The sequence below is a fragment of the Chamaea fasciata genome, unplaced genomic scaffold (genome assembly GCF_029207755.1).
Source record: "Chamaea fasciata isolate MVZ Bird 193981 ecotype frontalis unplaced genomic scaffold, bChaFas1.0.hap1 SCAF_1, whole genome shotgun sequence".
Classification (NCBI taxonomy): Eukaryota; Metazoa; Chordata; class Aves; order Passeriformes; family Sylviidae; genus Chamaea; species Chamaea fasciata.
In genome coordinates this window covers 44,458,758-44,530,846 of record NW_027094086.1, presented here as the reverse complement: position 1 = coordinate 44,530,846, position 72,089 = coordinate 44,458,758, and the positions used below count along the sequence as shown (strand labels likewise).

The following is a 72,089-nucleotide window of genomic DNA, read 5'->3' as shown; positions in this document are numbered from 1 at the left end:
AATGTCATTCAGTGTCACTATAAACTGTCAACAGTTTATAGTGCCACTGTATTCAAGATCTTTACTGTTTAAATAAGATTTTTAAGAGTATAAGCTGTGTTGTTGTTTAAGGGCTTAGTAGCTGAAAAGACGTTCCCTGCATCTACATGAAAATTGTATCCAGTAATGAACTTGTCCATAAAATCACAGAGCACTGTTTTGTCGCATAGACATTTGCTGGTCTTTTTTTTTTTTTTTTTTTTTTTTTTTTTTTTTTTTTTTTAAAAATACAAGAGAGGGCTTAGAGCAGGATGATATACGGCCAGCAGGATAACAAAACCACAGAGTGAACCACTCACCTTCATATGTTCCAACAGTTTGTATGAAGTAATGAACTTAACTAGAGAGCTTTTAACTGCCTCAGGCCCTGTACTAGGCACTCAGACTACATGGAAGTGACACATCAGAGAGGAAACAGTACTTGATTTAGAAATCAGAATGAATTTTCTAACCATCTTGTACCCACCACAGCTATGAATTTCTTGCATAATGTGAGAAATATTGAAATACACGGCCTTCTGTGGGTTAAACCGTAATAGAATCTGACAGCACAAATCATAAAACAAAGCTTTATTGAGGCAGTAGGAATGATGAGCATATAGCAGCTCACCCAGTTGCTGATAGCAGATACAGGATTGTGACTGATGCTATGGTTCTGGTGGACGGCCAGGGACACTTGGTGTCTGGGGCACATGGTGACAACAGCCAATCCTGCAAATGCCTTTGAATGCAGTCAAGAGTCCTGCCACTCCTTGGCTCCACCAAAGATAAAGTGATTTGTGAGAATCATACCTTACACAAATAATGTGGCGTTCTGTCAGCACTACTGATTCTGGCTGAAGACAGGGTGTCAGGATGCTGGGTGTCACCTTTTATTTAGGAATAAACATTTATGTATGTGTGTGTGTATATTTATGTTTAATATTCACACACAAAATTTCACCGAAAATATCAAAAAATTGCATACTGAACTTGGGTGAATATATATCTAGAAATCTCTCTGTTGCTCTTGTTATGTGAAGAGAGTATTATGTCTCTCTTGAAGAAAAAAAAACAGAAAACAGTCAGCAACTGTAATTCAATGCTCAAGTATCAATCTACCTCTAAAGCTTGAAAACACATTTTAATTTCTAAAAATTGAACATAAATTTAAAAATTGCACAAACACTCCTTTTCAGCTGACCAGATAGAAAACTTGGATCCATCCTTAGCCTAAGTGATATTTATATTTTAGTCACCATGTATGGTGATAATGTTAACAAAAATAATTGACATAGTAGCTATTTTCCATTCTCTATTATAAATATGGCTAGAATAAAAATAATTTTCCATTGTTTTGTTTCTTTTATTCTCGTTACTTCTTCTATCAGTTTCCAAAAATGATAAATGGTTTCAAGAAAGGAGTGACAGAGTAGTTCTGTATCCTTCTTTACATGAGGCAAATCTGTTGATCTGTTATCATTTAGAAGGGCAAATTTTAAGACAACCATCTAAAAACCTCTCTTCTTTCTTCCAGCCCACCTATAATTACTGGTAATTGTATCATTTGAGAAGTTGGTGGAGCATTATAAGAAAGGGAAACAGAAAAGGAAAACATCTTCGCTAAAGCTCTTAGAAGAGAGAGATTATCTTTGCCTAAAGGGCATACGAGGAAGTGAGATGCTTTCATGCTGGGAGCCTGCAGCAAAGTCTACTAGGTAGATGATACACTATTGTTTACTGTATTATTCATATTATCATGGTGAGCAGATGTGTTCTATTACTTCAGCGTGGAGGTAAAAATGTGCAAGTTTTTGCTCAAGATCTGAAAAGGCTAGGGCTAAGACCTTAGGACTAGCTTCATAGTATTAAAAAAATTCAGCACATATGTGTTAAGGATGTTAAAGAACAAGTCTAAGATTTCAAGGATGAACAAAGTATCTGAATAAATTTTACTGGAAATACATACATCACTGAAATGAAGGCATATCTACACCAAAGTTTAGTTTGCCACCTAATACTCCCTTTTTCAACTACTATATCTTAATCAAGCTGCCCTTGAGTTTAACTTGAGGAAACTTAGAAAATGAGGCTCCCTGTAATTCCCCTACATATCCCATTAAACCATCTATCAGGGAACTCCTGTTGGAAAAGACCACAACTGCAAAAACCAAGAAAAGGTGGAAATGTAGTGTTTGCAAGCAAATGGATTGAGATGGAAAGAGCAGCAAAGGACAAAGACTTACAAAAAGAATCCAATTAAAATCCTGAAATCAGGGAAGAAATGCAAATAAAGAGAGGAGAAACAACATCAATGAAATCTTAAAGTAGAAAACAAGGAAAAAGGAGAAACAACATCAATGAAATCTTAAAGTAGAAAACGAGGAAAAATTTGCAGATTCAGAGAAACAAAAAAGACTGAATGGCAAGACAAAAAGTGCAAGACAAGGGATAGGAGCTTGCCCAATTAATCTTCATTGAAACTGCAAGATTTCATTCCCTTTCCTGAAAGGGAAAGTCTTTCTTTCAGGAAAGGAAATAAAATCTTGAAATCAGAGAACCAAGTGGAACAGAGGCTCCAGAAAGGAGATATGATGGGAAACAGTGCAATTGCAAAAAAACGAGAAAATTTGCAAGTGGAGTGACTGCAAGCAAATGGACGGAGACGAAATGAGGGGCAGCGAAAAGGACCAAGACTTGCCAAAATGACTCCAATTCTAATCCTGAAATCAGTGAAGAAATGTAAATTAAGAGAGAGAGGAAACTACTGCTGGAGTTGGACAGCCATGACACTCGGAATGCTTCAATAAAAACTTTGGAGCGCTTTTCGTATCTCCACCATGTTATCCAGAAGCCTTTCATACCTTTTCTGTGTAGCAGTTCTATGGGCAGCTCCACACAGCTCTGGCTCTTTCTCTGCTTGCTGTCTCTTCCTTCTACAGTTCCAGCTTGCTTCTTTATGTCCCTAGCATGGCCGCCTAACCCTGTCTGTCCTTCGTTCTGCGGCTTACCTTATCCTGTCCCTTCCTCCTCACAGCATGGCCAGCAGTCTCCAACTGACTCTCTACCAACTAACTCACTCTTTTATCATACCCATACGCAAGGGCAAGGTTATTCCCACTCTGGTAATTAACATAGCTGGAGTATATCAGAGGCAGGACTGCCTTTAGCACTATCTCTATGTCTTCCCACAAACTACAGAAATGAAATCTTAAAATAAAAACAGGAAAAAATTCCGGCACCAAGTGAAAACAGTAAAAGTGAATGGGATGACAAGAAGCGCAAGCAACGGGATGGCAGCTTGCCCAATTAATCTTCATTGAGATTGCAAGATTTCCTTCCCTTTTCCGAAAGGGAAAGTCCTCCTTTCAGGAAAGGGAACAAAATCTTGAAATCTGAGACATCAGTGTGTTTATTTCCATTCCTTGGCCTTCAACTTTATGACCCAGGCAGTGACACACTAAAGAGAAACACCTGTAACTGCTAACACTATGAGATTTGGACCAGGTGTTAGCAGATCTGCTGAAGAGCACTTAGTACAGAACTAACAGGATCATTCTGACCAATTGCTCTTTTTTACACCATATCCTATGTTAACTATTATGAAAAAAATATTTTAATAAGTATATAAACTTACTAGATTTCCAGAGTACATGACTATGCTTTTTGAACGTGTTGATGAAGAAAAGTATGAGGTGATGAAATATGTTGTATTTCAACTAAGATGAAACATTAGAAATGTTTTCAGCTGCTTATTTCTTTATCACTAAAGCACTGGGCTAAATTTAGATTAGATGGACCATGTTTGATATAAACACTAAGGAAGGGAACATTTTTTGGGGTAAGAATTTTCTTAAAATATGGAAAATAGATTTAGGTATATATCCAGCCTCCAAATTGCAGTAGGGGGATTTGAGCAATAGCACTACATACCACCTTTATGGTACTATACTGTTCATAGCCTTTTTAAGAAGCTTATTTTAATCAGGGGTAGGTAGTAGAAGCTATTTTCAACAGAGATACCAATGTCCAGATGAAGAAGCTTTCATATTTTCAAACTACCCAAAATCTTGTTTGTAGTAGTCCATTTCCACAAAAAATACATATGCAAGTTTATAGGCTAATTCATTCACGGTTGTATAGCTATCTTCACTAATCAATGCTTTCTCCATTTTTGAAAATGCAAAATCAGCACAAGTAAACAGTACAAACCTGAGAGCAGACTGCTATGATACTCATCCTAGCCTGGCACAGGCAAGTGCCCCCAGTGACAGTACACATGAAAAATATTAAGATGATTATCCTTCCTTCAGGCCTGAAAAGCACACACAACTTGGAAGCATAGGGTTCTGTGGGAGAGTTAAGTAATGTGACATCTGTGTATTTTCAAAGCACTACCTGTTTTCATTTCCTAGCTACCAGTACTGCCACAAAGGTAGTTAAATAGTATAGCAACAGTCTTCTCTTTCAAGAGTCTTGTTATTTAGCTAAAAACAAAACACCCTTCCAATTATAGAGATTAAACTCTTATTCTGCTTTTATAGCATTCCCTACCCCAAACCCTGCATAATTGAAATTATCTATCAGCATTCTTAAGTCTCACTCACAACAAAAGTAATTATGAAAGACAATGGGGAACGAGTTTTTCTTTCTGTTAGTGTTCTTTGATTTTTTGCTGTTTTGGAGACGAAACGATGCAAGCAGAAAGAACCTTTTCCTATTTGCTCTCTCAGCAGCTAGCAGCCCTGTGACTATGGATAATGCAGCCCTGAACTGGCCAATAATCTGTGATAAAAAGTCCTATCTAGTGGCTGTGTGCCATCTGTACGTGGTTATATGGTTTCTGGTAGACTCAGGGTACAAGTCTGCCCGTGAGTGTCTGAACAGACATATGTTAGACAGCATTACCTGGTGACATCTGCCATAATAAATAAACCCTGCTGAAGACTGGCAGTGTCTCCTACAACAGCTGCTCTCATTCTGTTCCTATAAGAAAGCATCCATGTAGAGTAAAAGGTTACCTGACTTCTTTTACAGGTCTTCAGGGGGAAGTATGTTTCTTTAAGGGGAGTCAAGGTCTATAAAAGTTTTCTTTCATAACTCTGTGGTGGACCCTAGTTAGCTGTTGCCTAGAAGATTCCACTGTAGATAGTGAGCATCTAGATCATAAAAGGTTGGTTGCTGGTTAGAGCTGGATCCCGGAAGAGGAAGCTTTAATGAAACAGAGCAGGGAAACCTCAATAAAATATTCCATCTCTTGTTCCGTGTGGAAAGCACTGCTGTAGGAAAAAGCAAGTTTTTAAGCCCTTACAGCTAAAAGGCATGTTTACTGGAGAGCAAGCCAAAGAAGGACTTTCTTTGGGTGTTTGGAACTCTTAATTAGCAAGATACATGAAAGGAAATACAGTGATTTTTGTCTCTGCTTCTGGTTGTGAGGGGAGGGTCCATAGTCAGAGACAGAGGGAAATGAAGGCTTCCGGCAAAGTGAAAGCTATTGAACTTGATTTCCTAGGAGAAATTTGTAGAGATATATTCTGCATCAGCTTCCCAACTGGGCTCTTGGCTGTTCTATTTCTCTTAAGCGATAAACCGCTTTGAATGTGTCTTAAAAAATCTATGAACTAGGCCTGCATGGATTTTTTTTTTTTTAACAAAAACCATTCTATTAATGAAAAACCGTATCCAGCTCTTCTAGCTAACAGGCCTTTAGCCTTTTATCAATTAGCACATATTCTTCTGTAGGACAGATACCCTGAATCAGTCTGACAAGGCTCTTTCTGAGTGGCATCCATCAAGGGTGTTCTTACTGCATTCATTCATTTGTTCGTTATTTATTTATTTATTGCCCAGTTTGTTAAAAATCTTTGTTCAGAAGCTTTTACATGTTAACAAGTGGCAGGACAAAGCAAGAGGAAATGGCCTCAAGTTGTGCCACAGGAGGCTCAGATTGAATATTAGAAAACATTTCCTGACCAAAAGGGTTGTTGAGCATTGGAATTGGCTGCCCAGGAAAGGGGTAGAGTCACCAGCCCTGGAGGGGCTGTGACACTTAGGCATGTGGTTTAGCGGTGGAATTGGCAGTGTTGGGTTTATGGTTGGATTTGATGATCCTAAAGGTCTTTTCCAACCTGGATGAGTCTATGATTTTTGCTCTCCATATCATTTTACACAATGGTGTAAGAGAAAAGAAGCTGTGACTGGTTGATTAATTACTGGAGGCTGCAGCAAGTTAGAGAGAAATGGTGTAACCCAGCTGAGGTCCTCCTTCCAGAAAAATCTGCAAAGGAGGCACTAGATACCTGCTTTTGCTCATATTACAGATCCTAGAACTTGATAGAGAGTAGTTAATGAATGCCTCTAGCTAGTGCCTTTTTCCTTCTCTTTCTTTCTCTTTCTTTTCTTACTTTCTTTCTTTCTTTCTTTCTTTCTCTCTTTCTCTCTTTCTCTCTTTCTCTCTTTCTCTCTTTCTTTCTTTCTTTCTATTAAAGGCAAATAAATACAGGATTTTAGAATCTGGTAGGAATGTTAATAACCAGAACAGAAGACATTCAATATTAAAAAAAAATTCTTCTCCTTCACTGGTCTTTGAAAATAAGTGATGTGCACTTTTTTTGTAAATTAAAAGGTTCTATACACTGGCCTTAGTTCACATTTTGCTTTATTCCCTGAAGTAATGTTTTCTGTATGATAATTTTCTTTCCCTGGGAATACATTATTTGCCCTGAGGTGCATACTTAATAAGGGACAGAAAAGAGTTTAAAAAATAACAGAAATCTTCAAGCCCTTTGAAGGATAAAATCAGAAATTCACCTCTTGGAAGATGCCTATTATGCTAGTTCTTGCTTATCACCTGCTTGAAGATGTGTTGTCTTCATCATATCTGTGCTCACATTTAATTACTTATGAACACCTCAATGTTTATTTATGAAAACACCTAACCTCTTTTTTGAGATCTTCTGTTTAAATTATTTATTTACAGTTAAGCCTGACCCAGTGAGTGTTCCTGCACATAGAACTTTAACTGCCTGTATGAGTGGTAATTGACACATTAGCATTGCCAGTCACAAGAAACCACTGATGTAGGAACAGCACTTTTCACTCTGAAACAAAAGAAGTAGGGCATTGTTTGTTTGGGTTTTTCTAATCAGAATAAGAGCAGAAATAACAGATCTAGAATTATTCCCTGGGAGGTGCTAACTACTATATTTCCATGCTGTTTTCTCCATTTCCTTTGGTTAGCCGTTTACAATGAAATGGTAGTGAAAAATGGCAGCGTATGGGGGTGAGCAAGGGCGAGAAAACAGAAGTGAGGAAATGTACCAAGGCAAGAATAAGTGAAAGTAAAATCTGTGCTGCTGGGTCATTTTCTCTCGTATCTCCTTGCAGTTAATTGAGAGCAAAATATGTCTTATGCACATTAATGCGCCCACTGAGTCCCAGAGTAAGTGATTCTGTCTTCATCCATTAAATTACTGAAATAGCTTGTGTTTCTTAGCCTTGAATTATAACCGGAGCTTGAGAAACAGAAAAAAACCAAACAAATAGAATTTCAAATTGAGCCTCAGAAGCATTTTGGGTCTTCAAAATATGTGACTTGGTGTATATGTGAGTCAACCACATGATGTTGGAATACACTACTTTGACTGCAGCTGGAAAAGAGATGACTTGTACCCCTTCTTTTTAATTCTGTGAAAGACCAGATACTTAATACTTTAAAAAGTTACTTCCCATTGTTGATCCTGAAAGGGCCATGATGTTGTAATTCCCCAAATGTGTAGCTTCCGTTTGTGTCATCCCCTCCATTTTACTTCCCTTGTAAATACATTCTCGATCTCACTACAAGAAAAATAAAACGTGTTTTTTTCTCAATTTGATTTAAGGGAGAAAGGAGGAGAAGAACTTTTAGTCAGAAAGAGATGCTATTTCTTCTGTTGACACACATGTCAGTAAAAGCAACAGTTTTGTTGCTGGTACAAGAGCTGCTGTGCTTTGACTAGCAGATTACAAACAGTCTTGGCAGAGTCAGTAAACTGTGACAGCAAGAGATTCTAGCTACAGTAGACTACAGTTAGGTAGGATGTAGTGCTAAATGCCTGCCTGGGGGATGAAAGAACATGCGTTGAAGTTTCCCACCGAGATTTTGAATCTAGCACATATCCTGTAGTAGGACTAGTGCTGAAAAGGAGCAATCTCTTCTATGTAGTGCACAGAATCTGCTCTCTTTCCTCTCTCTCTCCTCTTCCACCAAAAGGCAAATTTCGGATATTTTCTGAGAGAAGCAAACCTAATGGCATTGCCATAAGTCTGCACATACTTTCTCTCTAAAAAAGATTGCCACTTCATGACTACTTCCTACTTGGGTTGAGCAGAGTGATGGTCATATTTGTTCACTGATTCTAAGTTTATGAAATGCTCTCATATATATTTGAAACAAAAATAGTTCAAATTAAACTTTAGTCTATAATAACCTGTTGATCTCATTACTCTTACTTCTTTCTTTATTAAGGCATGCAGGCATATACGTCTGCTATTATCTGGGCATTTGTTTTCTGTATTTATGGTTGCCATTTCTTTTTTAATACTGAGTGCTCAGATAATAATAATAATAATAATAATATCTTAGTCATCAATGCAAAACTCCCATTAATTTTCTTTGCATCCTTTACCTCAGCAGTAACTGTCGTTTTGAGACTAAATGTGTAAAGCAACATATCTTATGTTCAACCATGACTGATGACTATAGAACTGGACTTAGGCTTGTCAGTGTTATGTGGTTGTGGTTTTAACTCCAGGTAGCTGTTCTTATTGACCTGATATATTCAGGTGTCCAAAACCACACTGTTTTCTGATGTATTTTGTTTCTTATCAAGAAATAGAACTGAATTCCAGATTCTCAAATATTGAGAATCTGTCTTCTAAAATAGTGGAGGTTTTTGTTTAACACGTGATCAAAGAGTGGAGAGGGCTTCCTACCATCCATCTAGTTCCTACATGCAGAAATGTTAAAGACTTACTCCTCAGCTGATGATGAAATAGAACAGTCCAAAATGTTCTCAGGACAGCTTGGATATTTTCAGAAATCAGTGATTTGCCATAATTTTCTCTATGCACTTTCTACCTAAATAGCTGAAAAGAGAAGAAATGGATAGAAAATTTGATTATGTGGGGCAGTGGGGAAGTCTCTGCTGTGCCACAGACTCCCTGTGTCAGCAGAAAGGTATAGCAGCAAAGGAATAATACACTGTCTTTCAAATAGATGAGATTGTTGTCATAAAGGAAAAGGGGGAGAAAAGCAGACAGCTTTAATTCCTGTTCACAGACTGTGGACTATTTTACTTGTCTTTATGGCTGTTAATAATCTTGCTAACATATGATAGCCTTCAGCATGCTTGCTGCTGTGCTTATGGAGCATAACCCATCACACATTGTATTGGGATCCTGTACTATCACTTGATTTAGGCACAATGAATACCAAAAGCGTATTTTGAGTTGGTCTGACTGGTGTATCTTCTAATGGTGTGCCTGGGTAAGATGGAGACTAAAGGTTAGATTCACTCTGTGCGTCTGATGATCTACTGACTTAGATTAAACACAAATTTCCATGGGCACAGCTATTGTGATTAGGCCTGTGTATAGGGGTAACACCCTCATTTTAGTCTGTAAGTCTCCATCCAGGCCCTTGTACTTTACCTGTGGCATCTAAAGTGTTGTCAAAGGCAAACTTTGCTATGTAACAGCATTCCTTGCTTTCCCAAGGGAGGCCACTAATAGTCCAGAGCTCTAGAAAGCCCCCTGAATGTAGCTTCATTTTGTGTTTTTTTCTCCTCTTTCATAACTGCTCGGCATCAGTAGTTTCTTGGCATGTGGTTTTAAAACTATTCCTGTATTAATCACCTGTACAACAAGGAATGTCTCCCTTGGGCAGCTGCATGACACCAGGTAGTCAGCGGACAATGGGACACAAATCCTTACATATCCGGACTTACATATCCTGACAATTCAGCTGAAGTGCCACAGCTCTTCATACCCACACACTGCCTTGTAGACTGATGGGCTCAGATCTCTGCTAATTTGGATTTCTTTACACTGTAACCCTCTCTACAGTGTCCCATATACTGATATAGCCAGTAGCTGCCAGGCAGCTCTGAAGTACTGAGCTGTAATTGCCTGCCTCTAATGAGAAGAGATCTCTGGCAACATTATGTAAGTCCATAAAGCAAGAAAACAAAAACAAACACATGATGGACTTCCTACTTTATTTGCATCTACCTTTATTACTGCCAATGAACTTGAACTGGAATAAGGCTGATTCGTCCGTTGCCTACGCCTTCTTACTTGTGTGAAATGAATACTTTTGCTGGCATCAGAAAAAAATTCAGGTAAAACTCTGCTCTGTCAAACCTCTACATACTGCTTTAAATAGCTCTGAACACCTCATTTACATATGTCCTTGTACTTTTGAGCAACCACAAAGCAAAGAACAACACATGTGCATTGACCTTTTGCCAGATTTTTTTCTCATTTTCCTTTGAATTTGGGTAATACAACCAAATAGAAGCATTTAGCCCAATTAAACAATATTTCTCTATGTTCTGTCTTGTTCAGCAGATTGAATTTAGTGAAACTAATCAGTTATTCCAATTATACATGTGAGGTGTGCATTTTATTTTTGCTACCAAATTTCTTTAATGGGTAACAAAATGGCAGATTGGAAAAAAATCCTCTTTAAAGGCATTGATGATTCGGGGTGTTTTGGTAATTTCTCCTTTCATCTTGCCACCCTAAAAACACCCCTTTTATTATAAAGTATGAGTAGGCATATCCAAACTTAACAGAATTGACCTCTAAAGTAGAATAAGAAAGGCAGGAGAAACTTCTTTATAGAACAGACATCTAAGTTCTGTTTTATCTTCACAACAGGCTATATTTTTTTTGCGGTTTGGGGGAATGTCAATAGAAATGCTTGTCTTTGCTGCGGAATTGTCTAAACCTCTGTAAATAATTTAATTGAGCTGTGAATATTCAGTGATTGAAAACTAATTACTTTGGCTTAATTTGAGTACTGCCTGACTGCTCTGGAGTTGCGGGTAATTTAACAATGTAGATAGTGCGTGAACATGGAATGTTAAACAGTGACTGGGACAGAGTTAAACATTAAAAAAATAACTCATAGAGTTTGCAAGTATGCCGTGGGCTGGACTGTTTGTAACATCCAAGGCCTTTCTGCAGACAGGTTTATGCACAGTGCCTTCTGAAACATCTATTGGAATATTTTTGTACATCATTAAGTAATTGCTTTCCACTCCCCATAGAATTTTGCGATAATTTTTCTCATAAAGATTAATGATGTAGCACAATGAATTGCATTCACTCATGTGCCCTTCAGCTTTCAGTTTTAATCATTGTTTAGGTATCATGCAAATATTTTTCCTATGAGTTTCTTTAAACATTTCAGCCATGGGTCTCATTGTTCCTGGAGGGAATGTGATGTCTTTTCCTGAGGAGGCATTTCAGTCACGTTAAATTGCACAGTATGCAGTGCTTCTTCATTTTGTGTTGCTGATACCTGTAAAATGCAGACATCCATTGAATATTCTTCCTACAGAACTTTAAGCCTTGCTTTCTGGGGTCATGACAAATCAACACTGTTTTTCTTCTTATATATTATTGCATGCTTCTAGTTTTCAGCTGACTTGTAATAGACTCCTAATATGAATGTCTACTGTTAAATTATATAGAGAATTAATATTTAGCTGCCCATAAATTAGTAAACTTCTAAAGAAGGCTGCATTTTAAATTACATACTTTTTTTTCTAGAAGTGATTAGGTGAAGTTCAGGGAGTGTGTGGAAGCAGTTAATTTTTTAAAAAAATGTGTACTATGTACTTTCCAGTGGAAAGCAAGGGAAATGAGACCAATGGAATAATGGAAAAACATGAATTAAGATGATATACTATTCTTGTACTGTTCATCTATTATTCTGTGAGCCAGTCATCAATAGTGATGTGGTCAATAGTTTACTAGCATTTTAGTAAAATGAATAAATAAGAGTTCCTATTCATATATCAGTTTATTATCTCACTTTCTGTTCTATATTCACATATCTCAAGGAAACTGTGTAAGAATGGTCAGGAGAATGGGTTTAAGAGTTATCTGTGTTTCATGACAATGAACTGAAAGGATTTCAAGGTCCTTCTCTATTGAGTACTGTGATGGTAGAAATACTTGTTTATTTTGGTTTTCTTTTCCTAATTATTTTACATTAGTAAAATGAGAAATTTTAACAAGAAGTTCTCATCTTCAGTAAATTAACTGAGGCCAAAAGGGGAAGCATCCTGCAGTTTAAAGGCCTTCAAAGGTAGCATGCATTAAGTATGTTAGACCACTGCATAAAGCTTGAAAAAAAAAATCTGTGAACATAGTCTGAGCAATCCCTGAACCTGAAGAGAGGCTGGCTACGCTCTGTTAAGAGGAGGGTTCTACTTACTGGGCATCAAATAACTTCTGAGTTGGGTTTCCTGCAAAGCTGAACAGAGTTTAATACTGCTCTTGGTCTCCCTGTGTCACCACAGGGTTAATTCTTGGGAATGACTGTCAGAATCCTTAAAATCTGATGTAAAAATAGTCAGCTAAGCTACAGGTGCAGCAGGAGATGTTTCACCTATTAAAAAATAAAACTCTAAAATCCAAACCACATCCACAACAATTCCACACAAGACCATGACTGACTGAGGTGTTATGGTATTTTTTCTTAAGGATCTAACCTGCATATATGGAGAGCTTGCAACCTGTCATGCTGTTACACAACGGTCACCACAAAGGACAATAGAAAATGTAATAGGTACAATTGGACAAGAGAAGAAACAGGTATTCAAAAACTGTCCACCATGGAGTGTCTGCAGCCTATGACTTCCAACCAAGCTTTTTAGACTAGGGCTAGTCTGTGTGTAGCAAAATAAGGATAGAGTGTACAACTCACCCACAGGGCAGAGGAGAGAATAACTCATACCGTGAACAGTACCTGAGGACTAGGAAGGTCATACTTCACTAAGTTATTCAATAAACAGTATGCTAGATGGATCTGGATCAAGGATCTAATAACTAATTTTGTGATCTTTTACTGCTATTATCGTCCTCATTTTGGCCAAGGAAAGTGTTAAATTTTTACAGCAGCCATGAGGGGGTGGAGCTGGAGCTATGTGGGAGTGACCAAGACCCTGGCATCATTCAATAAAGTCTTATGTCATGATTGGGGGTGGGAGGGCAAGTCTCTCTCTTTTCTGGGAAGAAGGGTATTCCTTTCTTGGACTTGGAAAAGTGTGGTGGCTGGAGGTTCTGTCTGCCTTTGTTTTCCATTGTCCCAGGCTTGGTGAGCACTGTGCAAAGTAAAATGCCGTCTCTTTGTACATCAAAAGTTATTACTGTTTGTTTTCTCATTTCACTGCTGTTTTCAGTAAATTGTTCTTATCTAAGGCTGTGATCTTTCCCTTTTGTGCTTACAGTTGGAAGGGGAGGGAAGTATTTGCTGGCACAATTTCAGTGGGAGCAATAAATTGGGGAATACCATTCCTAAACCACGACATTTCTCAGCCATTCCAGTATGTCACAATACACGGAACAAAAAAAACCCTCAGACCCCTTGAATTTTAAAACATATTCACTGAAAAAGTTCTCTGCACTCCAGAGGATGTGAGTAGCATTTCTTTTTGATTCTTTCCTCTTTCCTTCACCCACAAAATTTTCTGTGATTGTGTTCATAAGAAAAGTCTCTGGCACAAGGGGATCTGAATCTTTTTAGGGTATGCTTGCAAATGCTTTAATAGCATGTGGTTTTCAACTTTGAAGTGAACCTGAGGAGTGTCTTTAAAACAATTTATATATCCAGTTTTCCCTCTGGGATAGTCTTCAGCCCTGAGGAGATTTTTCAGAAGTCATATATATCTAGCGGGTGGGCCCTCCAAACTCTCTAAATGCCACAAAGTGCAATTCCTTGACTCCAGAGTACAAAACAATCTAATGGTCCAGATGTTGTTTTCCTAAAAGCATTTGGCAACCCTTGAGGTACAGAGCCAAGATTAAATACTTTTTTGTACTGTGAGACTACATAGGAATACAATAACTTTCCTAAGTCCGTCAATATAATGAATATTTTCTGGGCTTGCTTTTTAAAATCTATGAATGCTCTTACAATGAAAGCTATTGTAGAAGTACTCTAGAAATTCTACTTTTCTGGGAAGTTTTTCTTCAAGTAACCCACAAGCTTAATCCAGATGAAAAGTTGTCAGACAGCTTTAAAATTTTGTTGAAAAGTAGGACATGGACAAAGGTTTTGCTCTCCTGTGTTTGAGAAGGTGAAAGGAAGAGGCTAGCCATAAAAAAAAAAAATCCCACATATTTCAAATTCTTTTTGAGACAAGGCATTATTATTTTCTAGGGCTGTTATTGCTGTTGTTTAACTTCACCAGCAGCAGTGGGAGAGGACCTGCAAAACAGAGAAGTACAGAGAATTCTATACATTCTGTATCAGGTGGATAACCGATGGATGAATGTGTGATGTATCTCTTCAGTTATCCAGCAGAACACAGTTTTGAGTGACTGAACAGATTTTTATATTCCCAGTGGGCAAAAAGCTGGAAAATAGGATTATCCTTCACTGTGATTTACTTTTCTGTATGAAGAACAATGAGATCAAGTAAGGTCCTAGTAGTAAATGGGAGCTCCGTTGTGGGTTTGCAGCAGTTGAAACACTTGTCACCGTCAAAAGGGGTGCAATGACTCACCACAGCTTGAGTCCATATGCTGACTCTAGTCAGTAAACCAAGTACAGGAGACTTCAGACTTCCTGAAGATTAAAGCTTGTTTCTACCCAGCACCTTTATCTCTAATTAAGCCAATCTTCTTATATGTAATGTTAGTAATGGCATATTGTCAAATGGAACAGATGGAGAGAAGCCTAGGCAGCCATTTGTTTAATAGGAGTGGAAACTGTGAAAGTGAGTATACCACAGGACTCAGTGTTAATAACATGTAATAAAAAGGAAGAAGTGTCCTGAATTGTGAAACTAACACTTTTATTGAAATCACAGAAAAATTAGGTTGGAAGAGACCTTCAGTCAAAGCAGGGGCAACTTAACTTACATCAGGCTGCTCATTCCAAATATAATTCAAAGTCTTGGCAAGACAGTGAAGAAGAGTCACATACAGATTTTTTTCTATTTGTGTCTCCCATAGTCCTGAGAAAGCAGTCTATTTTATTCACAAGCTTCTTGAGGGTTTTGATAAATTGCTGCTTTAAATACAGGAGTAAAATGCAAGACATGGCTAGAAAATGTTACATGCTGTGTTTCTGTTCTCACTCTTCCCTGGGTCTTCTTTCCTTGATGTGCTTCTGCATAACACAGGGTAAGTCACAAGAAAAGGTAGCAGCCACTCACAAGGGAAACTACAGGTATCTGAAGCTGACCCAAGCTCTTCTGTTCTCTGTGAAGAGAGAGGCTTTTGCAGAGCACCAGAGGTGAAATCCTGCTCTGAGTTTTCCTCCGGAACTCTCTGTCTCCATTGCATAGAAGACTAATTTCCAAATCTAGGCCACTATCAGAAGTGTGAATGCTTCCCAGGGTACAAACCGGTGGAAAATCAGAATCCCAAAGGCCCAAGTGACCTTACCATCCAGGAGGTCACATATTCATGGCCAACTTTTTTGCATGTTGTAAGCATCTGTTTGCTTGAGTCTCATCTGGATAGTGAGAAGATTAAATGGGTATTTATAAGCAATCTGACCTAGTACTGTAAAGACTATATGGTCCCTTTGCACTTAGTGAGTTGTTAATTTGAATTCAGTGAAAGGAGTTATTTTTCTCCTGCAAAATCATCCTTTCTTCACTGGTTTTTTTTTGTTGTTTTTTTTTTTTTTTTTTTTTGTTTGGGGTGGGGTTTTTTAAAGTTTCTGACTGTTAAAATGCTTCCCTGCTCTATTCACTTTTAAGCATTTGAGTAAATGGTAAGTGGAAATATTCAATCAACGAATCTTTCATATTTGTAATTTTCTTGCTTTAGGAAGGCATTCTCTTAGTCAGTTTTGGAAAAGGTATTTGAGTTCCTGATATGACTTGGTTCTTTTATGGACTTCTCCCTCATGTAAGAAATTACGTGCAAACTGGCTGCATGCTGAGAGCTTCACATCTGTGGGGAACAGCAAATACTGCTTTGGAAAGCCTGAGAAATGATGTGACTTTCTCTGTGCTTATGCAGCCTCTCTGAAAGGAGGTTCCCAAAGTAATTGGTATTTGATGGAATAATACAAGGAAACTTTGTTTACTTACACTCCCTCAACCCTTCCTATATTTCATTTGTCTTGGGTGCTTCCCTCCACATAATGAAAAAAACAGTAACCACTTTGACTTCAAGTTATATTTTCCTCGTTACTCTTAGACATTTCCAGGATTCCTCACTGAGATTCAGATGAATTCTTTCCTACTCACACTGATTCAGGGACTGCTGGTTTGGGAAGCATGTAAGAAGCCTGGTTTTTAGTTCTCTACCTTCACAGCATACAAATAGTCTTGTTTACCAAAATCATATTTACAATGCAATTCTGTATAGGTTTAAATTCCCTTTTTTTTTTCCCCTGCAATGTTACTTTCACACAGAGGGAGACTTTCAAGCTATTAGTAAATCTATGAAGAATTTTGAATAAAGTTCTTCTTTCAATTTGGATGGAAAAATGATCACTTGTCAGAATTGATGATCATTTGCCTCAGGTAGAGATAGGCAATGGATAAAGCAGGGAAATAAGCTCTACTCTTCACACTCTTGCAGCCACCACAGACTAGCACTTGAGTGAGTAACTACTTTGTTTCTTTCCAGTGCACTTCTGTTCAGTTTCAAACACAACACCTTTACTTTGCATAGTACTGATTCCTCTTTACCAGTAGGATTAAAGAGTTGCAGTCATGCAATTTTACAAAGGTGCTTAAATATGGTATCTTTTGACTTGTATCTAATGGATTTGGGTGAGAGGAATGTCCCCAAAAGGTACTTGAGACAGGCAAAAAAGAGAAAATATCTTCAGCATGCTTTAGAGCTTGCTGACAGTGGGCAAACAGTAGACATTGAAGGGGACTCTGCCTACGGGTTCAGTAATGGGGTTCCTGGTGACAGAGGAAGGGAATTCAAACCACTTTATCTGGGGGATAATTTCCCACTTCATGACAAGAAACTATACCTATTTCTGAAAGCTACCCTCAAGTGTTACATCCTAGCACAAAGAACTGAGTTGGAGCAGAAGTCTTTTTCTTAGAACATCAATTAATTTTGCATGTGGTGAGATTGTACTTTACACTCTCTGTGCACTGCATTTCATCCAAAGCTACCCAAAGCTTTTGTTAATGACTGAACATATTTCAGCAGGAAGAATGGAGATTTTTCTCTTGTTTTACACTGGCAGGTTTGCCAGACCCTGATCATTCTAGACTACCTTCAAGTCCACTTATGTTGATGGATCTTGGTTGGTCAAATTCTATGTCAAACAGTAATTCAAATTTCAGATTATAGATTCAGTTTTCTCCATTCACTGCCTAGTAATCATCCACAAATTATGCCAAGGAATAATTCATTAGAAAGCCCAATTTTCCTTATCACTGCTTTAGGATTAGAAATAATTTCAAACTCTGACATATAGCTATTAGCAATAGAGATTATAGAAGAATATCTGGCATTTATAGTCACAATTATGCAACAATGAATGTAATAATACTGCTTGATTAGTCTAAACTATGTGAAGTAAGTGAAAAAAGCTCATTAACACAAAGCTCGGTTTAAGGTAAAATCACCTAAGGGATCTGAGAGTATAAACCTTTTTTCTTAATATTAAGTCTTTTAATAGCATATAATGCTAAACCTTGTTTCTGAACATAAGGCAAATTCAGAAAAAAAAAAGTGATGTTATTTATATTCTTCAGTGCAGCTATTTCTGCTCTTAGTTATTTTTTTTCTTTTCTCATTTGCCAGTCTGCCAGTAATCTGTAAAGCTCTGCTCTATATAATTGTTTTCTAACTTTCAAGACATAGATGCAATCAGTTTTTTAGGATCTTCTTACAACTCCAGGGGAAAGAAATTTGATACTTTACCATTCTGAGTGCCATTAATAAATAGCATCAGATTGTAGAAAAGAGAATACCAATTCTTTCAGGCATAGAAAAAAAATGCGAAATCCCTTTCATTTTTACTCTGTTCCCTAGTCTTTCCTTTTCACCTGATTATGCCTGGAACTGTAATGGGAAGCTAAACATCTGACTATGTTTGGTTCTCTTCATATGCCTCTCTAAAAGCCTGCAAACATTAACAGTGCTCTGAAGCATTGCAGCAATCCTGAAACAGTGTTTTTTCTCTCTTCATACATATTCCAAAGGATTGTGCAAGGTCTCTTCACAAGCTGTTTTAGAAGATGCTGCAAAGACCTTTGTCTCAGCTTTGCATAACAGTTCAACACAGACGGTGAAGGAATGTTATACATCATTAACAATATAATCTTTTACACTCACATAGTATATGACAACACTGGAGATTAACATTTTGGGGATGTTTTTTGAGGTTTATTGAAATATTTCTTACCAAACAGAATGGGAGGAACTCATATGCAGTTTTATTTAGATAAGATCTCTTTTGAAATGCAAAAGCACACAGGCTATTTTCGAATCAATTATTTTTTAAGTGTGTTTGGGTGCTTTTATGTGTTTTGTAAGTAGAAATACTTACAGAATGACAGAATCATTAAGGCTGGAAAAGACCTCCAAGATCACCAAGTCCAACCTTTCAATACCACTTTGTAAACTAGATCATGCCACCAAGTGCCACTTCCAGTCATTTCCTGAACACCTTCAAGGAGGGTGATTACATGACCTCCCTGGACAAGCTGGTCCAATGCTTGACCACCCCTTCAATACAGAAATTCCTCCTGATGTCCAGCCTGAACCTCCTCTGGCAGGCCCTGCAGCTATGCCATCTTGTTCTGCACTTAAGAGTACAGTGTACCCTTTCACAACATCTACTGGAAATTTTTTACAGAACCAGTAAGACTTTGACAAGATTATTCAAATAATGTTTGATAGCAATTTGAGTTTTCTTTAAATCTAAGTTTTGGAAGCCCTGAGATAGATTCCAATTACGAAGCTTGGTCACAGGAAAATGTAGAGAAAGATGGTGATGCTTTTTTTCCTTCCAGTCGTAATTATAAGGATGTCCATAAGTCAAAAATATAGTATGACAGTGTTTAAGAAGATTTTTCACCTTTTCTTAAGAGTTGTCTTACAAATGTCATATTTTTGCTGTATTTATAGGTGTCCCTCTAATAAACGTAAGGTATCTCAGAAGAGGATATAAAGTTAAATAATTCTATAATCTTGCAACTTCCAGTCCATTGGGTTGTCAAATTAGCTTATTATAAACAAAGACAATTCTGCAGTGTCAATATTATCAGTTCCAACTTGTTGGCATTAGATTGCTGGTGAATACATGTTTGTTTAAATATATTTCATAGTCACTGAATAATTAAGTAGGAAGGGATCTCTGAAAGCCATCTGTTCCAAACCACTTTCAAAGGTGGTCAAATCAGGTCAGGTCGCTTAGAGTGATGTCCAGTTGCATCTTAAGCATCTCCAAGACTCCTGGCCTCTCTGGGCATCCTCATGTTCAACCACACTTGAAAGCTGTTTTCTTGGTTGGGGTTTTCTTGGTAAGTTTAAAAGAGCAATAATAATAATAAAATAAGCAGAATTTCCTGTTTTCTAGTTCGTGCCCACTGCATCTTCTTTTATTGCTGTGCACCTCCAATAAAAGTCTGGAAACGTCTGTATGCTCTGATTATGTGATTATATCTTTCCTGAGAGCTGCATGAAGAAAGGCTTCCATGAAAATTGTCAGTATATGCACTGTCCATTGTTCATCAATTCTATTAATTGACTATTCCTGAAAACAATTATGTGTAGGCAAAAATATATAGACTGCACAAGTTCCAATTATTTCATTAGCTTATTTATTCATTCTGTTTTGTGAAAAATAAATTCTAGAAAAGTAAGAAATCAGCTAGAATTCAAAAAGTTTCCAAAGCTTTATGAAATCTAAATTCATTAGATAATTTATTCCTAGGAAATAATTTAGCCACTTTGATTTATAATGGAGCTTGGAGCAGGGAAAACAGTACCATCCTAACAAAACTCAGACAGATTGGTTCCTAATTACAATGTTATATGTTCCAGAGTCATGTAGTCTTCTGGGTTTTGTCTGTATTCTTCTCTGAGAAGAGACATCCATATAAAACAGCTGCAGTTCCAAAAGGACTTCAAGTGGTAAATTGATTTGATTGATTCAAATTTGATTACATACTGGAAACACATTTAGTTCAAGTTAAGCACATTAGCACACATCAGCTAGAATAAAATTCCAATTGCTTCTTTGTTATTCATTAATGGAACTTAATGACTCCAACAAAACATTAATGAAGAAAAAATATTGGCTTGCATAATTCATTTGGAAAAATTAATAATTGTTGTATTAAGAGCAGTCTATTCCATGGAGTAATTACTGAAGCTTTGGTGTGGAATACTTCATGATATTTATTTTGCAAGCTGTTGTTTACTCCTTTCATTTCACATTGATTTCGTTATGCAGATAATATAGTTTTCCTGCAGAAGGAAATGAAACATATTTTGTAATGATGCTCCTAACTAAATATTTGTAATTGATAGGGTCACCACAGTTTAACACTCAAGCTGTTAACATGATGTTTATTACTTCCAGCATCTACTGGGAAGATGAGAAAATTTGTCAAGAGATAATATGCAAAGTCAAGGAAGGCCTTTGATACAGCCAATTCACCTGTTCCAGTGTACAACATAAATAGTCACTTCTGCTCAGCTGAAGCTTTCTAACAAGTAGAAAATAACTTCTGGGCCATACTTTCTTCTTGCTAACATCCATTTAGAAATAGATGAGAATGTCCCATAAATCCTTAATATTAAGACAATGAAGGCCTTACCTAGAAACATCTTTTTTTCTTCTTTTGTTTTCTTCTAGCTAATTAGTTCTTCTGTAAATAAGACAGATAGAAGTTCATTGTAATTTCTGCTTTAAGAGGACTCTTAGTTCCTTACGGAAGCTAATCCTCAGCTGATAAAATTAATTTTAATTAAAACATGACGTGAAAGTGGTTTTAGGTGAAGTAGCAGATGGTGTCATGCAGTTGTCTTGTTTACAGCAAAAACAAAGTTTACCTGGAGAGATATAGTTCACTGGAGCCAAGTGTCACTTACCTGATAATGGATATCTGAGAAGAAATACAATTGTAAAATGCCAACAGCTCCTTTAAATGTTTCCCCAAGTGCAGTAGGATTTTTTTAGTTTGCTTGTTTTGGTTTTTGTCCTTCCGTGGAAAAGATATGTTCTTTTATCATTGTAAGGTGAAAGTGTGAGTGAAAATATTGCATACTTCTAACCAGAATCCCAGAAGAGCCAGTTCCCTGAGCACTTGGAAGGCTCTGTAGGCTCTAGATGTAAAGTGGAACCATATGTCATCATATTTATAAAACTGTACAAAATAAAGCAAAGTTTTGTTCTGTAGCTGGGTTCTTGTTGCTGCTTAGAAATTTGGTGGATTTAATGAGCAGTGTTTGGCTGTTTAATAATTGCTTCAGAAGAAAAGCAAAAGCTGTTTGTTTATATGACTTTTGGCATTTTGATCACAGACCATGCTCCATGTATGATTGGGGTTTTCTTTTTTCCCTCTTTTGGAAATTATTTTAGAAACTTCTGCTGTCTCACCAACAAAGAAACTGCCTGACCACTAGAGAAATGATCCAAAGCTTACTGTCATTTATGTGATCTTCTCCCCGCTTTAAGTAGGATTTGCATTAAATTTTGTACTTAGCAAAATGCATAAAACATGTTAGGGTACAAACAGATGGTGGAGATGTGTTAGTTTATCTGGTCAGAGATGGAATTAATTATTAAAATCCTCTAGAAATGTTTTTAGGTAGAAATTTTTCAACAAATATTAAGTCCATTCATTAGATTGACTGAGGAATGAAGCAAAATACTGCAAGCAATCCTCCTGTGGTTTGGCTGGGGAAAGAGGGTCAAGAGACAATCTTTTTCCTGTTACTTTTATGATAACAGAGGAAAGGACACATATAAGGAAAATTTACAATTTATGTAAATTGTGGTAGAAAATGAAACTCATTACCAAATAAAGACAATTTTCCTTCATCATAGGTAAAAAGAAAAACAAAACCTCAAGGTTTAGTAGAAATCTCAATCCTTCTGTTCACCAGTTTGGGATTACTACTAGGTAAACCTTTCCAGTGAAGCTCAAAATGGCCCACAGTATCAAAGGCTCAGCAGCTTCTGTGCCTTTTACTCTTTGTCAAGACTTTACTGTCATGACAGGCTGGATTTTCTGCTGTTTTTGAGAACAAAGGACAAAACCAGGAAAGAATCAGAAGAAGAAAACTCTCGATTGCTACAGGGGATTCAAGTCTTCCATCTCTCTCCTGACAGTCAGTGTCATGTCAGCAGCAAATGAAAGAGAGAAACTGTGGAAAGCATGCCTTTGTTTTTTCTATTAATTTTCAAAGCTTGAACACGTAACTTGCCACACGATGGCAGCACAAGCTGCAAAATGCAGAGGACTTGCTGTACACAATAAAGGGGACAGATACGATTCGACATTGAAGCTCCTGTCTTGCGAATGCTTCTGAGGGGTAGGGTATCACTGAACATAACTGGCTGCAAAGTGAGGTTTTCCTGTACACAGGTCATGTCGATAGAGTTCAGTTTTCTAGTAAAAAACATCTTTTTGAGCTGGTATAGGTATTTTTTCTCAGAATTATAAGGAGTTTATTGTCTCTAGTGACCTTTTACTTTCCCACTGCCCCAAATTTTCTGTTCTTTCTTTAAACAGAAGTAATGCCTTCATCTCAAGATGCACTGCTGCACTCTGTGACCTGCTCCACCTGCACAAGGTGAAAGTTACAACTTATCAGGACAAGGCATACTTGAAGGCAGAGAGTGGTTCTAGCAGAAATCTTTGCCTTCCACATACAGCTGTCTCTGGCACCATTTCAAAGATTTCAGGTTTCAAAAGGAAAAGAAAAATGAACCTCAGGAAGAAAAATAAGCTGCAATTTTGAAAACTGATTGAAGGCAGGCTAGGGAGCTGTGATGAAGAAGGGCTGAGTTTGAAAGCTGAGCAAGGTGCCCTTCTCTGCTGCCTTTTTTAACTTCCCCTTTGGTTTTGTTTCTTTTTTTTCTTCCTTTCTGTCCCAGAAATCCCGAACATCTGACTTTGTGCTCCTTTTTCATCTGTCAGTGATTAAGTGGTATCTAGCAGACTAATACACACCAAATGAAAATACAAAAACCATAACATTTACTAAAAAGAAATACCCATCTAGGGGAAAAAAAAAAAAAAAAAAAAAAAAAAAAAAAAAAAAAAACACCACACCACCCACCCTGAATACATCACTTTGTCTGGATGTGGGATTATGATACCTTTTAATTCTATTTCATCCTAAAATGATTTTGGGGGTTGTTACTGCCGCGTTTAGTCTGGATTTCGCTTATTTGCAGTAGCCCTGGGTGCAGTTTGGGTTGGAACTGATTATTAGAAGGTCTCGCTTTTCTGCTGTCGCTTGCTGCCATCCTGAGGTCAGTTCCCGCAGTGCCTGGAGCCGCGCACGCTGCGGGCTGGCTGTGTCGGGACGCAGAAGCACTGTGCATCCCTGCCCGCGGAGAGACCACCCCAGATCAAAGCTGGAGTCTATTCGCAGTTTCAGAGGTAGCTGGAGATAATTTTTTCATTTTCATTCCAAGGAGTTAAATTACATTTCACTTTTAGTAAGCACTCAAGTTTATCTTGTACTTTTAGTTAGTATTTTTCAGTCTGAAACCATGCAATTACTGTTTCTACAATTGAAAGTTAGATGGGTGTAGTTCTTCACTTGATGAATATAATCATGCCAGGCACAATAATTCTTTGCCTTTTCTGGATCATAGATTATCTGTCTGTAAGTGGTGTATAACTCATTCCAGGTAATTTTTGGTCCTTAACACTGTCCTAGAATTTGACAAGATGAGTCCATCACCTTCATAGCTGCACACTGTTTCTAGGATATCTTTTGATTATAGGAAAAAGCTCTGAAATGAAATTGGGTGTTGCCAAGCTTTGGGATAACACACATGAAGATGAGTAATGCCAGTCAGGTGAATGGATGCTGAGAGACACAGCAGGAACTGGGAATTACGACCATTATGATAACAAAGGACATGATGCCAGCTATGTGGATGAGCATGGAGAAGGAGGCTGGAGTCTTGGTATCAAGAGTGAGACTGTTGCAAGACGGGTGCATGGTGAGACTGTGAGGGTATAAAAGCCCAGGTGTTCCTTGGCTGGGAATCCTCCTCAGAGGCACCAGCTCGGGCTGTTTCTGTTACTGCACTGTGAATAAATGGCTTTATGGAACAGACATCTGAGACTTTGCCACGGGAAACCTGGGGTTGAACTGGTCAGGAAACCTGGTCTGACTGGGTGAGTGGGATGTGTGAGGAGCCAAATGGGGACCTGTTTGGTCACAGGAGCCTCCTGCTGTGAAGGGGCTTCAGTCCCAGCAGTGAAAATCCCTGTCATTGGGAGTGGAAATGCTGGAGAGGCTTGTGAATGGTCAGATTGGGAAGTTTCCATAACAAGTGACCCCCACAAGTTTCTATTTCAGTTCACAATGACAGAATGGGTGAAAAGGTTGAGTTCAAGGTGGCATTGGCTCCTCTGTTCAACTGTGGATTTTTCTGTGTCAGGGAAATCATCTGCTTTGGCCCCAATAGGAAGAATGAGTGTCAAAACATAAAGTGAGTTCTGTTATAGACTGGACTAGTAGTTAATGTAGTCCTGTATTGTGTTTCTAAAATCAATTGCAGATATTTTAAATGATGAACCATAAAACTAGTTAGTTATTAGTAAAAAAAAATCTTGTTTTCAACCAGAGCTGCTGTTTTAATATGGAATACAGTTCCTCTGTGTTGTTCTCTGGCATCCTCCCCAATGTAGCTGCAGTGTTTTCTTGTGTAAAATACTAAATGCTTTAGAACTAATTGCATAAGAGATAGCCTGTCTCCATATGGCTTACTGTAATATTTAAAATAAATAATAATTTTAAATATTTTCCTGTTTAGGATCAGTGGATTTGTTCAGGATGGAGCTTTAGAACATGCACTTTCTATGGAAGGATCCAAGTTCCCCAGCTTCCTTTTCAGTCAATAACTGCCATCAGGATCCCAAAAAAACCACTGAAAAAAATCCCTCAGATAAACTTCTTTCCTGAGATCTGACAGCAGAAGAGATGGAAATGTAGCAGTAGAAAGTTGTAGGATAGGAGAAAGAGACCTTTCAAGCTCTCTGTACTTACTGTTGTGGAGTTCATTGAGCTGTAAAACTGACTCAGGATTTTTATCCTGTGATCCTAAGTTAAACCAAGAATGCAAGCCTGTAGCTAAATGCCCTTTTAAAAACTTCTACCAACAAAAATACATCAAATATGGAATTCTAATGTACTTTTCTGCAGGGGTTTCTTTGGGAAAACTTGAAGGACTAGATCTAGTTAAAGTCAGTTCTGGAACTATTACATCCCCTTTAAACATGAATTGGTGCAAGTATTGCTTATCCCTGTAAGTACATGCGGCTAGATTTGCATTAATTTTCTTTTCTTTTTTTTTTTTCTTTTTCTTTAGAGCAAACTTGTGATATGATTTGATTCTTGGCTATTGATTTCTTAGGTAATAAATTGAGAAGTGAGCTTGGAGAAAATCAGCTAGTAACAAATTAGTGAGAATATTATAATTAAAATATTAATGGCCTGTTGAAACTTGGTTAATTATGAAAATCAATGCAGTAGAGAAATTTGGTTGTCATATATGAATATTAGGATAAGAGGAAAAGCCCATATTACCTCAAATGAAATAGAGAGCAAATCTTTCCCTTTGTAGTAACATGAAATAAAAAAACATGAAGTATGTTAAAAAGTGTTTTACATAAGCTATAATTACCATTCTGAGGAAAAAACCCTCATGTTTCCCTTTGTAAGATGAATGAAAATATTTACACTCCTGTGAGTACATGAGAGGAACAGTGTAACAAGTAGCACTATATGATAAAATCCAGGTGGAATACTGAGGTGGTGCTACATCTGTTGACTGGAGAAGCACCCAACCGTGTTAGGTAGTGTTGAACATCTGATAATGCTGCTCTTCACCTTTCAATCAAATCTTCTTTTGGTTCACTTCTGTGTGGTTTAACCTCGATAGGCAGCTAACACAGCTGCTTGCTCACTCCCCTGCTGAGGAGTAGGGGAGAAAAAAGGAAAAGCAAAAGTGCAAAAACCCATGGGTTGAGATAAGGACAGTTTAAAAGGGAAAGCAAAGACTGTACATACAGCAAAGCAAAGCAAAATAAGGAATTAATTCACCACTTCCCATTGGCAGGGAGGTGCTCTGCCATCTTCGGGGAAACTGGGCTCTATCACACATCAGATTAACTTGGGAAGACAGATTCCAGAACTCCAAATGTCCCTCCTTCCACATTCTTCCCCCAGTTCTGGTCAGCTGGGGTCAGTTGGGTGACCCCTCCCAACTGCTTGCGCACTCCTAACCTCCTCACTGGTTTGGTGGGGTGAGGAGCAGAAAATACCTTGATTCTGTGTAAGTGCTGCTCAACAATGACAAAAACACCCCAAGCTTATCAATGCTAATTTCATCCCAAACCCTTACCATAGCACCGTTCAAGTTACTATACTCCAGCCAACAATACAACTTATTTAGAGTTCACACTCTGAAGTGTAGGCTTTTCTTGTTTGTTATCTACTTGTATAGGGTAAGCACGGTCAACCTCTGACCCATGAGTCTTACTATTAGCTGGAGTAACTTCAGACACTGCGGTCTTTGGCTACAAAGCTGCTACCAGCCCTCTTACAAGAATGAAGGATTGAGGCAAAGAAAATTAACTGCTGCAATATAAAAAGCATAAATACTCTTTCTCCAGCATGTCACACCATTATACATTTTTACTCTCAGCCTTCGTTTCACTTCCTAGTGTTTTTAAAGCAACTGGAACAGTTTATGCTAATTTCTTGGCGAAAGAGTTTGTCATAGCCACTGCTGTTCTAACTGGTTCATGTGCACTGGGAATTCACCCAAGAGATGAATGCTGCAAATCTGAAAGAGCACAAAACTTAGGGAACTGCCAACTTGCTCTTCTCTGCATTTACATCTTAGATAGCAGGAAAGTTCATGCATTCCATCATGGTTGACTTTTCCTGTGAAGCTCAGGAGTTACAACTTAGCACTAAGAGGGATTCCTGCCATAATTTCTTTTGCTTCTAGTCTTCATTTCCTCTAATAGCTACTATATCAAAATATTATTATTTTATATATGAACATCATAAGCATTTGGGAATGCACTTTTTAGGAACAACAGTGAAAAATACTGATGTAGCAGTTCTGTCTACTGTCACTGTGCCCAGTGCAGATGAATAGGAACAGATCTGTGAAGCAAATTGCCTGGTGTTGAGTGCCCACACTACAGGTGTGTTGGGGAATTCATGGCTATTCTCATCCCACAGGCTGTGTGTTCCTGTGTGTTTCACTGCTCAAGGTAAAGGGCCAAAAACCAGGACAATGAAAAAGAAAATACAATGGAGAAACAAAGAACTTTGACAAGCAAGAAACAGAGATTATGTTGATGATGTGTACCTAAGCAAGCTGAACTAAAGATCCACCCTTCAGCTTCTGAACTCTTGCTTCCAGGCATTCGCTGATCACGTTTGTAGTTTGGTGTTCTGCAACAGGTTATTCACTTTGAAGAGCTTAATCTTCCTTAGAGTTAGTTTAATCTTCCTTTCATATATGATTTTCTGATGATTGTGTTGGCCCAATTGCCTCACAGGACATTGTATTTTAGTGTACCTTTTCAGAAGAGTAAATTCAAGACTTGTCTTTTGGCAAAATTAACTTTACTGGGTGTCTCCTGTGGCAAGAGTCAGCTTTAGTTGCTCAACATTTCTCTTCATCTATTGCATTTATGTTTGATCTTGTTCACAACTGAGTCACTGTTGAGGGAAATTTTGCAATCATTGCTCTTTGAGAATTTTTATTATCATAGCAATTTTGTTGAGAGCAAATTAAATCATGTTGGTAAGACATGTTTGGACAGTAAAAGGAAACTGCCTTGTAGCAGCAGAACAGTACTCAGTAAGAGTGTCGAATCACATCGAGTACCAAACCTCATGAAGAGATATATGAATTTCAGCTTGCTTTTTAAAGCAGGTTGCACACCAAAATAGAGGTCAGGAAGCACGTCAGTGTAAACTAGTACATCTGCCAATGGATGTAATGCTTTCAAATGTATTTCTCTTTTCTTTCTCATTGTTCATCTCACTTCTCTCTTCTTTCCTCATTTCTTTTCTTTTCACTAATTTTATTCATTAAGCAACTAATAATTTTAGCATTTTGAAAGGGTTGCTGGAATATGTTTTCTCTGCTCATTTCATCCAATAACATTTCTTTCCTTTGTTTACCTGGAAGTACTTTATATAAATCACAAGGACAAATACATAGGAAATACCATTTTGAGAAATAGAAAATGTTAATTTCAGAATATGAAAAGAGAGTATTGTTCCTGTAAATATGAATAATTTTTATTCTCAGTGCATTAAAATGGTAATGATTTTGATATGAGCTCAAAGTGTAGGTGATGCAACACTGCAACACTTCAACTTTTTTTTTAACTTGGTTTGAAAATTATGTTGAACAACTCATATTCACACAGCCATTATCTACACTTAAGCTAACCAGTTTTGATATGTGCCTTCTGCCTTGATCTTAACTACTTTTAATATTCTCTTCATTCTTAGTATGATGCTATCAGTTGTCCCAGATTCTGCACCTAATATGTCATCAAAAGTTCCTGTGCTTCACTAGCAAGATGTTCACCAGTTTCTGCACAGCTAAAGAGTTACAAGTTGATGTAGACAAACAAATCCTGTTTTCCGTGTGCATTTGAGTTTCACAGCCTGGGGTGAATATGACCTTAACTTTAATTATATCAGTAAATTTGTCACTTGATGATTTTAAAATATTAAACCTGCCTCCTTTCTGCTTTTATTGCAATGAACTTGTCTTTCCATGTGGAGTGACCCAGATAAATATGATAGCTGTTGCTGAAGGCAACCAGAAAAATATTGTATCCTCATTTATCTCTAAATTTAGTGAAATATGATGAGAAATCCTTGATGAACCTCATCCAATATGAATTTAGGGATGACTTCTTACAGTGTCAGACGGAAGAGAGGTTTATAGCAGGTGCCAGGTCTCATGTGCTTTTGACAAACTGCTGGTTTGTATAGATCTTGCATTGGGCAAGAGTGCCCCAGTCATCAAAGCAGTTTCTACACTGACATTTCTCTCTAGAGTACTTTGACATAAATGTTCAAGTCACCCCTACTTACTGCATGCTTGTGCAGTTCTTGGACAAGTTCTGGTAGCAGCAAACTGAATTTGTTTAGGAGGAAACTCAACCAAAGTCTCTGCTCTATTAAATACACTCATCACTCCTAATGATGATACAAAGCTTCAACCAGTGAAAAGCCCACAAAGGGCCTTTAATCACAGGAAGAGGATGTTCTAGTCAGGGAACCAGGTTAAATCTTGGCTGAGGTCACATGAAATTGCCCTAATCATCCTCTATGTGTAAGTAGAGGCCTTGGCACCAGGCACTTTAGCCTACTAATCCAGTGTTGGTGTGACAGATCGTTGGTTAATGTAAAATTAATCTAGAACTCCTACAGCCCCTGCAGGATTAGCCTCTGGGGCTCTGTTCACTCATTCATGGAGTGTGCAGGGTGGTTCTGGAAAACTCAACTCATGCCAGCAGTTTTGAGCACTATCATGCAATGGTCCAGCTGTTGGAATTTAAACAATATTTTCAATGGAAGTGATTCTTCCCTTTTAACCAAGCAGATCTATGCAGAGGACAAATCATTTCCAAATTTTTTTTTTACTCCATTTCCATCGTGTCTTGCAATAATTAACTTGTGCAAAAATGCTTCAGTTTACTTTCAGTAAAAGGGTTGAGCATAGTTTCAAATTTAGGTCTGTTTTCATGATGCTTACTAATCACCATTCTCTCTGCTTCATTCTAAGACACATTGTATGTAGATGCTTTCTAAGGCATAAATGTTGAAAATTTTTGCCTGTATTTTGCTGCAATGGGCCATAGAGAGGAAATCTGTGGTCTGCATACTATATGATGGATGTGATGAGTATGGGTCTGTTACCCTAATGTCAAAAAAGTCAATTATTATTTGCATTTTTTATCTGAATTCACACGCATCATAGTACATTTATACTCTATCATACCCATAGCTGAATAATATTCTGTTTCCCGTCTTTTGCAGTTCCTGTTTCTACCATAATCTTGTTCCCATCCTTAATGGAAACAACTTTCAGTCATAGCTGTGGTCCTTGTAAAGAGTAACTGCACGGCATGAAGAGCTTCACGCACAGATGTCAGGAAAGGGAGTTTTCTGTCAGTCAGGTCTGTCAGACTCTGTACTCACAGATTTTTATGTACATAAATTTATGTGGAACTGATAGCTGCTTTCCCACACCTGGTTACAAGTCCACAGCTGAAAACACAGCTTCCAGGATCAACAGATTGCACAGGTTATCTCCTGCTAAAATCAAACTTTGTGTTACGGCTGCAATAAAAACAAATCAGTAGTTTATTTTATTACAACACCTGCCCTACTTTATTTTTTTTGACCAATTAAACCGTTTCTTCTCTTTCAAGCGGAAGTACCTGCCTTGCAAGTGCTTAACTACCCAACAGCTTTCGAGGTTCATCCTCCCTGTTAAAATCACATCAAAGACATTCTTCGTCCCATCTACATATTTTCCTCTTTTTTTATATCTATATAATTGTGTGCATGTATATTTCCCAGAAAAATATAGAAAGCATTTAATAGTCTAAAAAATTAGTTCCAAACTTCATATTTATCAGAAGAGTGGCCTGTAGTTTACTCCAGCAAACTGTCATAGGAGACATTAAGTTCAAATGATATTAGGAGTTCTAGAGTTTCCATTACTGTATCAAGTTTCAGAAAATATATAGTGCTGCATTCTTGGCAGGCGTGTAATACATTGCTGGCTGCACTCTGCTTTTCCCTACAGCCCCATTTTCAGAAACATTGTACAGAGCAGAACTGGTCTCTTTTCCCGGGCTTGGCACCTCCTTCAATGCCTGCCCATGGCTCAGCAGCAAGGGCTGCTTTGCTGGGGCACAGGCTGGGAACGGTGTGGAGGTGTGCACCCTCACTACAGGGAAGGATGAAAAGAAAATTGAGGCAGATAATGCTGCCAGGAGCTCTCATTCCTGCCAACAAGCCATCCTTTAGCAAGCACTTCAGTTGACCTGTCTTCTCACATGGTCCTAATTGAAGGAGTGAATACTGCAAAAGTGCTGAGAGCAGATGATAGAGGTTTTTTAAACACTCTGGGGCACTTAGAAAGAAATGCATGCTCCTCCAAAAGTGATGGCTCAGAGATCTTCACATTGAGTATTGTATCCTAGTCTGATACATGAATACTGAGATATGGTGCCAATGCAAACATCTAACAGAAACCAGAGCAGTTTTTGGAAAAAATATATACTTTTAATAATGTTGATGAGGAAAAAAGTTTCATCGACTCAGTGTTTACACCTGATTTCATCCAAAGACAAGCGAGCCTTACAGCAAATAAAGAGGGGATAGCTATTTCCAACATCTTCCTGCCACCATTTCTCTAAGAGTAAACCATGCTTTTTTCCATTTTTTCCTGATATTCATTTCCTGATGTTCATCACACAGACAAGTGTGATCCATGCTATACTGTCACCAGTACACAAACAAAGGAGACAGCTGTCCTAGGAAATAAATTATATAAAACATCACTAGTTAGAAAAAAAAAAATTGCATTTTTTATCCTAAAGCTAGGACAAAATAGGGTCAATATTTTGCCAAACAATTTTCCCCCATACAGTTTCTGTAAGATAGAAACTAATAAAGCTAACACTACAAAGGTTATGATTGTCTGTAGTGCTACCCATGTAATGGTATGATCTTTGAATTTTCATTTTGATATTGTTATTTCCTTCATAATTATTAATTGTGAAAGATTATCTGTTGTGTAAATTTTTTCTAGCTGCTAACAGCACTGTGAGTCTGGAGTCCTAGATATCTGGTTAATTTGAGAGAAAACAACTAAAACCTTGGCTTCAGTAACAGACATCCACTGGTCATCAGCAAAGGCTTTTTTATGCTACTACAGAATTTATCAGTAGCATGAAAAAAATCATGTATCCTTCGATTACTACCTAAAGGCTTCCTGTATTTTCTTTGTTAGTGTTATATACTTAACTTCTTCCTTTTAGTTTTGTGACTGATGTAGTGACTGATTGAGCTGTGTGCAAAACAAAACCCAAGATATAAGATGGTCTTAAAACCATGTGTTAGGAAGTCAAGGAAAATGTGCCAATTGCTTTTGTGTTCTAGAGCACAGGTGGATCATAAAACCTCATCACATACTCTTTGATCTGGTCAAATTACAACCTCCTTAGTGTGGGAGGAAAGAGTTGGGACTTGAGGAGCCTATTTGATTTTTAGCATTTATGTGATAAGTTTGCCATGGTTTGATTGTAGTTAAGGGATGGCTTAATTATAGGTTGATCCAGCAAAATTACCTGTATTTAAAGAGTTGAGTAATGCTTCCTGGCTTGCCCAAGACTACTTTCAGTCAATTTCAATCACAATTTCAACAGATAAAGATCATTTGCATTGAAAATCTAAGTTGTTTGGCATTAGGTGGAGTCCTGACTCTTTTTCTCAACAGCAAATTGAACTTTAGCTAAAAAATCTAATTCTTTATTAGAGAGCAAAAAAAAAAAAAAAAAAAAATCACATATACACACACACACAATCCTCCCTGGTCAAAATTTTCAGTGCCTCTGATTTTTTCAATAGAAGTTTGACTATTTCCATGAGGTTGTTCTACTGTCAGGTATACCTATTGGTACCATGCTTGTCCCACATGATCAAATTATGAGTCTGATTTGCAATTTGCAGACAGCCTATGAGTGTCTGTTGGGTCCTATGCAAAGAATATTTCTGAAACATGCTTTGTCTAAGGATCTTTGAAGTTGACCAAGGGCTTCCTTTTGGATGCCACTGTAACCATAGGCTTTCTGACTGAAAATTGATACAGAGGTGGAATTCATTTGACCAAACAGAAACCTTTATCTGCAGGCTGATAATCATGATACAAAACTCCATTATCTAAATCTCTGCTAACTAGTAATTCAGTGCATGATGATTACCTCATTTGTAGATGTCTACATTTTTAAAATGTAAGTTATGCTATGTTTCTTGTCTTTTCCACACAGACCCTGTACTGGTGTGCAGACAGCCCACTCAGATTCAGATTACACAGAAGATGGACTGCATGAAGAGAGGGCAAATTGCAAAAAAGGTGTTTGACATATGAAAAAAAAAATCATTTGAGAGGTAAGAAATTATACCAGTATTCACACAGAGACATGTCCTGAGGCTAAGGCTGTGAACAAAAGCACAGGGGAAGAGAAAACTAGGATAAGAAAGGGATCTGGAGGCTAGAGCTAAAGAAGAAAAGTCCAAAAATAGTATGAGGAGGCTGGGATCAGACAACAGAACAAATTGCTTGGGGAGTTGCTTGAAAATAAGTAATGTCATTTCTCCATAACATATGAAGCTAGTTCTTCGGAGTTGCTGATTTCTTTAAGGTATTTGTTGATGGAAAGCATTGCATACAGAGTTTTCAACGTACCTCAGCCAAAATAAGACCCTAGATGTTTGAAAACTGTTCAAAATAATGTATGGCTTCTGTAGATCTCCTTGTTCATCTTTGCTGACCATCAATATTACCTGGGCAACTTTAAACCCAGCAAATCTGATTTTTTATGCATAACACTTTTTTTTTTAAATGTCACAGATTTATCTGAAGATATTACAGAAGTTTGAATGAATGTTTACATTGTTCCACTTGAATATACACTGAGGGGTAATAATCAATAAATATTTCAGTAGAAATCAACAACAATTCATGGGAAAACACACACTCTCCCCTAAAAACAAGATAAATTACAAAAGTGGTAAGGCCAAAACAAAAACCATAGCAAACAATGACAGATTTTATGGTAGTCTATTTTCAGTAGCAACTCTGTTAGACAAGCTGGTGCCCTTCTCATCTCAGGTACATTTTTGTTCTAATAATATAGTCCTTTCAGCCTAAAACACTTGTCTTATATTCATTCAGAAGGCTCTGAATAGGATTAAAAGAACAAGAACAGCATGTTGTGTAACAGTCTCCCGACAAAAGAATTTTTGCCCCCTTACTCTCCCTCTAGGAAAATACATAAAACTGGAAAAAATGTAAGATCAGTGAGAGACTTTGAATCCCATTTTCATTGTTATGCTTAAATACAGCCCCAGCTTGAGGTTGACTGAGGCTGAGGTGACTCAGTTTCAGGTCTTTTTTTCTTTCCCCTCCCACCAGTTTCTCCACAGCTCAGTCACCCCAGCCCAGTGCATGTAACCACCCTCCATCTCACGAGTATGGCCCAGCACACAAATGCTGAGCTCAGCCCTCTGATGCTGGCTGCTTGATGAGGCAACATGGAGTGTCATGGACCCTCTCTGTGCTGCCTGTGTGACCTCACTCCTCCTCCTCCTTCTCCTCCTCCTCGTCTTGCAATCCCACAGGACCAAAAAACACAGGGCTGGAAAGAGGGGCACCCTATGTATGAAAAAAACCACCAGTGGCATAAATAATGACAAGGAGTCAATATTAAGGCAGGTTCACTACCCTCAAAGCTAAGGAAGAACAAGGTGTTCTCTCAGGAGAAGTATCTGTGCCCACTGATCCTGAGCCATGCAGAAGCACCAGGAGGAAGCAGTGAGAGGTGACAGTAGCGGGTAACCCGCCTCGAGGGACAGATAGACCCAGCTGTCAGTCTGACCTGCTCTCTAGACAATTTTGCTGCTTGCCCACTGAGAATTTATGAGAGAGGATTAATGTGAGGGACAAGGTAGTGAGTGTCTGCTATGCATCCCCTGACCAGGGAGAACAAGTGTATGAGGCTTTCCATGGCCAGTCAGAAGCAGCCTCCCAGCTACAGACTCTGGTCCTCATGGGGCATTTTAACCACCCTGATACCTGCTGGAATGGCATAAACACCAGTTGGCTGCTTGGAGAGCACAGCTTGGCAGAATAGGACCTGGGGCTCCTGGTGGGTACCATGAGTCAATGTGCTTTTGCCACAAAGGAGGACAATGATATTTTGGGGTGCATGTGAAGAGTTGCCACCTGGTCATAGGAAGTGATCCTTCTAAGCAGCACTGGTGAGGCCACGCCTGGACTGTTGTTGTCTAGTTCTGGGCTCTTCAGTACAAGAGAGACATGGACATAATGGAGACAGTCCAAAAAAGGTGCAAAAAACAATGAAGGGACTGGAGCCTCTCTCCAATGAGAAAAGGCAGAGGAATGTAAACTGTTCAGCCTGGAGGAGGTTCAGGGGTGATATTAATTTATACCTGAACTTGAAGTAAAGGTGCATAGGTGGCAAGCCAGGCTCTTTTCAATGGTGCCCAGAACACAGGCAGCACCATCTGAAGACCAGGAAGCACATTTTTACTTTGTAAGTGACTGAGCACTGGAACAGGTTTCCCAGAGGCTGTAGTTTCCATCCTCTGAGATACTCAAAATCCACATGGTCCAGAACAACCAGCTGTAAGTAGCCATGCTTAAGCAAAGAGGCCGGACCAGAGGACCTCCAGAGGTCCCTTCCAATCTCAGCCATTCTGTGAGTTTCCCTTTCCTTGAAGTTGGATAACCAAACACATTCCACTTGTCTCTTGATCATAATATCATCACCCCCACTATACTGATATTCTGCAGCTTTACCTGCCAATCATGTTAAAATTTGGGTTATCGCTGCTACTGGTTTTCAAATATTTTTTATGGTTTTCAAAGCAGGCACTGTGTATTTTTTACAAATTATCAGCAAGATGACAGAGTAATGCTTTGTACTTTTAATATCCTGAATTCGCCAAGTATAAACTCCAGCTAGACACCTCCCACCCCCCCACCCCCCCCCCCAGCTCACACTGCAAGGACAAGTACTACTTGCATCACAGCACTAGAGTGGCACAAAACCACTTGCATTAAAATTTAAAAATCCAATCCTCTTCAGAAATAGGCATACTTACCTTCATAAACTGGAAATTAAGAGTTTTTATGGAACATCATTTTATTTTGCAAAAAAATTTATTACTCACTGTTGTACAAAATATACCTAAAAATATGATGTTATGATAATTTTGACACAGCTAGGTAGATTGCAGATTACCTAATTGAAGGGAAGAAATCTTCACAATTTTTAAGGCAATTCAAGACAGTAACAACAAGTGAATTATACATTTTAAAACATTCCATTTATAAGATTTACACAAATGTTACCTAGTACTTGGTATATGTAAACTTTAATGCTTTACACAAAGTGTCCATTCACATAATTAGAAGATATAACGAAAATAATGTTTTGCAGTTCTTTTTTTAAAGCATCTCACTTCTAGTCTTGGTTTTACAGAAATAGCTGGTTCAACTCAGAATTTTAGTTTTTAAAAGAGACAGGGGAGTAGAATTGATTCCAATTTCTACTTTGTTTAAAAATGGGGAAAAAAAGTAATTATCTATGTTTGCTGAAATGTAAAAAAAAAAAAAAACCAAAAAAAAACCACAAAAAACCACCAAACAAAAAAACCAAAACCAAACAAAACATTTTAAGGGTAAATTAGACCAGAAATGCATTATTTTGATTTAAATAATGTGTTATTTTAACTCTAGGTTGGTAAGCCAACACTGATTCAATTTAAGCTCATACTAATTTGGGCTACTCTTTCAGAAAAATACTACTACTATATTTCATGAGGAAAGAAACCATACTCTCAGTGGTTTCTCTACACCACCCTCCAAGTAATATTCAAAAGAATGCAGTCATTATTTATCCTAGGTCCTTCTGAACCATAGGATTTTTATATAATTTAAAATACAAACAAACAAAAACACCACCAAACATTAGGAGAGGGAGGGGGAGACATTACTATTATCTTAAAAAGTGTATAATAACTAAACATAAAGATGCTAGACACAAAGCAGCAAGACAATCACTAGGGGACAGGTCTTCACCTGGCATAAAGTCAGCATAGCTCCACTGACAGAGAAATTCTGACTTGTATCAGTCACAGATCTGACTGTCCACGTACAGAAAATTTTCATGTTAGTGATAAAGATGAGCAGTGTTCAGAAGAGAAGTGTTAGCACACATTTTTTAAATGAAGCAAGTTCATAACACCTTGCTTTTCATCTAGTATTTTGCTGCTGATGACTGTCATTCTTGCCGCTGGCAGTGTATTTACTTCAGGATGAATTCATTACGATTTTCAAACGATGCAGTAAAATACACTTAACACTGGTCTATGAAGTTCTTAACCACAGCTAGTTCTTACCAGAAATATTCTGAAGGCCATTTACAGTGTGAAACATAAAGTTTTAAAAGTACTCCTTTATAATGTTAGTGAGTTTTTATAATGTTACAGGTTTTCACTGACCATTACTCATATGGAATGAATTGCAACCACTGGAAGTCAGCAGTAACTGAAATTTAGAGCGGCATGACCCTTGATTGTTAGCAATTATTTCTTTTACAGATCATTAGCTATAGTAAATTTTTAAAATATCTCTAAGGCGTATGTTTACAGAGCAAATCCTAAAAGCAGACTTATAGCTACAAAAATAAGTAATTGCACAAGTTTCTCATAGGCACCGAGATGTTCTTTTAAGGCACAAGAGAATTCCCAGAGTGCAGAAGACAGATTACTTAACCAGGAGTGCAAATATTAAAAAAAAACCTTAAAACCTGGGAAGCAGAGGTGGAATTCCACCTGCTGCTTCTGGCAGCATTCAAGTCCCACTACTGTCAGCTGCCAAAGGTATTTCAGACTTTTGTGTGTTTGTGTATATATATATATAGTGTATATGTATGCTTAACCTAGTACAGTAACAAATGGGATTCAGATGGTTTCTGCCAGTGACCTGTGTAAACACTGACCTCTAAAATTACCCCAAATTACATTTCTCCCAGTGTAATTTTGTATCTCAATAAAAATGTACCTCTAAAACTCATTATTTAACACAGTGTGCTCAATCCATTTGAGCCCTATCTTCTGTCAAGCTCTACTTCCAAAAAAAAACAGTTTAATGAAGTCCATAACAGAGCAAGTAGAAAAGGTAGTGGCAGATACACTGGAAAAAATACTGGGCAACGGTCATCATTTCTGCAATGACACTATGTCAAAATTCACAAGAAACTGAGGTACAAACTTGTGTGAAGTAAACATGAGATTTATATTGCATTCATTTGAATTATGATAGTTTCCTCTATTGTGTGGGGGGTTTTTTTAATATCTTTTATTTCCTTAAAAGAAAAATACATCCTCGCATACAATGCTGATATCCTATGTGGTGATGCCATAAATCCCTTAGGATAGTAAGTTTGATGGGTGGTAACCCATTAGGAGAAAAATATATTTTTGAATAGTATTTTACATATATACAATATATATATATATATATATATTTAATTTTCAATCAAAATGTAAAATTTTCTAATATATTCATGAGTATTTTTACGTCCAAAATGAAAAAATATTTTGTATCTCAGTTCATATAAGTTAACAAGGTATTTGATATCCACCAACAATATGATTTGCTTCATTTCTACAAAATTAAAAGAAAACAAAGAAAGAGTGAGTTACAAAGTTTTCCTTCTCCAAATACAGTAACATTTTGAAGCTGGATAATTAATAAAAAGAACACCAAGCTTTGCATTGTGAGCAACCACAAAGAACGCAAAACGTAATCTAAGTAGAAACTAGCATTACTATATTAACCTGAAGAAAAAAAATTTTGAATCCCTTTTTTCTGATAGAATGCGTCCCGTGTAAGAAAACATGAATTTAAAGCAAGAGTTATTTATACTCTCACCAGCCTTACTTAGTTTCGATAAACTTTTACCCCCCTCAATTCCAACGTACCTAATATCACAAAAGTATGACAGCCACTTATTTACAGGTTTTTTTCAGCACTGTGAAAGGCACATTTATCTTTTGATGCATGTTTCTGCTAATGTCCTAAACTTAGGTTCCAACTGATCTAAGAAGTCAAGTGCCTCTTCTTCATGCTGATCACTGCAGCAGCCTACAGAGCCAGCCAAGGATCCCTTTCCTTCATAGTTATATGAAAGAAGATAATCTTCAGAATGCTTCTGTTCTTCATCTTGTCTGCATAGGTGCACCTTCTGGATAGGAACAGAACAAATCTTATTATTTTCTTAAATTGTTATCCTGAACGTATTGCAAAAAAAAAAAAATTTCTTTTTGATTTACCTTTCATTCAATTATTTTTAATCAGAGTGTGTCCTCTAATGGATTCCTACATACAAAAAATGCACATGATTGGTCTGTATCATTACGACTACAAAATATAAGTATTTAATAAAGAAATAATTTCTACTAATCATGTATGTAACAATAAAAGAGGAAGAACCTGTTTAAATTACCAGTCAAGCAACTAAAAATCACTGAACATTAAAAGCCTGATTTTTACATAACTAGTTAGGCAAGTAGTGAGAGTTTTTTTGATCTCCAAGAAATGGAGTGACTATATTTCTAATGCTGTATACTCATTCCAGCTCCATTGCTAAGTATGAGCTTTAAATTAGCACAAAGCAAGCTGTTAGGATAAAAGCAAACAGACATCCTCAGAAAAAAAAAATCACAAAAGCTTCAATAATTATTCGAAATTATTCAGAATAAAAAATAGCACACTGCCCATAGTTTAAGCCAAGAGAAGAAAGTAATTTACACTTATGTCTGAAATATGTCAAGGATTACTCCTTGAAAGAGCAATATTCCAAAGGGGAATTTCCCAAGGAACAAAGGAGAGGAAAAAAATTAAATGAAACCAACACCATAAAGTCACCTTCCTAGCACATTTTCACATCTTCCTTGAAAAGCCTGTATATATTGACCATAACCTACACTTCAAAGAAAATCCATTTCAGAATACTTACTTCGCCTAAACGAGGATGTGTGAAACTATGCCACTCTGAGTAGGAGTATCTACAAGTATCCATCATAGGCTGGCCTCCTCCTTCTTTAACTGATCCCAGAGTCTGATGTCCACCTCCCTTGACTGATTCCAAGGTATGTCCTCTGCCTTTTACCATTTCAAATGTTTGCTGCTCTCCTGTTTTGACTCCGTACCCTCCTTGATCACATGTATTTTGCAGAGGAATTATATTGTGATCCTAAACAAAACAAAACAAAACAAAAAGCAGTAGTGAGGACATCTTTTTTCCTCCTCATTTTTTCTTCCTTTTAAATTCAAAAGAAGAAATAGCAATCAGAAACTGTCACAACAGAAATTTGAGAAGTCTCTACCTTGGCACGGTGATATTTTGAACTAAAGACTATCCTTAGTACTTAGTGTCTAAAGATCAGTAAATAATCTTGGGAGAGGATACTATGACAAGAGAGAAGCGAGGATATCTGCATTTAAATATGATATTACATTAAAAAACTGAAGTTTTATCCCAGTGAAAAGCATATAATCCATATTCTAGCTTATAATAGCACTACATTATTCTTCACAGGCAACAAGAAATTTGCCTCTTGCCACCATAGCGATTTCTTGCTTTTCAACATGAAATGCTGTTTTTAAGCTTATCTCCTCTTCTTGGGGAAGACAATGTCAGAGGGTGGGGCATGACGGAAAAGAGATGGAGTTAAAAGAGCTAAGTTCCTCTGCATGAACACAGTCCTGGACAAACTATGCCCATGGTAGACTGAAACAAGTTTAGATGCCAAAAGCAAGAAAAAATTTCATTAACAGGGACTGTTCATGAAATCAACTGCATTTGAGGTCATTTTTCAGGGGAAGGGCAGAAATTGCACCTGCAATTTACACAGCTATCTGCTAAATATAAAAAATCCTTCTCCAAGGAAAAACGATGTTTTGCCATTAACACAAATTCAACATAGGCAAAATAATAATTTTCCATCTAATAATCTCATTGTTAAAGATGACTGGAAATGTTATTAAAACGTTCACCTGAAGCTTCCAACCAAATCCTTAAAATCTGGACGAATTACCAGTACCCAGACAAATGACTACAAGGTATGTTTAAATGTATACAGTACTACCACCTCTGCCTAAAGTAAGAATTTTCAACTTCTTGTTAAATAGCAGAGTACATCTAATGATCCCTGCATTGATTACTTATTTCCTTTATCAAATCACTTATTTGCAGGTGGTCCTGTTCTCAAACTGCATTGCTATGGACATGTCAATTTCAAGTTTCTATGTTGAAACAGACAACTTACCATCACTTCTTCTCCTGGAGCTTCTGTGTTTGAAATGATTAAATTGTGGTTGGCACAATCATCAGTCACCTGCCTGTGCATTACCCCAGCACCACAGCAGCCACAAATTGTGATCAGGATTACTATGGAAAAGGAAATAATACTATAAATTTTACCTCACAATCATATCTACTTAATGTTGGATAATGAATTTTTAGGGCCTAAGCATCAAGAATGGTTTAAAAAAATTAATTTCCAAAAATGCCCATACTTAAAGCTTTATATATTCACTTTTTTTTTTTCAAACAGTATAAGGAGTAATCATTGCATTATTGAATTATTTCATTCTTCTAAAACACATCTGGTTTTTCCAAAAGAAATGCAAGCTTTATGAAAGTTCTGTGACTTACACAATTTCACAGTAATGAAAAAATTAGTCCAAACCCAGGTGAAAAATTGTCTTATGCCTACGATTAGGTTGCACATGCGATATTTTTCATGTCTGAATATGCAAATGTCAAATCATACCATAAGGAACTAACAGGCAAGCTAAATGTCCCAATACCAGAAACTTCTGCTTCACAGGAAAGGTCAGCAGAACCCTGGAGGACTTTCAGCATTATGCTATAAAACAATCTTATTTATCCCTTATATTTATTTTATTCCTCTTAATAATACTACTTTTTGTTGGCAGAGACTCACGTAGTAATGACTTTGAATAAAAGAATCATGATCAACTAATACCTCTCCTAAACAAATGACTAAACCTTTCATTCAGAGAAGCATCCTGTTTTCTTCACTTTTCAAACTGTTAGCTTAAAAATAAAGAAGCCCACAAGGAAGACAACAGCTCTGCCTAACTGCCCACTGAGCAATTTGACTTCTGAACATATAAACTTCTGTGAAAACTGGCCGAGAGCCACTTTCATGCATCAGCTGTCAGAGAGATCTGCATCAGTGATTCCAGCAGGTTGCCTCCTGATGCTGACAGATGGGAAGAAGACATCCGTGACAGCCTTGAGCAGAGGGCTAAAATTTATCCACAGTAAAATATAGGACTTATTTGTAAGTGATGCAGTCAAGAGGCTGTGAAAAAGAGGTAGGTGATGTTTCACACAGTTCCTCTTCTGCATGTTCCCACATCTGAAAATTCCACCTTCAGGATATATCCTAAATTTGGGTACCTGCCCCACTGAGATAAAACATTGATCTAACTAGCCTTCAAAACATGTCCAGTGTTCTAGCTACTTAAGTAAGAACAGCCAGCTGAGATTCAACAGGAACAAGACAATTTTACTATGATCAGAAAAAATAGATAAGAAAGAAGAAAAAAAAAATAAAAACCCAACCAAATTCTGAAATACTAGCTACTGTAGCATGTCCTCTGTGGTTTTTAAGGATGTTATTAGTCAGACTACATTTGATTTGGTTAAAAAAAAGCCAACTTACTTTTGCTTTTATATATCACTCTCATTGTCTCACTGGCCAACAGCAATATTACTCTTCTCAAAATCTGTTAGGTTTTGGGCAGCTCCAGTAGCACAACATATGTTCAAGGTTTTGGTCTGTTGTGAACTATTCAACCTGTCCTTTAATGTTTCCGCACCTCAGATGGGGGAGCCCTGGGTGTGTGTGCAGACTGGGGGAAGAGATGCTGGAGAAAAGAGCTGCAGAAAAGCACCTGGGGGTTCTGGTCACAAGCAAGTTGAACATGAGGCAGAAGCGCCCTGGCAGCCAGGAGGGCCAACCCTGTCCTGGGGTGCACCAGGAACAGCATCGTCAGCCGGGCAAGGGAGGGGATTGTCTCACTCTGCTCTGCACTGGGGCAGCCTCAACTCTGTGCAGTTTTGGGTGCCATAATATAAGGAAGATTTTAAGCTATTAGAGTGTCCAAAGGAGGGCCATGAAGATGGTGAAGAGCCTTGAGAAGAAGGTGTATGTGGAGCCACTGAGGTCATTTGGTCTGTTCAGCCTGGAGGAGACTGAGAGGAGACCTCATTGCAGTCTGCAATTTCCTCAGGGGAAGCTCAGGGGCAGACACTGATCTCTTCACTTTCATCACTAGTGACAGGACTCAAGGATTTGGCATTAAGCTCAGTCTGGGGAGGTTTAAGTTGGATATCAGGAAAAGGTTTTTCACCCGGAGGGTGGTTGGAACAAGCTCTGCAGGGAGGTGGTCACAGCACCAAGCCTGAAAGAGTTCAGGGAGTGTTTTGACAAAGCTCTCAGGCACATGGAGTGATTCTTGCTGTCCTGTGCAAGGCCAGGATTTGGACACAATGATCCTGATGGGTCCTTTCCTACTCAGTATATTCAATGGCTCCATGATTATATGGGGTCTTGTAAAATCCCTGGAGAATTCCAGTGTCTCAGATACTCCATGTTTTAATCCACAACACAAGAGAAATCACAAAATGTTCTGGAAAATTAATTTCAGCATTCCTAGAAACAGAAATGTTTCTAGAACTCACAAACTTTTTTTGAAGTCTTTTGGTTCAAGTGCTAAATGCAGATTTTTTTGGCCTCACTTGCATGAACATTCAGAAGATCTCACACAAAATATACTTAAACAAAAATCCACACAGAGTAACTACAGCACAAGATGAGAGCAGGAAGCCTGTGATACTGATACAAATAGAGCAGGTACATTAAGTCAGTGATAACAGCTATACAACTGCCAAAATAAAAAACATTTGAATCAAGTTTGAATCAGGTTATCTCAGCTAATTCTATAATTAAATGAATTGTACTTTGTGTTAAAAAAAATGTACTTACATAGCAATAATAATGATCCTAAGATCATTGCAAGGATGGCCCAGAGACCAAGGGTAACATTTCCACCACTAAGTTGACGAGTCCTGCCGTCGCATTCAGTTGGAGTAACACAATCACAGAGGTTGACTCTTACGATGTTCTCTCCTATCTTTCCTCCATTATCAATCACACTTACAGGAATTTCATAAATTCCATATGGAATATCACTCTTTGGTGAAAGATACCAAGAATTATCTGTAAAAAAAAAAAGACAAAACCAGATGTAGAGTCAACGATACTTGGAACTCAGTTGTCACAAATGTGACCATAATCACAATTTTCCCTTGTGTTAAAGCTATCCTGCTACCAGATCCACATTAATTACTTTCAAGTTAGATTAAATGTGTTGACATAAAACTACATCTTGAAAGGATTTATACTTTCAGCACCTTCTAAATGTTAGAACTGACAAAGCACACCTTATACAACCCTCTGAAAACATATGATTTGAAACTCTGAAGTTGATTTAGTTCATTATAGGAAATGACACTATAGGAAATTACACTAATTGGGCTTACTAGTAAAGATCATCAACTAAACTGTCATTTATTGAAAAGACTTTTGGTTGCATGATTGGAATTATTAATTATAAACTTAATTTATATCTCTTCTTGTCTTTAGTTATATTACTGGATCCAGTGAGAATGACTATATCCAGTGAGGGAAAAAAATCCATATTATCTGCTGCCCTGTTTAGAGGCAATGATTAATGACTGTATTCCTTAAGGGGCAAAAGAAATAGTTTGTAAAAAAATGCACAAGACTGCCACTGATGTACATAATGGTTGTTTTATGATGAGCTATACGAAACAAAAAGTATCATGCAAAATATGGTTTTCAATTTGCCTGGTATAGAACTTGAAATTCTTAGATGTCTTTGCTTTCAGACTTTTCTGTCTTTTGCCTTTTATAGTGAGTACCTGATGGAATACTACAGAATCAGATCCTTTGCAATTAATTCATGTCACTGTAGTAGCAAATGTATATGCTGCTCTTGTTACCATCATTGGGCAACCACCTAGAAACCACCATCAGCTATAAATTTTTATATCAACAAATTACAGGAAACAGTGATTCCTTTGTTAATAAATTGTTTATCTACTTCTAAAAAAATTGTAAAAATAAAAAATATATTAAAGGAGACAGTCAGGCTTTCTTTCACCCAGCTCAGCTTTACAAAAAGTGTGCTGGGTAACAGCAGTAGTAACAAAAAATCTTCCAGAACTTTTGCCAGCCTATAATCAATTTTAGGTAAAGTTTCAGTTTCCCAGTTCTCCACCATAATAACAGAAGAAGAAAAGTACTATTTGTCTTTGAAATATTAGCCATTTCGTTCTTAAATTCCTCATGAATTATGAATATATAGTTCCTTTTCCAGGTGTTGATGCAATGCATTACAGCAGGTTTTGTTCTTTCTCCTGATCTTACATCTTAATTTCGGACAGCAGCCAATTGCTGACCCAAGGATGGTAGGGACAGATTCTTATTTATGCTTTAAGAGACAGATCTTTCTCCTTGCCCTTGGGATGCCAACAGTGTCATCTTCTCTATGGGGCCCTTCGTACTAGAGGAGAACTAGAGGGACCACTGGAGACCATCAATGAATCCTGAAGTAGCTCCACTGACTACACCAATTCCAAACAGAGATTCATCCAATGTATTCTTGCAGACCACCCAAGTGAGAGACAGCAAAGTCTCCTCTGGCAGCCTGCAGCTGAGTGAGGAGGAGGAAGTTTCAGCATACCATCGTGTGGAGTTAACTTCCACATGGAAGCCAGGTTCCGGTCAGTTATGCGATACACAAAGGGTGCGCTGTAAGGAGCCTCATCAGCATCCTCTGCCGTAAGGCAGATTGGTTTTCTGTCTCTGCACATGATATAGTCTGTTTGAGCAATTCGTGGGAAATTCTTGTTGCCAGGCACGATGCAAACCTGGATTGTCCCAGTGCCTGTTTTACCATCTATGAGATAAAAAAAACCTAGGTTTAGCACTTACTTCTAACATTTGCACATTAATTTCCAGTCCAAACTTTCACAATTAAATATCAACTGTAATACCCATGTTTAGAAGGTGGAAAGCAACAGCTGATTTAGAGAGAGAGAGAGGGGGAGTTCTCACAGCTCTTTCTTGGCTGCTTCTCTTTGCTTGGCTGGTTGCAGCTGCATCAGCAGCTCCTACATCTCCATATTCTGCATGTGCAGACTGTATTTTGTTGAGCCTGTGTGTCTGTGTGGGAACACAGAGTCGTCTAACAGAAGGATAAGAGGAGGAAGAGTTCACAAGTCAGGAGTAAAGGACACTACGACAAACAGAAACAAAAGCAGAAAGCAAAGATTTCCAGCCTTTTAACATCAGGAAGAAGAAAATGAATTACACTTTCCCTACCTTCACCTCCCCTGGGAACACAACCACTAAGGAAACAGGGTCGTCTTCTGTCCTCTACTCTCTAAGTCACCAGGCATTCATCAGTGACACATACTATGTCACCAGAGTCTACATGCAAGAAGTGAATGAAATCTACCTCCTAATTACAGTTTTCTCAATACACAAATGGTCAATGCTTGTATATGCATTCCAGTGAAATTACATCAAAGCTACTTTTTAATTATTGCTCTAGAGAGTAGATTGCAGATGCCTATATCATGTTTACTTTATAGACAACAGAAGTTGTAAATAATTTAGATTTGTATTATTTACATTTAATATGCAAACTTGGACCGAGTTAGAAATCTTTGCTGCAAGGTCAATGACTTCTTTTCAAAAAGTCCTCTACTTTTTCTGTTGTCTATCTCAGAGCTGCCAGGAGCTATCACTTATAAAAGAATAGTCAAGAAATAGAAGAAATATAATCCAGAGGAAAATCTCTCAATTTAAAATTACTAAAAGGATTTTAAATGGGGCAGAAAACTTCTCAAAACATTGAGACTGTGCCTGATTCCTAAAGGCTCTCCCTGCTAAATAATATTGCCTAAGCACTTGACAGAGCTACCACAGAGACAAGACAATGGATTGGTTGGGCACTGGTCTGGACCACTACAGTTGTTCTCACACTACATTTGCACATAAACATCTGTTCCACACCACAGGGAACACTAACAGTTAATACTCACTTCTGTCTATTGCAAGGACTGTGACATTGCATTGACCTCGTCTCATTTCTCCTATGTCTCGGTCCAAGACCCTAACAGTTCTGACTTCACCTGATTTGTCATCTATGTTGATCCAATTACACTGGCCAGGTGGTATCCGGTATCTGTGAAGAATAATTTGTCTTGTTAGAGATCCCAAATGTAGCACACATGTGTATGTACAAACACACACATATTTAGATACATGTATTCATATACACTGACAGATGTACAGGTGCACACAAACACAGCCTCAACAACTACATCCCTCTTCCTGTATCCCACCCATGCTGTACTCCAAAAAAACCTAGTAAATAAGGTTGTTTCATACCTTATGCCCTCACTATTGCCAGTCTCTGGATCTTCTGCTACATATCTCCCAATAGCCGTCCCAATATCTTCACATTCTTTAACGTCTAAGCGCAACAGACAGGGTTTAAACACCGGCCCCTCATCCACATCCAGGACATGCACAGTAACAGAGCAGGTGCTCTGGGAAAGTTGTTGTGAATGGGGAGCCAGCACGTAGGGGGCCTCATTGTTAACTCCAATCACCAGGATCCTTTGCTTCGCAGTTTCATAGTCCAGTCCCTGTAATAAAGGTGAGGTGGTGTTTTGTTTCCCTTCAGACCAATACAAAACCCAATGTTGCTTTACCACGCAATTATTACAGCTGAAACTGTGCCACATTTATTTACAAAAAAAGCCAGCTATCCTCAGATAAGCCGTCGAGACAAAGTAAAAGGACATTATTTTTTAAAAAAAAAGTAAAGTTTTAAGTTAGTCAATGAAAAGGGCCTGAAAAATACGCAAGCAAGCAGAACCACTGCAAAATTTTGCATAAATATTCTGAAAATGAGTTACTAAAAGAACAGAAAGCAATTAAATTTAGTAGGGGATTTTCTTTTTCCATATTTAGTTCGTCATTATTTTAGCTTACATATATTTCCTTTTCACCACTAGTCAATCACACTTCTTTCTAGAAGCTACAAATCCATCTGAGAATTTATGGAGTTGACAGTAATTAGCTACCATTTATTCTTCAGACATGTTCTCCAAAGTAATTCTGTACCTTTAATAGAGCTATGATTATGCTAAAGTCATAATGTTCTCTAGTCTACAAAAGCATTACAATAAATGTAAGAAATTTCAGCTGTGTTTGTATACCAAGGACAGAGCTTTAGAAAAAGTTCTAATGATTTCTAGATCAAAAAACCCATAATAAATAATATTGATTTTAAAAATGACTAGCATCTCTACCTCTACAATTTACGTGTTCAAATTTTAATAATAATCTTTTCTGCTCCTTAGAAGTTACCTCTTATGGCAGGTATAAAAAATAATGAGAAAGAGGCAAAGGGATGTGCTGGAGTACAGATGCAATGGGTCTTTTACCTCACATCTGTAAAACACTTCTAACAAATAACTAAACTGACACAAATTCTTATACGTATATGGACTTCCTCTTCTGGACACACCAGAAAAGCAAACCTGAAGTTGGTTTGCTGCAAAATAAAACCTGGAGAGTTTTATGTTGAAATAGGAAGTTTACTTAACTCCCAGAGAGAAGACTGGAGAAGGTGCTCAGTCTTTCCCTGCTTTGCCACTCTCTCATTTCTGTTAAAAACCATGAAGCATTCCTCAGTTATATCCCTAAGTATAAACAATTCCAACTGTAGAACCAGGCCAAAGCACCAAGCTCTTCTGAAATGAAAAACGAAATTATTTGGATTCTGAGCACACAAAACTGAGGAACAATTTGGAAGGTGAACTTTGTGTGTTATGTTTTAAAACCAAAACTTGAAAATCCATAAATTTTCCCCTAGCCCTTCAATTTTTACTTACCTTAACAACACACAGTATTCCTTCATTTGTGTTTTTGTCTGTTGTAATTTCAAAGGCCTGATCATCATTTCCTCGTATAATTTCATATACTGCTCCTGAGCCAGGTGAACCAGGTTCATCAAGATCAACAACAGAGACTCTCAGTATTTCTACACTCACTCTGTTTTCTTCCACTCGTGTTTCATACTTAGAGTACCCAAAAAAAGAAAAAAAAAATTAAATCAGAGAATCCTGTTCCACAAGGCAGGACTGAAGAACACCGTATTTAAATAAGGCTACTTCAACTTAAGGGGTCAACTTACCATGCTGCTGTAATGATTTGTTTTCATGCATTAGCGTATTTTCCCCACTCCTCCCTTATACCTTGCATCAAACAATAAACCTTTCCTGACAGCACAATTGAAATCTCAGCTTCTTCATACATTCAAGGTACCACTGACCTAATTAATTCTGGAATTCTCATTCCAGGAAAGGCAAATTAGCACAGTTTCCCTCAGTTACGTCCGCTATAGATTGTCATTTACAAACAACATGATCAAGCTGAGAATTAGAAAAGGCATAAATTAAAAAATATATGAATAAACAAACCAACAAGAACTTGAAGAAAAGCCCAGAAGGATTAAATATGTCTCTACTCAGATTGCAAAACATAATTTTTTGTAATTTTTTATCTTTTTAAAGTGCTGTGGTATTCGGTACCAGCTGAAGAACAGGCAAGAGTGGTTCTCAATTAGTATTACTGATGATATTCTACAGTAGCAAACAGAAAGGGTAAATTACATGTATTCTTTATGAATGATGAATTTTTTCATACATTTCATATAACAAAATCCCCTGTGGTATTTGAGATGCGTACATGGTTATTGAGACATACTCTTTGCCCTGAATCATACACATGGCTGGAATAAGCAAAGACATTTATATTGGCATTAACTGGCATCAGACTCCATATTTGTCCATCAGGAACTTAGAAAGGGGATGAAAATACATTATTTTTAACCTTTATACAGACACTTTACTTATGCAGACTTACTTGTAACTGTTTAAAGGATGGTGCATTGTCATTCGTATCTTCAATTTTGATGACAACTGTTCCTGTAGTGCACAAACCAAAAGGCTGACCTGCCATATCTCTCACTTCAACTAACAAAGTGTAACTGGGTACAAGCTAAAAGGAAGAATAAAAGCATACAAAAGTTTGTCATACTCACTTTCTTAATTGCATAGTTACACACAGGAGTCGAACTAAACATTCCACTCCTGTTCTATAAGTCTGTTCTAAATTCAGTGCTTCCCAACAAAATGAGACAATTAGTTTTGGGGCTTTTTGCCCTATAGCTCAAAACGAAAAGCAGCAAAATAATTTTCAGTGGCTAAGCAGCACTGAATTCAGCATCTGTTAGTAACATGCACGCTCTATCCTGTATCAAATAAAGCTGTTCACAATATCAGCGTTATTTTCCAGAATGTGAAGTTTTGGAAGACAACAGATGACACATTTTCATCTGCTTTTAGTCACCCCTTTGGAGCAACAGAGTATTCCCTCAGGTTGCCAGCAGGTGAAGTGTTTCAATGCATTGTCTCATTTCACTGAGGATGCATGAGAACTGTGCTGCAACCAGCCTCTGTCTGGGCAATGCAGGATAAGGCAATGCCCGTCATTTGGCAGGGTCTGACACTTGAGTCAATGTCCTGTCCAGTTCCAAGGGGCTCCCCAATAGGAAGCAGCCCACTTAAATCCCGAACTTGAGCCAGAATAGCAGGAAGCTTTTTTCTAATGTGAACAACCCAAGGAAGGGGGACCTGGAAAAAAGAAGCGTGGGAAGAGGGGAGGGGAGGGAACACAGGACAGTACAGATGGATTAGGCACAAAAAGAGAAAGTTTGTAAATCAAGACAATAACTCTAGTTCTGAATGCCTGGAAGTAGCATTCAGTTTCTCTGGTGCAGGAATGAAATTTCCTGTTCTACTTCGTAAGTTTATCTTTAAAAGATAGGCAGTGGACTAGGTTTTCAATCCCTCCTTCCTTCAAGTAGCCACTGTGAAAGCTTCCTTGGTAGTCATGGTGATGCTCACAATCACTGCAATCTTCTCTTGCTAAAAAAGCTGAGCACTGTATCTGCAAGTGCAAAATTTTGCAACATGATGTTTTACGTGGATTTTCAGCCATGAAACAACACAAGTGTGCTTTAACTCCTTTTATCTTCAGAAAAGATGTGCTTGTTGCAATGTTTCCTAGAATGATGGTCTTATGCTAGAATTATTATTTTGAATTACATGCATCTCTCTTTTTTCCCTAGTGTAAACTATCTCTCACATGACATTCTATCAAAAAAAAAAGATATCCTGTATTTTATTTACCTGAAAGCTAGCTTATAAAAATAAATGGGTGGCACATTGATTTTAAGAAATGGTATATTACTATTTAGGTTTCAACCATTGGAGATATTTCTGGTTAATATAGGATGACTGACTACTTCTAGAGAAACTGGTTCATCTTCTATATGAAGAAGCAAGAAGCACCACAAATCGAGCTTAATTAGGAAAAAATAGTGGCTCATGGGATTCCTGAACACAGAAAGAGCTCAGCAAAAAAGTAAAAAAAATTCCATAGGTTAAACAGCTAAGCAGTAGGAAGTTCTCTGCCAAGGTTAGCTAGAATATGGTAATCTATGCACAAACTCTCTGGCCTAATTACAGGTCTCTGAAAAGCGTCAGAAGGTCCTTACAGACATTAACAAAAATTAAAAAGAAGCTATGTCTGTTGATTCCCATACCAGCATTTCATAGAACCATATAAAGGTTTGGCTTAGAAGAGACTCTAAAAATTATCTAGTTACAACTTGTCCATGCTATGGGATTTCATGCCCATGGGCTTCCACCCCCTAGATCCATTTGCTCAGGGGATTGTACAACCTGGCCCTGAACACTTCCAGGGATGGGGTATCCACAACCTCTCTGGGCAACCTGCTCCAATACCTTACTACCCTCTGAGTACTACCCTCTACCATCTAACCTAAATATCTCCTCTTTTAGTTTAAAACCATTTCCCATTGTCCTATCACTGCCCAGGCAAAAAGAAGTCACTCTCCTTTCTTATGGGCCCCCTTTAAGAATTAAAAGGCTGTAATGGATCTTTCCTAGGCTGAAGAACTCCAACTCTTTCAACCTGTCTTTATAGAAGAGGTGCTCCAACTTTTGGATTTGAACTTCTTCACATCCCTCCTCTGGACCTGCTCTAACAGGTCCATGTCCTTCCTGAGCTGAGGATCCCAGAGCTGGATGCAGCCCTGCATGTGGTGTCTCACAAGGGCAGAGCAGTGTTAAGCTATCTGTGTGCACAAAATGACAGCTGAGAACGCTTCAGGAAACATCACCTCTCTGTCCAGCTGTGGCAGTAATACAGAGATGACACCGGTGTCACCATGCAAAGAAAACGCTGGGGTAATTGGTGGGGTTTGTGACACAATGCGGTATTTCAAGGTGGTGTGCAGAGTATAAGGCTCATCTCTGTCCTCTGCAATCACTTTTCCAACAACAACACCTGTGAACACAATACAGCAAATTTTTAGTTCCAAATAGTAAAAAAAATATTTGAAATGGTACTTCTGTTTAAAACATGTGAAAAGAGCTACTTGATCATTTACTGCTGCCCTTTGCAAATTCAGGCTTTGCTGTAACATAATACTCCCCAGGAAATCCCACTGAAATGTCTTAAAAGGCAGGATCACACCTAACACACCAGTCATACTAGTATGTAACAGAGCTGAGTAGTGGTAGGTGTGTTCAGTGATTTAAAACAACGCTTACCAGGCCTGGAATTTTCAGGGACACAAAATTCAAAAAGATCTTGTGTAAAATATGGAGCATTATCATTGTCATCCTCTATCCTGATTGTATGCACAAGTGGTACTTCTGGTGAATAACCATCTGGAGTGGTTGCAAAGCAAATGATCTGTAAGAAAAATTCAGTGCTTAAGCAACATCCAGTACTATTACACTTTTAGTTCAATCGAGAAGTCAATAAAATGAAATGAAATGAAATGAAATGAAATGAAATGAAATGAAATGAAATGAAATGAAATGAAATGAAATGAAATGAAATGAAATACAGTGTGCAAAGCACATCCTTCTCAAGACCAGGCTCTTCAGGCACATGGAAGGGGACATTACTGGTACCTTAAGAGTGAAAGCAGAACAAAACCTTTAAATGCTTTCCAATCTTTCCCCCTTCCATTCCTCACATGCTGCAAGTACTTTAATCACTTTCTCCCTGACCCTTCCTCCAACTCTATCACTTTTTCCAAGTCTCCTGAACACTTTTTTTTCAGGTGTTTACAATGCACCTCAGCTACCAAAATTTAGATTTATACATTGTTATTTAGAACAAAACATGAACAAGAGCAAAACTAACTGCCCATTATAAAATAACCTAATAAAAGGCAGCAATAGGTACTCAAAAATGTTTTAGAAGCTGTTTCTACTAATTGCCTTCTTACACTTCTCAGCCAGTAGAGAGAGCAGTGTACCTTGTTAACAGAGCTGAACAGCTTGAGAGATTCAGCTGAAAACCAGTCGTCTAGAGTTTACCATTATTTTGTTTTTCTGCAGATCTTTTTAACCTTCCCTGAAAAATTCTTCCTAGAAGTGATGCAAATCCAATAGCTCACGATATTTATGCTGCAATTAGAGATTAAGCAAAGAAAAGAAAAACTACTCTCAAGATCTAGATGACCAGCTATTTATTTATTTATTTGCTACTGATTTTATCTCTTCAACACCAAGGATATTACTCAGAATAGACAGGTGATTACAGATCTTGTTTGCTGCCATTTCCCCTGCAACTCAACTTTCAAATATATGCATGAGAGATTTAAAAAAAAAAAAAATATATATTTACACAACATAGGCCTGTACCTGAAAACTTGGATACTGTTCACGGTCTACCGCACGAGTAGCAAAGATATTTCCAGTTTCTCTTTCTATGTAAAACAAACCCTTTGGATCTTGATCAATTCCTGGTCCACTTGCAGAATAATAAATTGTGTAATTCTGAGCTGTGTCTGACTGGACCTATAAGAAGACATTTTTAAGTCCAAAGAAAAACAGCAACAGCATCTCAATACATTTCCCCCTTTTCATGATCATATTTAGCACAAACAAAAACCCCTAAAACAAAAAACCAAAGTTGATTTACTGTTCACAGAATAGGAAGACAGCCTGACACGTGACTGCCTTCCTTTATAATGTGTGTACATGGGAAGGGGAGTTAATTCCAACTCATAAATATTTAGAACTATCAAATTAAAGAAATGACAGTATAAGGAAAAAAAATTGAAACCAAATATCTCCAGAATACTTCACACACAAGACATATTCAAATACAGATAGCTTATTTCTGAATCTGTTCAAGACACTTTAGTTTTAGTGCTTTCACTGAGAATGTGGTTTCCACCTAACAAAGAAAAAGTGAAGGAAGGAAAGAAGAAAGTAAGACCACATAGAGCATAGTTCAGAGATATGCCAATTCAGATAGCATATGCATCTCATTACAAGCACCAACGAGGCAACATTAGACTTATCTATTTATAAACACTCTTCTCCCAAAATACTTTCCTTATTTACTGGATGCCAGAAGTTAGGAGGGTAAGATTAGTAGAAGAATGATTGCTCTGCACAGACTCTGTTATTACACTTGTCTCTACACATCTGCTACCAGACACTCTGTAATCTAGTGAAGGCTAGATGGATCTATGATAACTTTAGTTCTTGCATTTCTCTTTCACGCCTACTTGTTTTCTCCTAGTAAGTCCTTTTCTGAATAACATAGGCTATATTCAGTCTTCAAGGCTGAAGGTACACACCTTGAGCTCCAGAAAGGATGTATACAAGCAGGCAAAATTCACCCCAGTCTGTGTTTACAAAATTCTTTTCTAAGCAATGTTTAGTGGAAGATTGTTTGCTGTTGGTTTTCTTTTAATTACACACACTGATTTCCAGGCCAAAGAGCTCTCTTTGATAGTATGTCTCCCTTCCTTTTTCAACTTTTGCACAATTCCATTTCACTCCAACAACTAAGATCACAAGTTATTTCAGGTACAAGGTCATGAGATATACAATAAACAGGACGGAACAAGACAGAGGATTAATCGCAGGAATGTCAACGGTAGAATACTAGACAGCTCATTTTCTTCATAATAAAAACTAGCATGGGTCATAAAATTCAGGCTCATACAAAATGTACCTGCTGTATTTGCAGTGGGAAAGGTCCCAGTGAGTTCTCTATCATGACAGATGGAATAGGGCCCCACCTTCTTTTGGTTCTCTTGAGAACTGTATCTCTAGCATGCCTGGTCTTCGGTGTCTGGGTTGAGAAGATAGAGAGACAAATGAGAATACATCCATATATTCTTAACTGCATATATTTTTGCTTAACTGCCATCCTGCATTTCCATCTTTTTCCCTCCATTCCAGTCTTCCTACTGACAATTTGTTTTTCCAAGGTCTTAATTTCTGATTGTATCTGTGATAATATCCCAAGCTTTTTCATTTCTTGTAATACTTTGCATGACTAAGATCTGCTTTAATTCCTCAAATATGGCTTTTAAGATTCTTGACATTCCTGATTATGCTGCTTGCTAGTATCTCCCATTTGAGAAAGGAAATCTGCTGACTAAAGCAACACAGTAATCAACAATTGCTAAATAAAATACACTCTACACCAGTATTTTGCCTGGTTTTTTGAATTCTAAAATTCAACTACAGATATTTAGTATGAAGCTGTGTGAAAAATTAATTTCTAATAAATAAGATGCCTTGAAATTAGAACCTAACCTTTTTTTCTTCTTTCACCAAGTCAACATGTATTTTCTTTTGAATTTGTTCTTGAATGTCCTTAAGCAATATGGTAAAAGTCTTTTTCTCAGCAGACAAGGAAAGAGCTGATGTTGTATACACAGAACCATCCTCTAGAACCTTGAAGTTCCCATCACTGGAACTGATAAACTCTGCAGACTGAAGGCATTCCTTCAAATCAACTGTAAAAAAAAATACTCAGACAATAACTCAAACAGCAAAAAACAATAACCCTCATAAAACAAAAAAAAACAAGCCCCAAGTAAAAATTGTATTTACTGACAGATAGACTTCAAAAGTCTGTCATCCAGTATTTAAGCATCACAAATACTGAGTTTAAAACCCACTTATCCACTCCAATTTGATGAAGTTTTCATTCATTTCCACTCTGGTGTTCATTACTGTTCCCTAAACAACATAGGTGCTTTATGGATATCGCTCAACAAAACACTATTACACTGGTAAAATTATGGAAGCATCAGAGATGAAATTATGTACATTTAAATGCGAAAAACACTGCAGACATGCCCATTACTGGACCAGTAGCTATTCCATTTGCCTCGTGCTCCATGCCCTACAATATCAGTGAAGACGATTAATTAATGCAAATGCCCAATGGAGATTTTACATCTTGGAAGTTTTGCCCTCAGGAGGAAAGCACTGACTGGTACTACGTGATTTAATACTCTTGGGAGGACAAAGGCCTTTAAATTATGAGGCAGACAGATGGGAGAGATAAAGACTAACTCTAGAACAAACGATTAGCAAATTTTTAATATGTATGTGATAGAATCCCATACAGGTAATTTCAGCATACTTCCCAGGTATTTTTCACTGTATTTGCTACCACTTATGGCTAAAATAGATTTTTTTGCACTTCAATAAACTCAATTTACCAGCAAGTAGTTTAGCAATACAGCTGGAGAAAAAGCAAAATCGGGATATGACCACAATCCTAAGAAAGAATGATCTGGCACCCTGAAAAGGATGAAAGTCAGAGACCCAAATTCCAAACAGATTATCATTGCAGAGTAAAAGAGGTGTGCCATAGTCTCAAAATCAAAACTTTTCAATACTCTTTCAACAGTATCATAGTGGGTGGGACATGCTGCTGTATGAAAGCTGATGCAAAATTCATGAGGATTCAGAATTCAGAATCCTGTATATGTAGATGACATTTTCAATAAACTAAATTTTATTTTTCTTTCAAAACGCAAGAACAGATGGGAAGCAGAATTTTAAATATGATGTGATTTCTTCTTCCCCTTAAGTCTGTCCTTTAAATGCACAAATAAAGATTTCCTAGACTTTTCATGGTACTGCAGCAGTGACTCCTATCTTTTTTCATCTGTACAGTGCACATGGAGTATTGAAAAGAATATCACTGCCTCAATTAAATGTGCCTCATAGTGCTGCCTATTCCAGCACTGCATTTCCAAAAATACCAGACTGAAAATGTAGTTTCTGATGGCTATATGAGTCAACCCAATGATCCATTAGCTATAGTTTTGTGGAGTTTTTTTTTTTTCTTTAAAAACTCTGGTATAAGATTTAAAAAACCCTTATGGTAAGCAGGAAAATCCTGACCAATTTCACTGTCAAGGTATGGTCCTCGTATCAATGCAAAATATTTCTCCATAAATGCTTAAGTAATGTCACTTGAGCTATAATGGTTTCGTTATAAGTTTTGGGGGGAAAAAAATTCAAGTTCTGTGTTATGCGATTTCTTTCAAAGCACTGCAATAACATGAAGTTTTACTTTTATATAAATTAAGTTTATTTACATAGAGAAATGTTGAAGTCTGTGAAAACTCACACACCTGTAGCAGCCTTCTTCATTTTAAAATTTAAAAGTAAGATAAGGAATTTTCACTATAAAGCTAGATTTTCTAAGCAATTGTCACGAACTACCAATTCACTCTATTTGTTCCTTCTATTGAAATATGGATTAGGACTGCAAACTTGGAGCATATTTCTCTGTTGTCACAGGACTCACAAAGGCACTTCTGAATCCTCAAATTCAGTCTCAGGCAGCACAGAATCCTTCAGCACCTCCTATGCCACACCTTTCAAAGCTGCCTTTGAAAGACTGGTTTGAAAAAAATAGAAGTGGGATGTTTTCTGGTCTCCTCTATTCCTCTCAGTCACCTGCAACCTGCCCTAAACTGAGGCAGACTGTCCAGTCAGACGGGAGCACCCTCCCAACAGAATGTGCATGCAGGACACCTCTGCAACACATCCCCTCGTGTGTTCTGAATGCCCCAGCACTGCTGAGCAGTCACATCCATGTTTCACAGAGCAGCAGCCTCTTGGTGCCTGGTTAAGCAGGTTTTGTCTTCTTTTTCTATCATCTCCTTTGTCCAAATGACTTATTCTCTTCTTCATATGACCGTGGGTTATGGATGAAGTTTGGAATATCAAGCATTTATTTAAATAGTAAGCCTTAGACTCCAAATTTTGAAAACATTAAATTCTGCCATTTTAGTTTTAAATTAAATCCTGTCACCTGACAATAGCTCTTTATGCAAAAGTCAAATGGATGCATGGAGCTGGTGTTCAAATCCATGACAAACACAGGGTGTATCCTTCATAAAAAGGCTGATCCAGCTGTTTAGCTGGATCTCCAGTCATCCATTTATTCCATTAAAAACAAAGTCTCCTCCACTGTTAACAGCATCTCCAGCAAAGGTGCAATGCTGTGTTGTTAAGCTGGGAATTTCATAGTTTCTCTCACCTCTGCCAACTAACATGTCAGCCTCTAGTTCAGAAGGAACATGAAAGATTACTTTCTTGCAAGCTTCACAGCACAAACTCAGCACCTAGAAAACAAATGAAGAAATCAGGAAAAAACCCCACATAATTACATGGTATTTTGAACTAGGCACTGATGCTGACTTTAGTTGGTTTATTTGTTTGTTACGACAAGCAAGTGAAACAGCACAGAAAGCACTCCTCCCTTAAAATTCAGGTACTGTGCAGCACAGTATCCAAAGTTTCACATCGGAAACAGGATCTCACTACTGCTCCTGGATTTATCCATGGCTTGTGTTTTGTTTTTTTCTAAAATCACTCCACCACTGATGTTAACAGCAAGAGTTCCTTTGACAAGGAGATTTTGCCTACATTATTACATCAGTAGTGAAAAGAAAAAATAGAGCTTCGATCCCTCCAACAGCATTCCTGGCAAATTTAGATCCAAGGTCTCCAAGTACTAAGGTTTAATCCATCAACACTCAATTTGGTAGAACTGTGGTGATGCTTAACATTAAAGGGACAAGTGTCTCATTAAAACCACATGACAACACTTGCACTTATGTATTACTTTGCATCTTAAAAGTGCATTCTCAACAAACTAATTAAATGTAGCTTCAGCAATTAGATATGACATAAGTAAAATGCCATGTATCACAGCAGTCCACTCCCATATAACCAGTTGCAAAGTAGGGTCCTCCTAAAAATTCAAATGAGTAGTAGATAACCAGACCTTTTTCTAAAAAGAATCACATCGAGGTACAAAGATTTTCTTCAGCACAGAGCAAGTGAATCCTGATCTCAGATTATATGTGTGTGTTTTTGCCTAGTTTCTATCTCTATGTTTAAAATTATAATCCAAAAATCACACAAACAATTAAACAAAGACATAGAAAAATGTAAATAAATCTATCCACCCTTTTATGTGCATTTACTCTTTCAGGATGAAAGTCTAGCAAAAAAGGAAAAGCATTTTTATTTTGCACATACCTTTAGGATTAAAGGTATAAAGAAGTAAATAGCTAATGGAAATCCTTAAAATTACTTGCGATGCTTATTAAGAAGATGTTTAAATAAAAATACTTTAAACTCTGAAAGACATTAGGATCCTTTAGAAAAAACATGCTGTGTCTGCACCATAAAAGCTCTTCATACAGTTCCTTATATATATACACAGATAGAAAATTGCATTTATACAAATAATTTAAACATCCTTGCTTATGTATTAGTAGGCTTTCCTTATTAACAGAGACACTTCATAAAACACTCTCTCCTGAAAGACATTGCACTAATTTTTAAGTTATTGAAATCACAGTATCTTTTTACATTGTTCTGAAATATTTTAAGAACCAATGACATCTAATTTTTAAATAGTAATGCCAAGCCCAGTTTAATGTCCGCACAAAGAACTACTGAGGAGTTAAACAAAAGTAAGTGGCAGTAATTCATGGACATCAGGACATAAGAAAATATCAGGTAAAAATAAGTTGTGATGTCCTTTCACTTTACACAAAGAAGACATCTCAGGAATCTTTTCCTTTGAGCGTTGTTTGGTTTTTTCTGTTTGAGAGAATAATTTTTTTTTTTCATTAAATGTATGAGCAAAGTTGCTTGCATTTCTTTGGGTTTTACTTTAATAACCTAGCAAAGGCAGGCACAGTGTCTGTAATAGTAACATTTTCATTAAAATGTGCATATATAATTAGTATTCAAAGAATAAATTCAGTGGTTCAACACTACCAATTTTTTTTCCACAGGCTCAAATGATCATCTGCCCTCTTTTTGTGAATGCAATGTTATTAGGGAGGAAAGGAGCTAGGAAACAAAATACAAATCACTTTTACTCATCTACTATAAATTAAAAAAAAAAATAAAATGGGAGAGAGATCTCCCCTGCTCTCCACGCCAAAGGCCTTTCTGGAGCTGATAATTATATACAAATACATTAAACTTAAGGTAAAGGAAATCGCTGAAAAGTGTTCCATGCACAGCTAACTCAGAGGAGCTCAACACGCTCCACACTGGGAACAATCTTTGCCACGGAGAAGGGAGAACCAGATGGGGAGAGGCAGAGGGGGAGATTTAAATAAAATGAACTGCGGTTTTGGTGTTGGTTTGGTTTTTTGGTTTTGTTTTTTTTTTTTTTTTTTTGGGGGGGGGGTTCCTATGAATAACCAGCAGCAGTATCAGCGACCCGAGCGTGCCCCCGTCGCGTAACCTCAGGGCAGGCTCCAAAAGCCACCCGACCACCTGTCCCAACGCGAGCTGCGCATCCCACTGGATTCCTGCCCGCGCCGAAGCCGCGCAGCCTCCGCGCCCCTCGCAAGGGTCCCGCCGAGGAGAAGCCCGACTTGGAGTCAAGAGCCAGCCAGAGATCCCCGGCTCGGATGTCCGTCCTGTGCGCTCCGCACCCGCGGAGCAGCAGAAGCAGCGCGGAGAAAGGTGCGGCCAGGTGCGTGAACGGCCGGCGCGCTCCGCCGCGCTCCCCTCGGCGCCCACCCACTCGTCCCACTCATCCCGCTCGCTCCCTCCCTCCCTTACTCACCAGGAGGCCGAGGACGAGGCAGGGGGCTGCGGGGGCCATGGTGCGCGGGGCTAGGCGGGAAGGGGGGAGCCGACGCCGTCGCTGCTGCCACGGCGGGCGAAGGAGCGAGTGCGAAGTGGCGGCGGAGGTGGCGGCGAGACTCCGCGGGAACCCGGCTCTGCTGTCCCCTCCCGTCTGCCACAGGAGCCGGCCGGTGGGGAGGGTGGGACCGCGAGGCAGCGGCGACTTTAATTACTGCCTTTTTTTTTTTTCTCGGCCTTTTGGGTAATACCCGTCCCGGGCACGGCGCTGGAACACCCCGCCCGCTCACCGCCCACCTCCGCGGCGCGGCGCTGCCCGTCCCCTCCCCTGGCACCCCGCCCCCCCGCGGCGCCGGCTGCGCGCAGAGCCCCGCGGAGCCGCGCCCTGGACAGCTCTGCCCCCGCCCCGGCGTGCCGCTCCCGGGCGCGGCACCCTCGCCTCCCCTCCCTTCTCCCTACCCTTGCCTTGCCTTCCCTTTCCCTGCGGGCCGCGCTCCGCGGGGCGCAGGTTCCGCACGGGCGGGTCCCGTCCCGTCCCTTCCCGTCGGGGCGGTGCCGGCCGGCGGCCGCCATGGCGGGCCAAAGTGCCCTGCGCTCAGAGACAAAGTTTTGAATTTTCGGCCGGGTTTCTTCTTTTCGGGACGGTTGTGCTGATCTGTGTGAGGCCGCGCATGCTCGCCTGCGGCTGCCGGGTTTCGAAGTGGCTTCAGGAGAATGAAACCCGAAATAACAGCAACAAACCTGTTACAGTGGGCTTCCCACTGTAACAGTCTGCGCTCAAAAGACCTTTCAGCCTGTAGCAAGGAATGGTGTTTCTATTGCCGGCTACATTTTATTCCACTCCTTGCTGCAGAAACAATTGTTACTGAGTTGTACCCTGTCCCAAAGCACGCCAAAAAGGAGACCAAGTAGATTGCAGTATTTGTTTACTTTCGTCTACTTTGAAGTTCACAGTTCAGGAGCAAAAATTCTGAAAAATAACCTTCTGTTTCTTACAATTTTAAGCTAATAAGGAGGGATCAGTTGTATCTGACAGCATGAGACATTCACTGCTGGAGGTCACCAGTAGTGATTGTAAGTGGCAAGAAGATAGGAAGAGGTAAAACAGTGGCAGTGGTAGTGAGATGTGCACATTTGTGTGGGCATGAGAATGCTGGAATGCCTAAAAGCACGGCCATGTCCCCCCTCTAGTCTTGTGGGCATCCACAGAGGTGTGTGAACAGCTGGTTCCATACAAGTGCACTCTGGGCACGGGGCACTCTGTAGGGTAACCTGTGCCAACTTGTAACATTCACAACTATGTGCTGCAGTACTCCATGGCATGTTGGTGTTGTAGGATGGCTCTGCTGATGGTTGCACCATAAACATAACAACATCGCACGGAATTCCATCATACAAATTCAGTGGGAGCAGAAGAAAAAGGGCTGTAACACTTTTGTTTGTTTGTTTGTTTATTTTAACAGGCAAAGCCTGATTTGTCTTAAGAAGCAACTTCACATCCCTGGCTGTCCCACTTCAGGTGTTCAGATAAACACAAAGTAAGAACCTGCAGCTGCACCAGACCCTCCACTTTGCCTTAGAGAGATTTCCAGCCTGGTGGGATGCACAGGGCCTTATTTCTAACTAATTTAATTTTTTATGCTCCATTCAAGCACTTGTGGACATAGGGAATGAATTGTCCGGACCTGCAATAATTTCCATCCAAACCTATTAACTCGTTTTACCTTGTGGTCAAAACTTAATTTTTGGGCTTTTGAATTCTTTGTTTAGTGTCAGTGTGGAACAAACCCACATCTGTCAGAATAGGTGCCTAGATTGGGTTGACCCAGACTGCCTATTCCAAAGCCCTAATTAACAATCTTAAAATTCTGGCCTGGCTTCGTACCGCTCATGTTTTCCTCCTCCTACATGCTGTTCGGTATTTGCAGTAACACACTGGACCCCTACACTGAATGTGTTGCTGCTGCTGCTGTGGTTGAGAAAGGAGTTCAAGGGAAGACTGGGCAAATGGTGGAAGGAGAGATATAGAAAGGAATAGTAATGAGATGGGATCCTGATACCCTCAGCCCAAGGCTGCCTTCCTCCTACTTTTTCTAGCTGTTGGCTTACAGCCACAGATGGAGAAAACACACAGGGCTAGAGGCCATCGATTTGACACAGCTTGGTTGGTCTCTCATGTTCTCCTGTGCTACCATGAGTTTCTCCCAGAAAATCTTGCGTCTTCCTTAATGTCACTTGCATCAAAGTCGCTCAGCTGTTCAAAAATCCAGTTGGAAATTCCACCTGAGTGAGTAAATGCCTTCTAATCACAGCACTTTTTAGAGTCATTCAAGCCTTCCTCATCACCAGGAAGCATTTGTACAACAGAGAGGTATTTGACAATGGGCTGTCCTGCCCATTGGAAGAGTTGTGTAACTGCAGTAAATCCCTGCCCTATTAGCTGTGTGTCCATGAGCTTATACATAGATTTCAAGGCTTTGGTTTGATCATGAGGAATCTGTCATAGCTGGAGCTCTGAATTAACATTCTTCCCACGCCATGCTTTTGACCATAGGTGTATATGGATATGTTTGTATTTCAAGTTTCTGTGAGTGCATTCTTAGATCATGCAACAAGAATGTGAGGGGGGAAAGCATCCTTTTGTTTCATGCTATTTTGGGCACAGAGACCCTACAAATTTCCACAACGGAGTCACATTATTGCAGAATGAATCCTCCAACAGTTTTACTTAAAACTTTGACAGCACTGGTTGCATGATAGTCTTGGGGGAGAAGTTTTAACAACAACAACAACAACAGCAACAACAACAACAACAACAACAACAACAACAACCAACTTACTTGTAATTTCTCTTTACAACCAGTTAGTATAAGGGATTATTTAATGGTGGGCTTGGTGAGCATGTGAAGACATATGAAATATTGGGGAAGAGTTAGCATGATTGTTATAGAGGGCAGTTACATCTCAAAAATCAACCAGAATGTAAGACTGGACTCAATACACAAATTGTTAAGTTTCACCTGTTCAATGCAGGAATTTCATCCAAGGGTTTGATAAAGCCTATCACCAAAAAATATCCTAAATTAAAATTACAATAGGAGTATAGATTTTGCTGTGATCATAGGTGGTTTTAAATGGGGTAAAGAAGAATTATGTAAGTTGTGTTGTAGGGGAGGTTGGCAGCTGGACCTGGCCATTTCATAAAGGATGTGTGAAAGGAGATTAGTAGTAACACAGTAACAATGGAGAATTAGTCATAATTCGTGAGAGCCATATTTAAGGCTGGCTACCCAAAGTAAAACAAAAATTTTACCATGTTTCACTCATAGGTGAGTGAAAAGATGCTAAATTGATAACTGAAATTTTAATATAGTAATGGAACTAATGTGATATGAATAGAATGGTAGGCTCTAGCTTTGGTGCTACCTTGTTGAGAATAGATTTTATATAGTTCTCTGCAAATATCTTGAGCTCAGTGACTAATGCAAATCAAAGGGGAACAAACCAGCAGTAATTCTTTTCAAAGAAATAGCATAAACCTCTTAATGTTTAATGTTATATTCTCTGTAATCACAGGTACCTCCATATATTGAAAAGGATATTTTTGCAATCATGTTAAACTGTTTCATAAAAGGAGTAGTAGAAGCAAAAACAGTACCAAGAAAAGCAATAAGAAAAGCTTGTAGCCATGAAGACCAAGTGGGACTGGATTCTTGAGCTTGGAAAAAAAAAAAAAGAGTCTGTTAAAGGTATACACAATTGGTAACAATACAGAGAAGTCAAGTTGGAAAGGACTGCATACTTTCTCATAATCTAAATATCAGAATAATTAGATCTTGGATATTAAAAGCAGTGTCACCTTTGGTTCAGAAAGTTCTACAATGCTAATGGTTGGAAGCTAGAAGAGATTATATATATATTTTTATAGGTAGGAGGGATCATTCAATAATTTATGATTTCTACTCTTTTTCTGTAAAAAATCAGCTACTTTCTACTGCTGAGATGGTGAACTCCTGAGTTAGAATGGCAAACCAGTCCTTACTACTTCCTTTGGTCCAGCAGAGTTTCTGTCTGGCTGTGCTCAGTTCCTCACTACACGTGAAGCAACATAACACCAGCAAAGGGTTTAGAAAATGTGGAAGCCACTTTTCCCTGAGCAGCAGGATGGTGCAACCTTTGTTAGTTGAGTAACCAAGAACCTGCAGCCAGATGTTTATGTTGGAAGCATCCTTGGACATGAAATTTGGTTCCTTGGTAGGTCACCTCAGAAGACAGAGGCACTGCATATATTTTGGTCAGGGGTTTCTGTTACTGTGCGTTGTTAATAAAATGTGCAAAATGTGCCTAACTTAGGTCAGGCATACTAATTACCTTAAGAGTACCTGAACAATAAACAACAATGACCCTTACGGAGAAACTAATTAGCTTTGAAAATTTGGCTTTCTTAATCATCAAAGAAGATGGGTTAAAGCTCATCTTTAATTTAGAGAATAATTATTATCAGTGGTCTGAAGCTTTCCACATTACTCATTCCCACATGAGGGTTGGATTGAATAAGGCACTGGAGCCTATAGCCTTGCACTTTTGCACTTCTGTTTCTCTCATATTAAAATGTAAGCATACTCTGGATTTTAAGATTAAATCTCCAATTTTGAAACTGTTTTCATTTAAATAGTTTTCCAAATTTTAATTTACTTCAGTTTTATATCCCAGAATAATAAAATGCACCTTCTGTACTTAAACTTGCTTTTCTTGTTTGCATTTAGTAATTCTCATTATTATTCTTATATGAAAACCACTATTTGCCTGGTAAAAGGTGTACTTTTCATGGTCTGAGTATCCCTGTTGTCACAACAGATCTCGATTTTCATGTGCTTTTTTCAAAGGGGAAATAATCAGGTATGTCATTGTACATTTCAAACAAGTGCTAGGTAATTTCTTTCTTTGCCATTTAAGTATATATACCTCCAGATCTTTATATAAAAAGATCTTTTATGTATTTAAAATTTTATTAAATAGTTCTTATTTTAATAAAATAGTTTTACATATAGATAATGAATCTTTAAATTAAATTGAAATAGTTTATTTAAAAGTGCATGGACATTTTTAACACTTGGTTGGAAAACTGTCTCTTCATGTAAAAAGCCAGGAAAATAGTGGCTGCTATATCAATTTATTTGGAAGTGAGGATCCAGAATTTTCTACCTCTAAGTGACAATGAATGAAATATTATAGTTGAGAGGTTTTGCCATGTTCAGGCCAAAAAACCAAGAGCAAAAGGAAGCAAAAAGCTCATATTAACAGTAATTTTTTCAAAACTAGTTCAAAAACTTTGTCCAGATGAAAAGACTTTAAAAGGAAGTGCTTGGCGGTGAAGTGTCATAAGCTTAACTAATGAAAAATTTGAGTAGTAGAAGGGAAAATATGTCTTCTTGGTAGGAAAGTAGTGCAACTTTTTTTCTTTGTTTAGCAAGTGTTTAGGCAACTGATCTTCACTATTACCAAAATATAAGTGACTGTTTTTTGCAAGCGTATACTCTTGATCCTGAGTTGCGGGGGTAAGCATGAACAGCCTTCAGTGCAGAAGCCCCTCATGGTAAAGGAATTTTTGTTTCTCAGGAAACCTCAAGGCATTACTCAAGGGCATTTGAAAAGGAAGTGGAATCCCAAAACTTAATAGGAAAGGAAGAAGAGGGATGCAAAATTGAAAGCAGAATCGTGCCACTGTGTGAATGCAGGAATTTACACTGTGAGAATTCTGCATGCTGGTTCAGGCATCTCAGAAAGCACCTACAGGAGGCAGAGAAGCTATCAAGAAAAGAACTAAAAAGTGGTTTTCATGCAGTGAAACTAAATCCAGAATTAACAATGGAAGGCATGGGTAGTATGTTAGATGGGTGAGGAAAAGGACTATGACAGGGATTTGCAACATAACGAATGACACATGGGCAATAGTAAGGAATATTTAGTCACAGTTTCTTGTAAACTGAAAATTTAAAAGTTATCAAGGGAAATGCTGAGGCAATAAGATAAAAACAAGTGAAAGCAGGCATGTTTATTTTTATAGTAAATAATCAAGTGATGCACCCTAGTACTATCTTACTATAGAGGAAAGAAGCATAAATATCTCAGAAAAAAGATGAGAAAAAATAGCACAAGATGTGCTCATCAGTGATTGCTAGAGACACAGTCCTGAGTGCTTGACTGGAAATCCCTAAACACTGACTGGCAGAGTTGGAGAGTATACTGGGAAAAGACAATGCACACATGCTTTATTTCTTATACTTCCCACCTAAACATCAGTTTCTATTTGCTGTGAGAGATAGTATGAATGTAATGGGTCCTCAAAAGGGTGTGGTAAAGCAGGTTAATTTTATTTTTCTCTCATAATGTCTGTCTGTTGTATTTTCCTAGATAACTAGCAGAGGTGAGGGCATAAGTGTTACGAGACAAACGTTTTCGTGCTTCTTCTAAAACACATTGGGTACTTTTAAAATCTTGAATTAGTTTTCTATCATGCTATCATCTCTGTTTTTCTAGTTACATATATAGAGATGAAAAACAGAATGACAGCAGCTTGTCAAATACTTTGAAACCGGATGTATTTGTTCTGCACATCTTTATTTTGTCTTACATCAAAGGTGCATAATAAAATTGCATAGGAGGGGCTGATACAGGAGTTGCTTGAGTGTTACTCATCATACCTTTTTTCATGTACTATCTTTACTAATCCTATGACTCCTTTTTACTCACAACATGTGTCAAAACTGGAACTTCCTATAGTCATATTCCTAGCATGTAAGAGAAAAATTAGAGAATGAACTCTAAGAAGATGTTGTTTTTAAAAAAAACAAGAAAACTCCATAACACATTTTATAATCTGCAAAACAGAATTGTATATGTGCTAGAAGACTCTTAGAAACTATGAGAGAAATACATAGATTTCCTAGACATGGTTTTGACAAAAAAGAAGCTAATAGGTTACAGTATTAATTATACCACAATAGCAGTTTAGATGTTCTTGGAGAAAATGCAAGACAAATTTCTTTAATAAGAAGAAAAATATAACTGTCATGTTACATTTACTTTTAAATTCAAGAGTGGGGACTGAGTAGAGAGGAAAGTAGCTTGAGACAGCATTCTTGGAATGAGCAAGCACAGGTAGTTTCAAAACTCCCACAATGGGTTCAAGGGTAGGGATAGACAAAGATTGTTAATAATTAAAGCTTCCACATTTTGAGGCAATAAAAGCAACTAAGATGCACTCATGGATTAAAATACAAATGACACTTGGAATCACGTGAAGAGAAAATTTCAGTAATCTGGGCTTGAGTTTTAAGCAGAAAAATGTAGAAAAGAAAGAACGATGGACTTGCCTGGGCCACTAAACACCTCAAACAGGACATAGTAGGTGATCAGGAAATTTACTGAAATGAGATTGTCTATAAATGTGTAGGTCAGAAAGTGCAGAAATAGAGTCAAAAGGGCAAAATATCTGAGCTAGATCCTTCAAAGAAACGAAACAAAATTATAAGATTACTAACCATAGTACTATAGAAATAGTATGAAGGGGACAAGTGGGGTCATATCCTGAGAATCAGACAGAGATTAGGGGACATTTAATGTCACACATCTTAATACTTTGCCCCAGTTTTAATTGAAGAAATTATATATATGACTAAGAAAAAATTATCCAACAAAAATAGGAAATGGAAATTATAACATCCATGGTGAATTCAAAAATAAGCAGGTATTGTGTGAAATCTGAACAGCCTGGATAATGTCCAGTAACAGTTATTTTAAAAGAAGCTGAAATTTTAGTCATGGTACTTTATTGCTTCCCATTAGAAAATAGTAAGTGTGTTACATGTATCTGATAAGGAAAAGTGGAATATCCAAAAGAATTCCTCAATTATCCTTGTTAAAATATGCAGGGTTTGTGTTGAAGAGTAACCAAGAACCTGAAGTTTAAATAAGGTAAATTCAATATGATTTTGGCAAAAGTAGATTGCTTCATGTTATAGTACATCTTTCTTTTATATCCTTCAGATGGGATCAATGAAGTCAATTTAATAATCTATGTTTCAGTTAAGCAGTGACTCAAAGGAATTAAAATTGATATCAAAGGAAAGGAAATGAAAGTGGAATTTAAAACAAGGACTATTGAATGATTAACATGATAGCTGAAGAGAAGATTACAATGATAAGAGTTTTTTTCCAGATGGATAGAGGCTAGAAATTATATTTTCCAAGGACCAGTCTTAGAACAAGTTCTGCTTAATATCACTACTTGTGACACAGCTTTAAAAAGATTTGGCTTTAATAAACGATGGTGTGGATGATGTAACACTTGAAAAATCCAGCCAATGTTGACAGGAACAGGTGGAATAGGAATTAAAAATGTAGGCTAAAATAGCATAACAGAAAGTAAAACATATTGAGACTAAATCCAGAAGTTTTAGTTTAAATTGAAGGCTTATCAACTGGAGTGGGCACTTAAAGAGAGGGTACTGCATTACTGGAAGATCACAGGAGAATTTTCAGTAAAGTCTGAGGAACTTTAGCGTTACATTGCATAGTGTTAGCAAGATGTTCCATGCTTATAAAATAATATAAATTTGGATAAAAATAAAGAAAGAGTAATATAATCATAGGAAGAGATATTTTTTAAAGTTTAAAAGCTATTTAAGCTATCAAATTAGATGTTTTAGAGAAGATATTTTTATTATTTAAATTTCACCTGGATAACCTCTGAAGATGGAATCATTTTTAGGCATAATGATCTTACAAAAGGCATTGTGTATATAAAGTCTGTAACTATTTAAAGAGGGAAACCCTGTATGTGCTTTTCAAGTGAAATGGTAGGCAAGAAACCCTCATTGTTTAAATATGATGCTCGTGAAGTTTATGAGGGTTTTACAGACTCATACTTACTTTTAAATTGCTGGAAATATTTATTGTGGTGTCTTTTATTGAATTCAGCTTACCCCATGGATAATGGATTCAATTAATTTGTACATAAGGCAGGAAAGAATTTTTACTAGTTTTGATGGACAGTGTAGACTCCAGGGAAATTTTAATTCCCTTTCTTCCAAGTTCGGAAGGTATCAAAGACAGGCAACAGCAAGGGATAAGATATCATCAATCATTGACTTAAAATCAGAAAGTAACTTCTCCTCAGATCCAAGTATCATAAACCCTTGTCTTGAAGGGGGTTTTTTGGGGGGTTTTTTTGGTTTGTTTTTTTTTTTTTTTTTTTTAGAATGCCTGATATTTTAATTCTTTGGATCAGATTATTTAAGAATATTCCACACTCTCAATTTTTTTTGTAACGCAGACCGAAGCAACCTTCGTTTTCTCCCCAAGGAGATAGAGCATGCCCCAAGATAAAACTTTTTATTAAAGATCTAAACCTTTTTTTAATAAAAGCCAAGAACTCTCAGTCATGTTCTCCATTTGATGTACAAAGGTCAGGTAGATAAACTAAATTTTCTAATGGGTTCTTCTGGAATTAACATTGATTATAGACTGTAATACCATTCTCCACTGTGGTAGTGAGAGCTAGCTAGAGTTTACAACAGAAGTGAGTCTTAATCTCAGTTCTCTGTACTGCAACTTCCTTATGAATACTGTTTTTAAAAGTCAGTTAAGTTTTGCAGAAGTAATTTTGAGATACTCAGGCATTTGCTAAGCAATTTTTGCTGTGGCAGAGCCTAAGACCATGTAGTTACATTATAAAAGGACTTAATATGAAGACTGTAAATATAAACATCTATTTTAATAGTTCTGATCACAACATATGTGTGACAACTATTATAGAAATAATGAAATATACACAGCAAAAGGCAAAAGTGGCAGTTTGACATTGAATGCTGGCCAAATAACTATTGTTTAACTCCAATTAATGAATCAACCACAATTTGTTAAGGCAAATGAGGATTCTAGTTCAAAGTTGCATGTTGTTATTTTTTCTGGTGAAAGATCTGGCTAAGTTCCTAATACATTACTTTTTCATTCAGACAGGTTTCTGTTAAAGACAGAGCTGTAGTCAATGTACATTTCATGGAACTGTAGATGTGTTCCTCTCTTCTCCCTCCTCCCTTTCCTACAGTATCAGATGAAAACTTTTTCTGGAAGATGAATCTTCCTAGAAAGGAAACTCCCTAAGACAGCTTTCAGTATTTTTATTGAAACAGTAGTATAAGTAGAAACTCAGGAATTGCCAATGAGAATAAAAGCCAGAACAAAAAAAAGTAGTCACAATCATTTGGGATTCTATGTGAAAACACAGAATTGCCCAAGGATTTCTCTCCTTTCTTTCTCTCCTTTCTTTTTCTGTGCAAATTTATTATTTAGGTTCATCTGATTAAGAAAAATAGTTATTTTAATAAAGGGAAGTATGAATTTAACAAATTGTAAGTAAGGCTTCAAACCTTAATTTTTTATGATATAGAAGAAAAACTTTAATACTCTAGAGAAAACAGTATTTTAGTGATGTTAATATACTGTGCATGTCAGAAA

At 37.8% G+C, this 72,089-nt stretch overlaps 1 protein-coding gene across 1 annotated transcript; it reads right to left on the bottom strand.

The window, feature by feature from the left end:
* Nucleotides 1–38,426: 38,426 nt before the first annotated feature.
* LOC136288660 (desmocollin-1-like) lies at nucleotides 38,427–61,833 on the bottom strand. The gene is made up of 16 exons (XM_066182114.1): nucleotides 61,549–61,833; nucleotides 58,987–59,071; nucleotides 56,232–56,434; nucleotides 55,642–55,761; nucleotides 54,315–54,470; nucleotides 53,208–53,352; nucleotides 52,775–52,941; nucleotides 50,431–50,565; nucleotides 49,398–49,583; nucleotides 47,884–48,143; nucleotides 47,535–47,677; nucleotides 46,169–46,384; nucleotides 44,386–44,619; nucleotides 41,632–41,753; nucleotides 40,320–40,556; nucleotides 38,427–39,545 (listed from the first exon to the last, which is right to left on the bottom strand). Exons 1-16 carry the CDS (start codon nucleotides 61,585–61,587, stop codon nucleotides 39,348–39,350), a joined length of 2,646 nt encoding a protein of 881 aa, XP_066038211.1. The 5' UTR covers nucleotides 61,588–61,833; the 3' UTR covers nucleotides 38,427–39,347.
* Nucleotides 61,834–72,089: the final 10,256 nt, after the last annotated feature.

Bases quoted from the DNA above. Each gene is read 5' to 3' on its own strand.
- LOC136288660 (XM_066182114.1), bottom strand. From the start codon at position 61,587: ATGGCCCCCGCAGCCCCCTGCCTCGTCCTCGGCCTCCTG. The intron at 41,754-44,385 runs GTAAGTACATTT...CCTTTTCCATAG, and splicing joins AGGATCATTATTATTGCTAT to TAATCCTGATCACAATTTGT. The intron at 40,557-41,631 runs GTAAGTTGTCTG...TGTTTTGTTTAG, and splicing joins CTCCAGGAGAAGAAGTGATG to GATCACAATATAATTCCTCT.